General features: G+C 47.7%; 2 protein-coding genes across 2 annotated transcripts; both read left to right on the plus strand.

Annotated features, from left to right (window-relative positions):
• The first annotated feature begins 9,020 nt into the window (after positions 1-9,020).
• Positions 9,021-44,018, plus strand: LOC108547070 (junctophilin-1). The gene is made up of 7 exons (XM_017899426.1): positions 9,021-9,473; positions 15,764-15,975; positions 41,611-41,906; positions 42,022-42,186; positions 42,304-43,395; positions 43,509-43,747; positions 43,877-44,018. The coding sequence occupies exons 1-7, from the start codon at positions 9,163-9,165 to the stop codon at positions 44,016-44,018; spliced, it is 2,457 nt and encodes an 818-aa protein (XP_017754915.1). The 5' UTR covers positions 9,021-9,162.
• A 10,317-nt stretch (positions 44,019-54,335) lies between these two features.
• Positions 54,336-61,290, plus strand: LOC108547071 (uncharacterized). Its single transcript, XM_017899427.1, has 3 exons — positions 54,336-54,796; positions 57,146-57,355; positions 58,764-61,290. Exons 1-3 carry the CDS (start codon positions 54,692-54,694, stop codon positions 58,848-58,850), a joined length of 402 nt encoding a protein of 133 aa, XP_017754916.1. The 5' UTR covers positions 54,336-54,691; the 3' UTR covers positions 58,851-61,290.
• The last annotated feature ends 329 nt before the right edge of the window (positions 61,291-61,619 follow it).

Consider the following 61,619-nt stretch of genomic DNA (forward strand, 5'->3'; position numbering starts at 1 on the left):
GCTGGGCGGTTGCCGGCCAAGACAGACACTTCGCATCCCAGCCACACGGGGTAGAACTTAATCATCCCTGTGGTCTAACCGTAGATGGTACTAGTCCGTCAGCCAGCATGTGCCCGAGCCCAAGTCGCGTACGACTCGGGCAGCGGACCGCCCAGTCGAAGTCAGAAGACGCACTGATTCGAGGGGGTCACCATGGAACCCGACGCATGACGAGATTGACAGTGACTGGAAATGAGTGTCGGAGACGAGTCGTGAGGATGACTTACGAGACGTGGAGCTATCGAGTACACGGGAAGTACGTCGCGTAGGCTAGTCGGTACTTAAGAAGAATCGCGATTATCGCGAGAACAATTATGTTCTATTTGGTAAACGAGAGGGTAAGAGAATTAATATATGTCGCTCCAAGTTAGGTGGCCTAACTTTGAACAGATAGCGCGCACATGAAACTTAGTCTAAGCAGCTATCTTATAAGTACTTATAAGTACTTAAATCTAAACGCACAAAACCTGGAAAGAAAATATATATAAACCTGAAATGAAACGGATTAGTACAAACGAATGAAATTAAGTAGATATAAGTATGAAATAGAACGAAAAAACCCACGATGAGACATAAAGAACCCAACGATGAGATATAAAAATCAAAACGATGAGAAATGAACAACCCAACGATGAGATATAAACATCCCAACGATGAGATAGAAATAACCCATCGACGAAGCATTCGAATATTATACGAAATATTCGAATGCTTAAATGAATATAAAAATCGAAAACGAAAAAAGCATCTGAAACGGAAAATTATTAAAACCTGAAAGAAAAGAAAATAATTAGCAGCTGAAAACAAAAAAAAAAATTATTAATACCTGAAAACAAAAAGAAATTAGTAAATGGTTTAATGGGGTGGGGTGTGGGTGTGGGGGCCACCCCCAACCTCACTCGGGCCCTCACCCCGCTCCCGCACACGAAAATTTAGATGTTACGCGCGCGAGGCCAAACGGACAAATGAGTTCTGCTGCGTCGCGTCGCCCCTTATATAGCCGTCGATCGGCCGAGTTCCCCCACTCCAATCGGAAACTTTCGAATTTCGCGGATTTTATTAATTATTAATTTTTCGCTCTCGTGGCCAATAATTTATCAATTTTTTCACTTCTATTATAAATATAGATTGCGAACAATTTGTTAATAACAATATTAATTTGTTATTAACAATCGGTGCAATAATTTATAAACATTTCTGCAAATTATTCGTACATTTTCACACATGTGCGTTATCAAAGTCATGTTATAGCCAATAATTTATTAATTTTTTCACTTTTGTTATAAATTTACTTTGCGAACAACTTATTATTAATAATATTAATTTGTTATTAACAATAAGTTCAACAATTTTTAAAATTTATTTAATTTATAGGTATATTTTAACGCAAGTATGTTACAAGTCTATATAATACCCAATAATTTTTTAATTCTTTAATTTTTGTTTTATATTTACGTTGTTTAAAATTTATTATTCCTAATAATTTTGATAATTTGCACATATTTTCTAAACTAAAACTGCATTCTCACCTCGATATTTTCATTTTCCCTATATTTTTGTGCTTAAATGAATTATTACCCGGAAAGTAAGAACGTTAGAGCATTCATTCTCATCTGAGAAGTTATGTAGGTAATTACTCTTTAACTAGTTTGTATTAAAAAGTCACTCATATTTGTATATCGAATAACGAAACTGTTTCAAACAGCAATTGACTTATAGAATTTTCTTATAGCGTTGAAAATGTTATAAAAATAAACGTTTTTGCACGATAATTTCTAGTTTAATGTTTAAAATGTCAGAAATGAGCCACTTTTTATATATTTACGCGAATCGATTCTCGTATTTTTATATATTTTTCGAATCACATTTAATATTCGAGGTATCGATTACAAAATGTGCTATTTAGGTTTCTATCTTTAAATCACCTATCAGGGTTCCTAGCCGTGGTCTTGTAGCCGGACATCCTGTGCTATATGGAGTACATTCCCGTCCAATTATTTTCCGCGATAAATCTATACTTAAATACCCTTCTTCCTTTCTTCCAAGTTAAAAATACATACACGGAGATCAAAATTAGATCAATCAGCGGTTATCGATCAAAAAGTCCTCGATTAAAAGGAAACGATACATGTACAAATTAACGACGAAATATATAAGATACAAAATATATAAAGTAAAGCATTTTAAAACACCGGAGCTAATATCCTCCGACTACAAATACCATGAACACTACTATTCCTCTTCGAATACTTAACAAACGCCAAAATTTAATTACAATTTCAATTACATAATTTCAATTCATAAATCTAACCAACGAAATAAAATTCGTAAAGACTCCCAAATTTTCTTACCAGGGGATCACGTTCGCGCATGATTTTTCGATTGCAAAAATTTAATCGAATATATTTTCGAAGTTCAATGCAATATTAAATTCAAATCGTACACTATACCGCAAATTTTTGGACCACGCGTTGAGTCGGTATTTCAGATCGTCCGATAAAGTCCAAGAAAACATTATCTTCATTCATAACCTCGTGTTTCGCATCGATATCACCGGTCGCGTGTAAAATTCGATAAGCAGCACAATTTTCCGGGTGTGCAGCATCAGTGGATATCTCGAGCTTGCACGCGACGTCGATATTTAACTGTCAGTCGATACAGAGGAGCTTACCAGGCGCCTCGTGCTGACATCTTGCCAACAGATGGCAAGATTTGCGTTTAACAACGATTAATAAACAATATCTCCCTCGCAGAACACTATACTCTTTGCACAAAACTCGTAACAATAATTTCGCGCAGAAACATTTTCCTCGTACACAAAAATTCCTTAACTAGCATCCAAGACTTCGAATCTACGATTTGCCACCATCGTTTCACGGCGTAATAAATTGAAAGGAAATTTAAAAGTCGAATCGAACCGATAAATCGCGGACGGTTCACGTGACCAGGGTTCCAGTAACGTTGGTTCACGTAACGTTCAAATTCCGCGATTACTCGGAACAAGCATTCGTATTCCTGTTCGACTTGTCGTTACACGAAGGGTACGGTGAAGTCACGGATGACCCGTTTCCCTTGTCGACAGTGGAATCTATCGAATTTTACGAAGCGTATTACAGAAGTGGCTGCCTTCGATTTTCCAGTAAACGCTGCCACACCTCGATTTTCCATCCAGTGCGCGCATATTCTACCCTACATTCGAAATATGTAACACATAGCTCGGTCGCTGTGCGTGTAAACGCACCCTACCATCCCTTACGCCGTATTCCTGTTTACGCGTGCTCTGGTGCGTTGGTCCAAAGGAACGAGTCTATCCACGCTGCTGAAACCTCCAAACGCTCACTGCCACTTCCATACCACGCTCCATGGACTCCCATAACCAGCGAGAACACCTCTACAACATGGCTGCACCTGTAATATAAAACAGCCGGAAATAATTCGCTGTGACTGGCGAACTCGCGCGAAACTTCGCGTGAAGTTCGATTGCGAAAGTTCAGATACAACCGTTCTGGGAAAAATGCCTGTCCGAATTCGGGGGATGATATTCGAGCTGAAAATGGAAGCTCGATTTTTCAGCTTTCCGCTGTTCGCGAAATAGGTCGGAATAAATAGGATTCGGGTTAGAAATTTAGATTAGCGAGCCGCGGGGGGTGGATATTCGACACGCGGAATTTCAATGGGAACTGATCTCGATTTAAAATTTGAAAAATGGTGCCAAGGGTGGTGGCACGAAGAATATTGGTATCCCTTGGTATAGTGTGACACAGAGCGGATACGGGGAAAGTAGAAGGAGCCGAATAGCGAAGAAAAGAAGGAAAACTCGCGGCGAAGTGTGATCACTGGAGGAAAGGCCGGTGAGAACAGACGGCGCGAGCGACGAATCGCGGCCATCGGTATCGAGCAGCGCATGTGTCCTAGAGAGCGGCCGACTCGAGGCGCCACGACGCCGGCGTCGCACGGCGTCGAGGGCAGCGCCGACGGCGACGCACGACGAGGTGGATAGTCGCAATCATGCCACCACCCTGACGCACGTCCCCGTATCCACGGTGCGTGTACGTCGACGACGCAAGGGGAGAAGCGAGCCGAGAGACTCCGCGACGAAACGAACGGTGAAGCTCGTGCGAAAAGCCTGGGAACTCGTGCAACGAGGCACGACTACGACGACCACGACCACGACAACGACGACGACGACGACGACGACGACGAGGACGACGACGAGCAGCCGGAGGCACGAAGGCGGAGGAAACCGGGGCGAGTAGAGGAAAGAGACCGGGTGCGAAAGGTCGCAGCAACAGCGGAGGCAACGATCGACGCGTCCACGGTGGCCCATCGATGCCGGAGCGTCGAGACGCCACGCAAAGGCACGGTACGATAACGGGGTCCGGTGCAACGCGGAACACGGTGCAACGTCGCGGGTAGTATCGACGAACGTGCGTCTGGTCGAGTGCGTGTGCCTGTGCCGCAGGGGGTTGCATGCGGTGCGGCGCAGCTGCCGAAGGTGCGCTTGATAAGTGCGGGCCGCAGTGCACGTGTGCGGAAAAACGCGCAACGTGTTTTTCCACGGGCCAGTGCGTAGTGCGCGACACACGATCCGAGCGTTGCACGGAAAGCTGCACGTGTCGCGCGGATCGATCGACCGGAAGTGCGAACCCGAAGCAGCGAAGGGATCGCTGTCGGTGCGTGCTCTGGGTGGAGCGTGTGGCACGCGTGTCCTCGAGATCACGGTTCGCAGGATTCTAACTCGCTTCCTCCTTCTCTCGCGCGCGTTCTCCGCTCGGCTGCTCTAGCCGTGTCCGCTCTATTTCCGTGTGTTTTCTTTGGTGATGCCTGCAGCTGCGCTTCCACTGCGAGACTACCGTCGGTGCGTGATTTTTCCCGAAGTATTCTTGGGTCTTCGGTGTGCCGACTTGCTCGCCGAAGCGTGGATTCCTTCGGAGTGATCGACGAGAAATATTAAATACACGATCGAACGTATATCGGGGCAGAGTTGTGCCTGGAATTTCGGCCTCCTCGTGGACGTCCGAGCGATTCCTCAGGTTGCCCTTCTCTGCCCGCGTTCCCGCGTGACGACCGCGCGACAGCCGTGTGACGCGGTGGATAGAGGTCGGCGTAATAATCGCGAGCCGGTGACACGGGCGACGATGAGCGAGTACGCGCGACTATGCGATTCGCAGCCGCGGTGCGGTCGGACGCGTCCGCAGGTGCAGGAGGCATGCGTGGAACGGGGGCGTCGCGCGTTCCGGCCACGGTAATATTTTCCGCCGTGTCTGGACCACGGGTAACCGGCTGACGGACGGGAAAAATCGTCGGGGGAAAAATTGCTCGAAAAATTGGTCCGAGCGTTCCGTCCCGGAGTTGGCACTCGAACGAGCGTTTCGAGAGAAAAACGATCCTCTACGTGGAGTTATTTTAATAATGAGGGTGTACCGGCGCTTTGTAGCCTCTTTTCTTTTTCTCCTGACCGCGCCGGCGAGCGTGAGAGCATCATCGGGGAACGCGTAATTATTTCTCGTTGTTGCGTGCAACAATAGGCACACCGGGGGGATCGATTAATTGATTTCTGTTATATAAAAAAGCGGGAGGACGCGAGCGAGGATTGGACGGCTCGCGCTCCACATAGCCGGTTTCGATCACAGCCTCTCCTCTTCCCTTCCGCGCGCCGGAGAAAAGAAAAATACAACGACGCGCCGCGTTACAGTTCGAGTCTCGAGTAGGATCGTTGACACGGGCGAATGTATTCTAATAAATTCAAGGAAGCCTACTTCTCGCAGGGCTACAGAAGCGACTGACCGACATCGTCGGGCCGCGCGTGCAGCATTAAAAATGCAGCCCTATACACCGGCTATACACTCCACGTCTGTCTGTACTCTCTTCCCGATCGATCGAAATCTTCCTTCCAACTCGTCACGTTGCGAAACGAAACAAGCTCCGTTCTGTAACTCTTGCCATCTTGAATCCGCGTGGAAAGGATCCTCTGCTAGAAATACGGAGCAAATCACCGATCCGACGTCCATAGAATGCCCGCTTCGCGCAAGAAAGTGCCAAAGAATAGAGGCACGAGCCTGTCATATATAATCTCGCGTTCGTTCGATATAGAATCATCGGGATATTTCAAACACGCGATTCTGCTACGTAAGAACCAGCAATCGCACGAATCCGAAGAAACGCTCGGGCCGCGGTAATTTATCGCTATTTACGGCCTCTGTTGCACCGTGTCCCGCTTTCTAGCAGAAACGTCTGTTCGAGTGTCCACCTACGTCTCACGCTAATTACCGTCTAGACTCTGTTCTCTCGCCGAGGATGCACGGACCCGCGGGTTCTATATCTAGATATCGCGGATTTTTCTCTACCCCGTGTTCCCATACACGTGTTCCCGCGAGACGGCCACGGTGAATCGGGAACGCGAGCGTCTGGACGGCGAATCGAGTCACCCAAACATCCAGGACGTAAATACTCCCGCGACCTAAACTCCGCGCCGGAGGATCGACCACAGATCGCGACTATTGGCGAGTCGGACAAAGGTTCCGTTTCGCCAGAGAGCCGAATCCGTATTCCGGCAAATCGCCGCCGATTTTCCGCTCGCGGCGCGAGAAACTCCTACTATTTATAAATGGTTTGAACCCGGTCGCATTGGCGAACCTCTGGTCCGCTCGAGCTGCCGCCTCGTGGGCCGCCGGCGTGGGGAACAATTCGCCACCCCATGGTAAAAATAGAAGCTCCTAGCCAGCTAGCCGAGAAGCTCGAGGCTAGAGCTCGAGCGCGAGCACCGCTCTAGCGTGGCTAGAGCGGAGGAACGTTCGGCGGGTGAATCGTGTCTAGCCAGCGGTCGCGAACGGTAACGTCGACGGTCGCGAAGACACCGGTGTTGTTCTGCCCCCACCCGATCATCATGACGACGCCTACGACCGCGACCACGAACGCCACCATTACGATCGCCAACCAGACGGAAACCACGCCGATGTTACCGATCCTTTGAGACTCGTGCGCCGCGTCGCGAAATAGAGCAAGGCAGACGTGTACGTAGGAAGAATACGCGAGTGTGTGCGCGTGTTACCTACCTAACCGCCGGTTAACTAGGTTCGTTAGAGTGTCGGTCGTCGGGGATAACGCGATAGCTCGGCAGAATCGGTCTATATTCCCGGCCGAACGGTACCGCAGCTCGCGAAACTCTGCTCGTCGCGAAGTCTAGTGAATATTTTAAGACCGACAAGAGGCCGCATGTAGGAAGAGGCGGCGCGGGCTGATTCACTGGCCGCGGCCGTGTTCGCACGTAGGAGGACCAGGGAAACGGCAGCGAGAATGCCGCTGCTCTTCTTCTTCTTCTTCTTCGTCGTCGCTACGTGCACGCGGACCGAGGACCAGGGACGTGGGCCAACGTAGAGGAAACGAGCCACCGCCGCCGCGCTCCTCTGTCGGCCGAGCTTTCGCGCGTTCGCTCCGTTTCGCCGACTGGCCGACCGACACACGAACAAGCTCAGGACCGAGCGTGCCGGGGCGGAGAGGGAGAGAGAGAGAGAGAGAGAGACGGTGGCAGAGGGAAAGAAAAGAGAGGAACCGAGATAGAGCGCGCGGCAGAGGGAGAGCGAGAGAGAGAGGGCCACATTCCGAGCGGATCACGGATGCTTATAGAAGCGTTGCGTAACGGCGTCAGACGGACGGCGAAACCGCGGCTGCTGTTGGGCCGTCGAGTTTCGACAAGTTCGACGAAAAACCTGCTGCATCCTCTCCCGGTATCGAGTCGGACGTCGCACGCCCCGCAGAAGGATACCGATTTTCCGTGCAAGCTCAGTGTACGAGCGAACCGTGTGCCGATCGCGACCACAGGTGCTCCATCTAGGACGGGTTGCTTGCGCGCAACGGGCGGAGGGGAGAGGACGTTCTCTGCGTCGTCGATCCGTGGTCTCGTGGCGCGAAAGCAGCTGCTGACTCGATAGGGAAACGAAGTCGCGACGAGCTGACCCCATACGGTCGCGCGAGTGCGTGCGAGTGCTTTTGCGTGCGCCAAGGGGATCCAGGGTTAAACGGGGAGATCGCTGGGTCGATCGACGGATCGAACGCGAGCGTCCACGACCTCGTCGCTCGTAGTGGTGAGAGAGAGAGAGAGAGAGAGAGAGAGAGAGAGAAAAAGAGAGAGCGGGAGAGAGGGGGACGAGAAGGAGGAAGTGAAGGATAAGAATCGACGCGAGTATCGATCGTGGAAAAAGGACACGGTGTGCATAGAGGAGAAATCCTACGGGTGTATCGATTCCGCGTGTCCCGAGTGTTTCAAGGCCACGGGAAGCGGCTCGGAGCTGTTCCGCGGGAGAGTCACGAGATCGTGGTCGTCGTGGTCGTCATCGTAGCTGTGATCGTTCGGTAGCCGAGGACTCGGGATTTTGCCGCGATAATGTTTCTCTCGGGTCCGTTGCTGTCCGACCAACGGCGACTAAAATTAACCCGTGTCGAATCCTAGAGCGTTCTCGTCTAGCCTCGCTTCGGGCTGAATTTCGTATTTATAGATCGTACACAAAGAAGAGAAAAACCGTATCCTTGACATCCAAAATCCCACCGGTCGATCGTTAATCGATAACGCGTCACCCTGCCGCGATCCACTGGGTGGGTATTCGCTGGGCGATCCAAGCAACGGACTCGATTCTACGTTCTTATTCGTAAGCTGGTAGCAAAGGAACCTAATCGCGGACGCGAAAAGTCGACGCAGTCCAAGTCTCGGTGACTCTCCCCGACGCTCGAGTGATCAACGCAGGGTTGTTCGGTGATCTTGCAGAGATCCGTTGGTGCTACGCGTGAGACGAGAAGAAGCGTGGAGGCGATCGGAAGGAAGGATGACGGAGCTACGTTCAGCAGATTTTGCTAACCGGTGAACGCGACGACGATAACGAAGACGAAGACAACGAAGACAACGACGAGGACCACGATCACGACAACCGCGACGATCGCGACGACGACGACTACGACGAAGACGACGACGACGGCCACGGCGACGACGACCACGACGACGACGACGACGACGACGACGAGGACGTGGAGGAAGGAAGAGGAAAAAGAGGAAGATTACGACGTGGGTGGTGGGGAAACAACTTGGTGGTGGCGGAGGAGGAGGTGGAAGACTAGAAGTGGTGTTAAGAGATGCAGCAACAGCCACAGTCTGGCCAACAGTCCGGGGCACCGAACGGGGTGGCAGGTGGTGCCCAATTGCCGCAAACAGGTGGCATAGGCTCTGCCCAACCTGGAGCGACAGGTACCGCCACGGCGGCGTCCAATCGTGCCCAGGTTAACGGTGGCAGATTCGATTTCGACGATGGCGGTTCCTTCTGCGGAGGTTGGGAAGATGGCAAAGCTCACGGACATGGCGTCTGCACGGGACCCAAGGGCCAAGGTTTATACTCCGGTAGCTGGCACTATGGGTTCGAGGTCTCCGGTATCTACACCTGGCCTAGGTGAGATCACACGTTCGGTTTCTTATTAATTTTTGGCATGCTTTCAACGAGCTCGCTGCCTCTCGCCCTCTCTACCCAACCGCACACGCTTTCCCCGCGTATCTTTTGCAAAAGGCTCCTATTTATTTCCTTTCCTTTCGTCTCGTTCGTTTCACGTTTTCACTGCCATCCAATTTTTATATATTTCGTTACTCTTAGGATATAACGACGAATTATCAAACGATATGGCAGAGAACAAAGGAATGGTGCAAATTACTAACCCTTTGCACTCGAGAGGCGACTCTCAGACGCCATTTAATCAGATTCTATAGATGGATGTTAATTAATATGTCAAATTCAAAATTACCCAACGATGCGTGGAATGTCGAAGTAAAATAATTCTACGTCTTAATTTGTACACGATTTCTTATTCACCGTTTTAAAAATACCCTCGACTCTATGGCAGAAGCTACTATTTTTCTGTGACGAAAAAATCGCCGAGTGCATAGGGTTAATATTTTCTATTCAAAATTCTCTATTTATTTACGTTGTACAAATATTTAAAAATTGGTTGGAATAAAACAAATATAAATTTGAAATCTAGTATCACCGGACATTCGTGACCATCACAGTCCCACTGAGAAGACCAACATCGGTCACCGATGACCACCATGACAGTCAACGTGCTAAGCACGATTCGACCTTCGTATCGACTCCTTTCTCGTTGCTTTTCCTGCTTTTCCTCGCGAGACGGTGCAGGAAAATTTTCCGAAACGACCAACAAGACCGAGTCGAGAAATTTAATTTGAAGTCGATGGGGGAAAATTTGAATTTCCGACAATGGCGTCGCGACTGGCGAAATCCCAGTTACGTTTACGCGATTTAAACAAAAACCACGGCCGTTCTCCGTGTTCGTTGCGGATTAACGTTGAACTCGGCTGAGCCAACCTCTGTGTACATTGTACTACCCGGATTGGATAAGCCGCCTTTCATTAGCCAGCGCGGGGCCGTTCCGAATCAGCGGAGTGTTCTTGAATTTAATTAACGAAAACGTGATCGACTTGGATTAATATTCCACTCGCCTAAGTCGGCTACTCTCCGCGTCCCGTTTCATTCTCTCCTCGGAATATACAAAAATAGACGTTCGGCTCCGCTGCGTGCCATTCATCTTTTCACTTCGCGGAGTCTCGCGGAACGAAGACTGGAAACAGACGTCGATGTAAACGAAACTGGTTCAGGCTCGTTAGTTCTTGCTCGAGCGTGCACGCACGAGAATCTCGAGGAACATCACCGATGTCTCGACCGCGCTCGAAAGCTTTCCAACTGGGCCTCCCCTATCTCGAAATCTCTCCGAGGGGATTAAAACGATTACCCGGAATGTAACGATCTAAACTAGCGATCACGATCAACGTTCGGACCTGCTCGACGAATTCGAATTTCCCGCGTCGTCCCAGCCCGGTTTCCTTCGCAGCAAACTCCATTACGAGGTCTGCTAACCCCGAGGCGAGTTCTTGCGCGGAATAAACGACGCCTCTCGCGGCTCAGGTTCAATTCCAAAGGCAGAAAGAACGCGGGAACCTCGTCTTCTCGGTCCTCGAGTTCTCGCGAAAAGACGACACAGATCCGGATAAACGACGGAGATCTCGAGCCAAGCAGAAAGCTCCTCCATTGAAAGAGGGAAAGCGTCGGTTGCTTAGGGGGGGCACCGAAACGCTGGCTGATTTTATTCTATCGCCGGGAGCAGCCTCTAACGGCGTCAATTCGAGATGAACGGGAGACCTTGACACGTATCTCGGTATATACCTGGGGCCGGGCGGGAATCTCCCGATCCTGAAACTGGGCCACCGAGTGCAAGGACAACGAGTCCGGGTCACTGGGATCCGAGCGGTTAGGACCTAGTTCACGGACGCGGCAGACAATCGTTTCCCCAAATTTCCCAGGACTTTCCAGCCAGCGTGCTTGGACTGGCCTGAAGAACTAATCCAACGTCCGCCCTGGAATCTCGTTTCCGCTCCCCTCTTTCTCCCTCTCTCTCGCCGCGATATTCGTCGTGTTTGCTCGCAGTCTCCAGGGACGATACTCGGATGATTTTTGTTGAAACTTGGAAATTCCGTGGCTTCGAGCAACTTTGGCTTTCGCTGCAACTTGCACGGACAATCGTCTCGTAAATCCCAGGGAAGGCGAGTTTCGATCGACGTGCCGAGCGTAACGCAACGTTGCGCGACTATATTTGAGCCGTCGATCGTTCCGGAAGAAATTCTGTCACGCGGCTTTAAATAGTCCAGTGCAACGAGAGCTCGTAAATATAAGTGTTATTAACACGGGGGCTGACACACGCGCGTTTCAACGTATAGGGGAATTGACCCACATTTTTATGTATTTTTAGTAGCACGGGGTTCATCAATGGGAACGGGGATTAGGCCGGGGCGAAAAATCGGTATGACTAAATTTAGAGCGGTTAGCGGGTTTCGCGGAATAATCCCGTCGAAAATCATAAATAATTCCCGCGGCCGTGTTAGCATCCGCTGACCAAGCTTCGACTATTCGGATAATAGGTCACGTAGGACGCGTCGATGGCGCGGATGGTCCCAAGAATACACCGATACGATCGAATGTCAATTATTGGGACACCCGAACTATCCCAAACATCTGCACGTCCGTCCAGATACGTATTTCGACGTCTACTCGCCACTCGGTGTATCCCAATTCCGCGTTACGCATCCTCCATGCAAATTTCGCCGCGCCTCCGGAGGAACCAGGCCCCTGTGCTATGCAGGAATTTTAAATTGGGTCAATTCCATTTGCTTTGTTTAACACTCGGCTTCTCCCGAAAGCGGATGGCCCCGGACGACGTAAAATCCCTGTTTACCCTCGACTTCTCCGGGACTTTTCGCAGGAAAACTCTAGTCAGGTTTAGGTTAGGTCGAAAAATTCGTAGACGCGACGCGGTACAACGTCGGGGGCAGGGGTCTCGTGTGTCCGGTGCGTATCGATTAAACGGGGACATTAAGCAGGCATGTAACGATTACGGGAACACGTCGCACGTATTCCGTGGTGGCACGTGAGGGAAAAATGTCGCTGGGAAGATCGGGCGCGTCGATCTTATCGTTGACCGAAGTCACGCACGGCAAGACGGCTCTGTAATTCCCTCGTAACCACACGTTCCGGTATTCTGCCCCGCTTCGTATTAATCCCTTATTTCGCTGTTGCGAATTAACGACCGATGATAGATACGAGTTAATAACGAACACGATCTCCAGACACGCGTCCCATTGATCGTCGCTCATCGGACGTATTCCTTCTTTTAGAACTTGCTCGCGAGTGTCGAGTTACAGCCACGCTGACCCTATTTTCTCCGCTTTCCTGTACCCCAAATCGGAAACGTCCCAACGGTTCCCAAATGTCCCACGGAATTTTACAATTTTTCCCCAATTTTCACCTCGTTGAGATATATAAATAGAGTAACGTGGATTGCGAGGATGGAGCATCTTGACGATAAACGCGTGCAGGGGGAATTGCAATTCGCAGCAGTCGGGATCGTGGGATAATTAGAACGGAACGTGTCCATCCGTGACTCTGGAATCGTTAATTAAACCCGGCTCGGCTTTATCAATGGCCATCGACGCCGGGCTCATTGGACGACGATCACGACGAGCAATTAGCGGATATTAAAGATCCTCGAGCGCGAGTGATCTCCTTTCGATACCGTCCGCTCGATCGTCGTGCGTTTCAGCTCGCGAGGCTGAGGGGTGGAAATACCGTGGAAAGAAAATAGAGAGAGAGAGAGAGAGAGGGAGTGAAAAAGACGAGGCATGCCGAGAAGGAGGGACGAAGATGGGGAACTTGTGTTCCTCGCGACCACGTATCTGGGCCGAGAGATTCCGTCGTTTCGTTTCCGTCTAAACTGGAGCAAGGTCTTCGTCGAGTCACGTTTTCCTAGGGATGCCCGATAAATTACGGTGCTGCCTGGCCGATGACGGACCCACGACCGCGAGTAACGTACCAACGATTTTGCCCAATTATTTCCGTCGCTGCTCTAAACAAGCCGGGCTATGTTGTTCCGTTTATTTTTCCACGCGGGTCGCCGGATGATAGTGTTACGGGTTTAGTTATCCTAGGTTTACGCCTCTGCGTGATTTCTACGCTCTATTTCCACGCGTTTAATAAACCGTGCACGACATCAAAGAGCACGTGCTTTTCGGTTATACGCCGGAGCTTTCGCGTATCGGGTTATTCGAAAATCCGCGGAGAGAGAAGCTCGTTTCGACGGACGGGGCGCCATTATCTGTCAAATTTCGCGATATCGGACCCCGACGGCCGTTGCACGTTGAAAAGAACGCCGAATCCGATTAACACCGGAGTAACGCTTCCATCGTTTTCCTATTTCCCTTTTTATTCCACCGCGTCTGCCACATTTTCGCGCTCCTTTGTTATCCCCGAAACAAACGCGGAAACTTGGCTCGCGACGCGAGCGCCGATAACCGCGTTTCCTGCCACGCTTCCGCTCCGTGCCGACGCGATTTTCCATCACTGTGCCCCGTTAATTAAAACGAGACCAGCCACATTTCTCGCGATTGCCGTAATTCCGAGCTAATCTCTGTCAAACAACGTCGCCAAGGATCGGGAAGAAAGAAAGCAAGGATGGATTAGCGGGTTCAGGGGTTTCGTGGTTCCCCAAGGGTGGTTCTGAGCTTTATGTATTCCACTCGCTGCCTCGATAAATATGATAATACTTACTCGAGATCGTAAGATGCTAATGATGACACATGGTCGATTAGAAGATCAGTAGACACGAGCCTCTTGCTCCACGTTGATTTACAATGACTCCGAAGCTTCGTACACTCTTGTTTGTGATAAATGGAAAGGGGTTCCTGCAACGTGGAAAAACAGAAATTATTTATTTATGTAAGATTCAGAAGGATTGACTATCTTGGCAATCGGGAGCGCCAATTTATCTTATTTGTAATAAAATTGTTTTATAATTTATTTGTTTATTTATTTATTTATTGAAACTTACGAGTGAAGCCGGTTTTAGTAAAGTGATATAAAATATGCACACACAACATAGGAAGAATAGGCTATACAGCAGACAATACACCAAGTTACAGAGAAAAATTAAAATTAAGTAGAACAGGATTACGTAATAATAAATAATTCCACGAAATGGTGACAATATGTTGTTATGTGGTACCTAACAGTTTGAATAATTAAAAATGATAATATTATTAGAAAAAATAATATGAAATATATATTTTATTATATCTGAATGTCCGTTCGACTTTTGTGTTCGTAGGGGGGCACGCGTCGCGGAACCCTTTTTCTAGATCCTCCACACGTACCCCTGTGCGATCTTTCTCGAGATTTCTTTGAAGAAAATTGCAGAATTTACACGGAATATTCTCCTTCTTATCGTCTTCTGATAAATATTTTATTTTACCAAATATCATAGGAATTTTGGTATCGAGGAGAACTATGCTTCAAAGACGCTCAAGGAGGAAAGAAAATTGGTATAAATTTCCGAGGCAGTTCCCTCCGCCAGAATTAATTACGTTGGTGGTAAACGGTGAATCTTTCGAGCAGAAGGATGTTAGCGTGACATAAATGTTTATCGAGGGCTAGGTTATTTCCGCGAGAGGAACAAAGCGCGTTTGTCGCTCCCGTTTGCGACAAAACCAACAAAGAATTTTCTCTTTCTCCGCGTGACGCAATATCGAGAAAAGAAAGCACCTCGGAAGGCGGAAAGGAAAATTGCTGCCTCGGATCGAAGGATCCGTTTCTTTTTCTCTTGGAAACTCGACGGAGGATTCAGTGGTGCGAGGCGTATTCGTATCGGGCAACGAGTGGCCGCGCGGAAAAACGCACGGGTATTTGAACGCGAGCGGAACTGCTGAGACGACCAAAGAGCGTTTCGATAACGAGTTCCCTTTTACCATCGTCCGAGTGTTACAAGCGAGTACTAAAAATCTCTCGTTTCCCATAATTTCCTGTTCCTTCAATTTCATCAAATTCCGAGGAATTCGAATTTTATTTTCATTTCATTATTCATATTTTTCATTAATTTCATTTTCAATATCATTTTCCCAAATAATCAACTGCTCTCAACGATTGCTAATAATATTCCAACGCTAGCTTAACTGGTCCCAGCTTTTCCAATGCTAGCGCAACTTTCACGCAAAATTATAATATTTTGCACGCAAAGAGCCGAGCGGAAACTCGAAATCGCGGAGGGTGCAACAAGTACCCCGAAGTCGCGTAACTACCCCCGATGGCGAGACACCAGCGCAGTAGCATTATCACATATCCGGTTTCAGTGGGTCGGTTTACGAAGGCCAGTGGCAGAACGGGAAGCGCCATGGGCTGGGCATGGAGACCCGTGGCCGCTGGATTTACCGCGGCGAATGGACTCAAGGATTCAAGGGTCGATACGGTGTCAGACAATCGACCACGTCCACGGCGAGGTACGAGGGCACGTGGGCGAGCGGATTTCAGGATGGATACGGTTCAGAGACCTACGCCGACACCGGTGAGTTTCACTTTAATCGTGCTTTCATACGCGGACGTTCTTCCGCAGATCTAGCCACCCCTCTGCGTGGCGCGTGGGTGACGCTGTTGGCAAATTTTCTGCTATATTAAAACCGTGAATGGGGTGCGTTGTTTGCGTAGAACGTGTTCCACTGTAACTTCCCGAGTCTCCTATCCCGCGGATTTTTCGGTCAAAGGGATAGCGAGGAATCGAGTACCCCGAGGGTTTAATTACTTTTATTATTATTATCATTATTTTATTCATAAACGGACCGTAGTTCATTAACGTAACATTTAACTCTTTGCATTCGACGATTTTTTGGCTAAGAAGAGTAGGAAATCAAAGATTCTCTGCTAAAAAACTGGCGATACTTTTTCGAGTAGCAGATAAAGAATTGTGTAATAATAGAATTGTAGAATTATTTGATTTCGATATCTCGCACATTGTTACATTACATTAAATTTGATATATTAATTAATATCGATCTCCCAAATTTTATAAAATGGTGACTGATGGTCACCTCGCGAGTGCAAAGGGTTAACATATGAAAGAAGAGCAAACAAATTATACATAACGTAACACCGAAAGGACGTGCTCATAAACGCTCTGTTCAGGAGGAATAGCTTCAATCAATGATCATGCGTAATGAAATCCTTTTAAAAGTTTGTAAAAACCCATAAAAATTTCTATTTATTTATTTATTTATTTAATAATGATTTACAGGTAGTAGAACCCATTAGTGTACGAACTAAAAATATAAATACATCAGTTTGTTAGAGACAGATAGAATATAGGTTACGCGTGCTACAAATGCCGATATAGCTGATACAAAGAATTTGCTTGGAGACTTAAGATCTGGTGTTTAAACGAAGAGATACTACCGCCAAAAAATTTAAGGTTTGATGAGAAATTGTTTGCAAAAATGTCTATTCCATCGATAGGGTCTGCTGATTCGAGTCGTACAGTATTATGCTGGTCAGGTGTAAAGATTTGAAAGTCTCTTAACCCTCTACCCTCGAAGACTTTTTGGCTAAGGAAGGGTACGAGTTGAAAAATTTTCTGCTATAAGGCTGATGATATTTTTTGAGCAGTAAATGAGAAAAAGACTTCGATACCTCGCACACTGTTATATTACTTTAAATTTGATATATTAATCAATATCGAGCTTCGAAATTTTACCAAATGGCGACTGAAGAGCGCCTCTCGAGTGCAAAAGGTTAAATTTTTTGAAGAAGCCTGAAAATTAACTAAAAATAATAATTCTGGACTGCGTATAATAGAGTTTATAATTTTCAACGAGTAGCTGAGAAAAATTAATCGACGAGCTTGAAATTACGTGTCGATAGAATTTTTCTAATATATTTCAGCCTCGATTTTAATTAAAGAGAATCAGTTGGTCAAAATTCCTTTACTCTTGATGAAGAGTAAGGATATACGATTAAATAAGGACTCATAATCGTCTTGATCGTTCATTTAGAATATTAAGTTGAAATTTTTCAGCAATGTTTCGAAACGCGCGACAACACGTCACAAACCCATAGAACCGTGAATCGGTTTCCGGGGTACGTTGACGATTATTCCTGGCTGGTCCTACCCGATACGGACAGAATCTCCTGTGGTTCGAAGGGAGAGCATGAATCCAGGCGAAATAACGCGAATCGTTGGAGAACGTATCGGGGAAAGTTGATGCGTAATTCGAACGAAATAAAGCTGTCAGAAGCAGATCAAAGGATACGTCGTAGCCCGGGCGTCGAAGCAACTCGTGGAAATCTGTGTCAACTCCAAGCGACAGGACACGTGTCCGGGACACGGCTTTCGCTTGAATCTCGATGCGGATTAATCGGCTCGAAGCTGTCGATTCCTCGACGATCTTTGATCCCACTTGAACCGACGCGACCGCCACTCGAATTTTTGCGTTTTATCCCGCGGTTATTAATAAGCCTTTTAATTACTAATCTGTCCGCGAGAGACGCGCTCCCTTTTTCGCGCGAAATCGGGAACGCTGCCAATTTGGCGATCCTGCCAACACGATTGTCGTACGGTCTTTTTCATTGGACTAACAATTGATAAACAATGGAAGCTGCGATTCGGTCGATATCTGATAGAAAAATTCAATTAGATTATAAAATGCATTGACAGACTTTTGGGTGTCAAAGAAAAATTCGGATCCACGGAATAAATCATGAAGATTATGAAGAGCTCGACCAAACAATCGATAAACAATGGAAGCTGTAATTTGTTCGATATCTGATAGAAAAATTCAATTCGATTACATACAAAATGTATTGACAGACTTTTGGGTGTCAAAGAAAAATTCGGATCCACGGAATAAATTACGAAGACTATGACGAGTTCGAGCTAACAATTGATAAACAATGGAAACTGCGATTCAGTCGATATCTGATAGAAAAATTCAATTAGATTACAAAATGCATTGACAGACTTTCGGGTGTCAAAGAAAAATTCGGATCCACGGAATAAATTACGAAGACTATGACGAGTTCGCCCTAACAATTGATAAACAATGGAAGCTGTAATTTGTTTGATATCTGATAGAAAATTTCAATTCGATTACGTACAAAATGTATTGACAGACTTTTGGGTGTGAAAGAAAAATTCGGATCCATAGAATAAATTGCGAAGATTATGACGAGTTCGACTAACGAAATGCCGAAATGCGTAAGAAATACAGTAATTTCACGGATGGGAATAAATAAGCAAACGCTGGCATTAATTAAAATCGCGTGTCGCCGAGTTGCGTGCGACGATCGTGCGTGTCGCGTTACGGACTATCTCGGGCACCATAATTCCAAGCTTTGAAGGTATTCCCCACGAACGTCGCATCGAGTCGACGTTTTAAGGTCACGTGCCGTGGAAATCGTACGCAAACCTCGACTAATCGTAGAAACAGCGTGTGCACGATTGATTCGAGCTACCCGTCCGACCCCTCGGGCCCCGAACGCCATTTCACCCTGTCCCTGTCCATCATCGCGGTGTCGATTAATCTCGGCGATTAATCGGCGCGTGGTCGCGAGAAGGAGCAATTCTCGTCGCTGTCCTCGCGAGGGAAAATGGAACATGGGTCGGACGAGCAAAATTTTTGCGAAGCAATCTCGTGTACCTTGCTCTCCAACCATAGTCGGCAGAGCCACGGTGGAGGGGGCAAGAAACGGAGCGACGTAAGGACGACGGGGTTGAAATAAATATCCGTGTCCCTGTTCCGCCGGATTTATTTAATATTCATCGTGCCATTTCTCTGATCCATGGAAATGCAAAGTGACGGCCGGTGGTCCCCGACCGCGCGACTCGTAAAGCAACTTTTAGATCGGCCACGCGATAAAGTCGTGTGACTCACGGCCAAACTATTTTCCCGGCCGTTGTGTAGCATTTCGAGAGACCAACGACGACCTCGATCCGCGTACGCACACGTACGGGGAAGGCTGTGGCGACTCTAGAAAAAATAAATCGACGATCTATAGCCGGAGGTGGACGAGCGTGGACGACTTGGTCACCAGCGAGGAGGGAAAAAAGTGTCAGAGGGATAGCGTGTCATCGATTTTGCGTAACCTACGCTAGTCAAACGTGAAATTTGGCCGTTCACCTTTCCAGCGTAGCACACAGCTTTTACCGTGTGACCCGATGCTGCGTTTTTACCCCCTGTATCGACGAAACGTCAAACCTCCGTTGGCCTGCTCGATAAGAAAAAGAGTCCCACGCGCTGTCAGCGTGTCAACGAGGGTGGACGATGTTCGAAGCGACCGAAACCGTGTTCGAAATTAGAGGAATAAATCGCGGGAAATTATAGTCGCTCCGCGTGGATGGAAAATAAATTTGGAGAAGAATTTTTACCCAATCGGACGATGCCGTAATTCATGCTTCGCCTCGTTCATGCAAAATGACTGCTCCGAGTTATCGACAGGAGCCACGTATAACGTACCGGTATTCCATCCGAAATAGAAGCACGTTAGGTGCCATTTCGGTCTCGCGTTCGTCGACGAATGGGAGGTAGGAAGGATCCGGACGAATCGATAGCATCGACCATCCTCTCCCCGTGCCAATGATTCTCGTTCTAGAAATTCCCAACGATGAACCGTCGAAACCGGCGTTCCCTTCGATGGTCATTCGTCGTTCTTTCTCGCTCCCCCATAGGCACGGTCTCGGTGTCCTCGTCTCTCTCGCGCGACAGACCCGGCCACCCTCTTGCACCCGCTGTCTGGCCTTCGACCCTCGCCGCGAGAGGAGGATCGCCAGCGGGAAATGAACGAGCAAATTGCGATTGATCGAATTTTCTGTCCCGATACACCGTCGATCGGAACACGTGTTTTTTCGCCCTGTCCTTCGACCAGCCACGGGAACCGTCCGCCATAGGAAGGAAAACGTGCGCGTTCTCGACGAAGAACGCAGAGAAGATACGAGAATTCGCGGTAGTCTCAATGGATCGGATTCGGAGAAACGCAGCTAAAGCGGATAACCGAACGTTTGATGGTGGATCGTGGGCTAATTAGAGAGCATTACATCGTTGGCCTAATACTTCCGGAGCGATCGATAATGGCACAAAATGGCAGAGCAGCACCGTCAAGGTGGAAGATTTCTCGGAAAATAATGCGAGCTACGAAATTACGCGATGATAAACATCTGTAGCGACCATCATTCGCACTCTGGCTACTAGACGGATTCCGACTTCGAGGACTCGCGAGAAAGTCCTCGGAAAACCTCCTATCCAATTCCTATTGTGAGAGGAACCTTTATTTGAATGGTACCCTGCATCGGGATCTGTGTTTGCTCCGAGGAACCATCTAACTTATCAATTTTCGAAGTGACGTGATACAATGGGTCGTCATAGGGCCTATAAAGGCCTAGCTGAACGGTTCGACGAGACGCTTTTTGACAATCTACTGTCTGCACCACGCATAGAAGACTTCGAGCCTCCGTATATTTTGTACCGCAGCGAAATATAAAACATAGTTTTGTTCGTTTCGACTTGTACAAATCCGATCTTTACTACAATGTAGAACTTCCCGACCTTCCAATAGTACCCCAGTCTAAGGCAGTGCTTGCTAGGGTAGGCTTAGGCCCGGGAAGGTATCGAGGATACCTGCGACCACCATGACTTCACCAACCGTGGAGGAACAAGATTAATAATTACGAAAAAACGATAAGCGCGGTAGAATTTAAACATCTAGAATTAAGATTGCTAGCACTCGACTTATGACTCGACGACATCAACGATCCCATACACATCGAATGAATCTTTCATCAGTTATACATCAGTGTTTTCGTGAGAAACCGAGAAAATACGAGAGCCTGTTCATCGCAGTACTTCTTGACAAGCTGTCCTACGAAGGACATGTCAGGCCTCGAGTTTCCAGGAATAGATTCGACAAATTGGTAATGGCCGATCCATCATACTCGCGAGGAAGCTACGCGTCTTCCAAACGATGAGATCCTTCTGCGCATCGCTACAGTAAGCGAGGAGAAAGCTGGCGAAAAAGAGTTGCTCCAGTTTTTAATCACGCTGGACTACCCCGCCGATATTAATTTCCCTGGAAAGGCGAGCGGACGAAGACAATAGTGGGGAGGAAAGAACAATAAGGCCGAGTTGGGAAGAAAATCAGGGACCCCGAGAGAGAAGTAACGAGCGAAGAAGCGCGTTTCGGAGAGGAGAATCGAAATGGCGGCGGCGGGGAGCGCGGATAGGGGTGGCGGAGCGGGAAAATGGTGGAGAGGTGGAAGCGGAGGAGCGCGGCGGTGGTGCAGATAAGTTTTATTGCGTTTCATTTCGCCGGTTGCACTTGAGCGCTTTATTTAGAGCCGAACGGGCCAGCTGCCCGCGTTTTCTGATCTCACGGCGCCCCGTGTCAAGGAAGAAACGCGGCCGATGATGCATGCCCGCCCCGTAAAATCGTTACTCGAGGAATGCCCGGGTGGAGCCGCTCGTAATTCTTACGGCGAATCACGCGGACAGGGGAACCTCGTGGCTCCGTTTCGCCTCGTCTGCCGCGACGTGCGTGTTTCCACTCCGTGTCACGACTTCGAGCAAACTTGACAGAGAGGGGCGTGTTAAAGGGTGACATGTTTTTCCGAAAATTACATTACGCAAGCGGGCCTGACCTAAAAACGTTTCTCCCTACTCTCTCTCTTTCTCTTTCACTCTTTGTTTCTGTTCCATCAACGGACGATGCTGGGCTGCTGGGATTTTTCCCATCCTTCCTTTTCTTCCCCTTTGTTTTCGTTCCGTTGGTACCACGGGCCACGTGGTATTTCGAGCGATTAAAGGGATTTTCGTGGAACCACTCGCGAAGCAGAGTCCACAGCAACAAGTCCGCCATTTTTGCATCCGTATTTTCGACCGTGACGAACGAAATAAATTTCCACTGCGAAAATTATCAGAGAACGAAGGTTTTGAACGCACCGGGAGACTTTACCACTTTGGTACGAGTGTCGACTATAGTCGATAGCCAGAGATGAACGCTATTAGGATTATGGGTAAAAAGAAATAACTATCTTTATTCTACAATTATCTTTATTCTATCCTAAGGAAGGTATATCAAATGTATTCTGATTGTACGCATGGAGAGTCAAAACTAGAGTGAAGAAAAAGGATATGAAATTGCATATATCACCCTTTTGACGCATAGTTTAAAGATACATCTATTTCTTCTAAGAGATTGATTTTTATATATACGTTAAGACATACCTGTGAGAAAATTGATAAACTGATAAGAATATTTATTGAACACAATAACAGCACTACATAAAATATAATTAAATCACGTAACATAAATTCGCTTCTAACTGTGATATAATCTCTCGAGGACTCTCTCACACACGTCTATTTGTAATGACTGTCATTCACCTACTGATTGTTTTTCGTGACTCTCTGTCATACTAGTCACACATGCATTCTTCCATACAATCATTCCTCACACTCATACAACACATTCTATGACAACCACTACCACGATATCTTATTTTCAACAAACGCGAACAGCCTACTTTGACAACTAAAGTCAAGAACTTTTGCTTCAGTTCTGCATTAAATTTTTTAATTTCTCATTTATCGAAATAAAATTCTGAACTGTTGGAAATAAGATACGTCTTGCGGTATATACAAAAATCAATCTCTCAGGAGAAATAGATATATCTTTAAACTATGCAACGAAGATGTGAAGTGTTTATTTCACGCTTTAGATAAGAATTAGGGGACCAGAACGAGCTGCAATTGCATACCCTTTTTCTTCGCTCTAGTTTTGACTCTCTACGCGAACAATCAGAATACTTAACCCTTTGCACTCGAAGATTTTTTGGCCAGAGAAGAGTAGAAAACCAAAGATTCTCTACTGGAAAACTGACGATACTTTTTCGAGCAGTAAATAAAGAATTGTATAATAATAGAATTGTAGAATTATTTGATCTCGATAGCTCGCACACTGTTACATTACGTTAAATTTGATATATTAATTAATATAGATCTTCCAAATTGTATGCAATGCTGACTGAAGGACTCCTCTCGAGTGCAAAGGGTTAAGATATACCTTCCTTAGGATAGAATAAAGATAATTATAAAATACAGGTAGCCCTCCTACAACACGACATTCGATAACACGGTTTCGCTCTAACACGATAAGAAAATTCCAAGAACCTTTGTACAACACTGTACTTCTACATAAACAGTGACGACGAAGAAATTTATGAAATTAAAGTTGCGTTAAATTAAAATAATATTTTTGCTTTTCTTTTGTTCCGTGTTGTACATACGTTTGTATTTTTAATAAAAATTAAGTTGTGTATATAGAATTAAAAAAAAATTTGAAACGTAACCTTTCTGTACTGGCTCTAGGTCTCATACAACACGGTTTCACACAACACGGCATTTTCTATGAACCTATCTACCGTGTTATACGAGGGTAACCTGTACTGATAGTCATTTCCTTTTACCCACGATCCCAATATGAACATTTAGAAATATCGTAATAGAAACTGCTCTGCTGATTTCTATCACGAGTAAAGCTGCCTGTAATGTAAACAAGCTTGCAGTGCTTCAAATATTTCCTCATGGCAGATCCGTAGAAGAGCAAAACGGATTCGTCGTCGATACAGAGCACAATGTATCGTTCCCACTTTGAGTTCCAGCTGTGGGCAAGGTTTCGTTTCCGATAAACGCTGTACCGAAGTGGTTAAACTCGGTAAAAATCTTTTCCCCTGAAAGTACCCGCAACGCAGTGGAAACTGGTTCTCTTAATAGAAAATCAGCGCAGAAAAATCAATAACTCTTTCCACCGGTCTCTTTAAGACCCCTGTGCAGGGTGCACCAGTAACCCAGTGATCATAACCAGCAACGACTGTCCCCGAGATGATAGTCCAGCGTGCTGAGCAAGAGGATCCAAGCGGACGCGTTCGCTTCGCGCCTTCTGCCCCGTTTACGACGCCATTAGCGTGGACGTCGGTCGTAAACCGGGGAGACTAAAGCAACCCTAACCTAGCACGGTGCACGAAACGCTCGGACCATTCGAATCGCGTCGTTTAATCGTCGCGTGCAGGTGCATTCTCGTGGCCACTCGCGGATAGACAGGACGCGTCGCGAGACCGATTCCGCACGAATGATCGTGCTATTTTCGCGGGTGCGGCACGCACGTTCGAGATGACGCGATCGTGCCAGCTTCTCCGTATGCGAGATTGTAGGCGAGATTCTCGAAACCGACAATCAGCCTGCCGCTTTTGGCCATTGGACTCTGCCTGCGCGTAGGACGTGCCCCCTTACCGTGTTCTATTATTGTAAAAAGCCAACCAAGACTCGCAATAACTCGTAATCGACGATTCGAGCATAATTTTTCATTTTCATTTTCAATTTTTCATATTTTAATTTTACTAACTATTCACTGGATAGGTTCAATGTGGCGATCATTTGCATCACAAAGTCGTCTATTGTTAGTTAGTGTTGCATCTATTGTCAGTGTTATAAGTGTTGTGTTGCAAATGATCGCCATATTGAACATTTCCAGTAAAAGGTCAGTGAAATTAAAATATATATATACAGGGTGTCCCAAGAAAACGTATACACATTTTAATACCTTATTCTTTCTAATTTATTTATTCCTTTCTGGGTACAACCTATTTAAAATAATGGCTGATTTTAGATTAGACTTTGAGAAACGTAAATATATTTTAAAGTGCTACCACCATAATCTGTAATCCATCTAAATATATAATGTCTTTATAGTCACGTAAAGTGTGTATACATTTTTGTGGGACACCCTGTATATATCGCAGTTATTTTACAATTAGAACCCATAATCCCAATAGATGACTTTGAAATATATCATTGAGTTTGAAACCCTTTGGCTACTGTGGGCGCTTAAAGGCGCTCAAAAATTTGGTTTATTGCGAAATTTTAAGTATGTACAGTAATCATTTAATGCAGAATATAATAGAAATAAATAATATTGTTTTAACCCTTTGCACTCGAGAGGCGCTCTTTAGTCGCCATTTGATAAGATTTCGAAGCTCGATGTTAATTAATATATCAAATTTTAAATAATGCAACAGTGTACGAGGTATTGAAATTAAATAATTATACGATTTCTTATTCACTGCTCAAAAAATATCATCAGCTTTATAACAAAAAGTTGTTCAACTCGTACCCTTCTTTGGCCAAAAAATCGTCGAGCACGAAGGCTTGATATATTAGAATATAGTGTTCCAATTATTATTTAAATACACAATAATTACACCTGACGAAAAATTTCACCGTCTGAAACTAAAATTTCAAAGCTTGCCGAAGTCAAAGGGTTAAACAGCGGTGTAACAAGCGTTTACGCGCCACCGAAGATTAAATTCGTATGAATTTTTCTGTTCTGGATAAAAGATGAATTAAAATCCTAATCAAGGACTCTTTTCAAAAAAATTCCAAATAGAACGAGATAAAGAGAGAGAAAAAGAGGACTCGAGGCGATCCTCATCCGACAGAACCCGGTGCAATTAACCGGTCATCCATCCGACTGTACCCTGCACGAGGTCGCCATTTTCCCGCGCTTTAAGTCCCCGTTCGAGCGCGTAACGAAATTAACGACGGAATAATTCTCCCTCTCTCTCTCTTCGTGACGGTTCGAGCGTTTAGCCAGCGCGAGCCGTTCGAATGATCGATTACTCGCCGGAGGATCGCGGACGGAAATCTGCGCCGCAGCTGTGCGATGTTCCGCGCGGACACGCGCGAGGATACGTCACAGTCGTTCGAAACACACGCGTGCACGCGTAACTCGAAGACCTCGGCCAAGTTTGGCCTCGCGAGGTGGTGCCGAGTTACGAGACGAAGGTGCCCACGTCGGCCTCTGTTCCGCGTGCCGATACGAGCCTCGAGAACAATGCGAATGCTTGTTTCCACTTCTCGCCGGTGTTTCCACTTTATTCGAGAAGCGTATCCGGAAATCGAGACTCCTTGCTTACTATGAACCGGCTTGTGTAAACCGGCCGAGCGAATCATAAATATCGCGATGGGTAACAAAATTCTCGCGTATCCAGTTACCCCGACGAAAACGTCAGCTTTATCCCTCTTCGCGGAGAGATATCATTTCGAGCTGTTTTTTAAACCTCGGTACATACACAGGGGATGGTTCGTTCATTAGTGGACTCAATTTGAATCTGAAACGTTAGAGTTCACGCACGGCGTGGGTATTATACTCGCATAAAGGTAATCGCTGAAGTAGTCGTGGACGTGTATGACACGTTCGTCGGGTCTTTAGACCACGGTGCAGCCTCCGAATCCACCAGCCGGCTATTCATCCAGCGCGAAAGAAAATGGCGGCGGAGTGAAAAGCGGGGCTTCGTCATTGCGAGTAGAGTGGTCCGAGGAATGATTCGGGGAAGGAAAATGAAAGGCGAAGACGAAATGGGATTTAAAGCGCGTTTCGCGACTTCAAGGTCGTGGATCACAAAGCCCCGGAACGAAGTAAGTAGAACGAGGAGAATAATTGCACGAGGTGGTACACCGGGTGTGCAGAGGCGAGCGTGCATCGAGTGTGAAAAGTGGAGGCGCACGTGTGTGCAAGCCGCGTGGAGAAGGACGAGACCGTGCAAATATCATGATTATACTTACCATGGCTTGCAGCTTCAAAGCGACCCATGCTGACCACGTTGATTCACCCCCGTGTTTGAACCCTTTGATTGCTGGTCAAGGCTATCGATGGCTTTCTCGAGCCTTGAATAAAACGGCACGGTATATGGGTTACGACGGCGAGGGAGAAACGCGAAGGATAAAGGAACGGGGGGTGAGAGACAAACGAGAATATAAACACGGTCGAGGGGGGTTGATAAAGGACGACTGCTCGCGAGCGTGTTCGTTTTCCCCTCGCTTCTTCACCGTTCTCCGCGCCTATTTTTAAAAGCGAAGAGAGAAAGTTGCTCGCGGAATGAAAATTCAGTGGGCGGGGCTAAATTTGCATAACAATTTGCACGCGGAATTAATTCGAGAGCGTCCCCGTTGTTACACGGGGGGACCAACGGTCCGCGAAACTGCGCAAATGGAAGACGCGCGGTTCGCGTTAAAAGGTGATTACTCGTGGAGATAAAACGAGAGTGATTTGTCCTCTCTCTCTCTCTCTCTCTCTCTCTCTCTTCTTAGCGTGGTGCCTTGGAAATTAATGAAAGAGCAACGTTCACAGCGACGATTTAACCGGCGCGATTTCATAAGGCGGAGGAAAAAAGAAGCGAAAGCGGAGGAAGAAGAAGAGAGGAGAGGAAGGAGAGACAAGAGGAAGAGGGTGAAATTACCACGCTACCCTTTCTGCTTTTTATATACGATTCTTATCGCCTCTCGTCGAAGCAGCGAGGGCTCTCACAGAGATTATCCCGCAATCAGCGTGGTTACAGGCGGGCAAGATCTCGAGTCCTCGCCGAGGAAAACAGCGTGACAAGTCCGACGTTTCTTATTCTTGGAAACGAACGATACACCGGGACAGGGAAGTCTGTTTTTCCTACAGATTAAAGGAAACGAATTTCCACGTCAGTCATCGAGCAGAGGGACCAAGACGCGTGTTCAGGTGGCTAGAAACGGGAATGCGAAACGATACGCGTCGTGATTCGATAAACATCCGTGTTTCTATCTTTGAGCGTCGATATAACCGAGTTAAAAGCCTGCGTTAAAATATCGGGCTCCTGTCTCTCGAGCTGGCTCCACCGGCGGAGTTTTACGACGGCGTTTCAAAGTTTCTGCCCTTTGATTACGCTCGTAATATCGAATCGGGTAGGATCAGGACGAGAGTCTGATATTCGATAGTAATTTTTTCAGAATTTTATTCAATACTGGACTTACGACGTCCATTATTAATCCCTTAATTGCAAATGGCGCGAGAATCGCGTTAACACCTCTAATTTTTATCTAATTAATAATTTTGTTGGGTACGATAGTTATGAAGGCGATATTCTCAAAATCCCACAATGGGATTTTGTAAAAATTACGTCTACATCATTTTTCTACCTAATTTTTACGTGAATATGGATTTTAAAGAAGAACGCAGTCCTGATTTTGAAATTCGAATTAATTAATCATTTTGTTTGGCACGACAGATCCGAAGATGATATTCTCAAAATCCAGAAATGAAATTTTATAAAAATTGCACCTATATAATTTTTAAGTGAACATGGATTACAAAGAACGCAACCCTGATTTTGAAATTCGAACTAATTAATAATTTTATTTGGTACGAAGGCGATATACTATTTGCAATGGAATTTTGTAAAAATTACACCTATATCATTTTTCCACCTAATTTTTACGCGAACATGGATTCCAAAGGAAGCAACCCTGATTTTTAATTTCCAACTAGTTAATAATTTTTATTGTGTACGATAAATACCAAGATGATATTCTCAAAATCCTGCAATGGGATTTTCTAAAAATTATACCTATATCATTTTTCCACCTAATTTTTACGCGAACATGGATTCTAAAGAAGGATGCAATCATAATTTTTAATTTCTAACTAATTAATAATTTTTATTAGTACGACATATAAGAAGACAATATTCTACCTGAAATGAGATTTTATAAAAATTATATCTATACAATTTTTCCACCTAATTTACACGTGAGCATAGATTTCAAAGAAGAACACAACATTGGTTTTTAATTTCTAATTAATTAATAATTTTTATTTGGTACGACAGATACGAAGATGATATTCTTAAAATTTTGCAATAGAATTTTGTAAAAATTACACCTATATCATTTTTCCACCTAATTTTTCCGTGAACATGGATTCCAAAGAAGGACGCAACCCCGATTTATAATTTCTAACTAATTAATAATTTTATTTGGTACGACCGACACGAAGATGATATTCTCAAAATTCCGCAATAAGATTTTATAAAAATTTCACCTATATAATTTTTCCACGTAATTTTCACATTGCAAAGAATCGGAGGTACAATGTTCCGAACCATGCGAGTTAAACGAGTGAATCGTTACAACCTGAACTGGTGAACCGTACCTGAATGTTTAAAGAAGAATCAGGACCAAGATGTTCTCGTAGAATTGCGAATGCCAGTAACGGGAAAGAAAGAGAGGGATTAATCGAAGCTCGATCACGAGGAACACGACTCGTTAAGCAAACTCGCGGTCTGGCCGAATATCTCGCGAGTGTTCCCGAGGTTCATAAATATTGAACGACCACCCTCTCGCGAGGACGTCGTTCGTTTAAATAACGGATGCCTGCTCGACGTCGCGAAAGAGAGAAAAGTGGAAGATAGGAAGGAGTCTCTCGGTTCCCCAGGTGTCCCCGTGACGGATGCCTGCGTGTGACGAATTAGACGCGACACCTGGTGCGGATCGATCTCCCCGGTCGAGAAATTATTTCGGTTCGTTCGACCTGGCACATTTTTCCCCGTCGTATTCTATCCCCGTGTCACGGGTACTTTCCACTATTTTAAGAGACCGAATTCGATTCCAATAAATTTCCACGCGATCGATAGCCTCGGTACTCGTTCCACCACGCTTGTGTCTGATCATCCGCGTCCTGTTCTACTGGCGCTAAGAGAAATCTTCGCGAATACGCTGCGAAATGCGTTTATTCGAACTCCTGTCGGAAAAAACGATTCGTACAACGACAATTCAACCATCCCCATTAATTCCACGGCGTGGAATTTTCATAGTAGGAATTTCACGAAATTCCACGACCGAGTAGGCCCAACTAAAAATTCATTCAACGATCCACGCGTATTTCGCGCGCGGCGAGAATGCAACGATTAGATAAACGGAAAGAGAGCAAGGTACTTTGAGGCAGTAATTTATTCGATAGCTCGGTCTGGACGCGCAACAGAGCCCGTCGGATAATATTTATCGAGTGTTTTCTATTTTCACGTCGAACCTCAGCGACATAAATACTCCGGCGGTTCGAGGAAACGGTGGAATGGGAAAATCAGCCTGCCACGCTCCTTTCTCTGTTTAGTCGCGAATTAGCATAGCTGTGCGAATTGGGCGGGCCCCGTGGCCGACGTGAAAAACGCGTGTCGCGGAGAACGGACGCCACCGTGGGACCGATAAACGTCACAGGGGCGGCTGGGAACACGAGGAACCGCGTCGCGAAGATTTATCGCCGCCGGAAAGTACCGGTGGCCCCGTCGGTGCTTAATTATCGCTCTTAATTAAAGGTCGACGCGAGGAATTCGCGGAAGATGAAACGCCGCCATGGGAGTCCGCCACTGAAATTTATTCTCCATTCCCGATTCCCGTTCTTTTCATTCTTCCATCTCGTTTCTCTTCTTTCTCCTTCTTCACCCTTATTCCGTTTCCTTATTAACGCGATCGAGTTGGGGACCGATGCTTATGTCACGAGAAAATTCACGATACTCGTAATAACATAAGTTTATTATAAATATACATTTGAGAATTGGACAGAGTAGTAGTCACGGCAACGATAATTTTCCTGAGCGGGTTTTCTTAGGTCTTTATAAATTTTTCTGAGGGTAGGGGTGATGACGATGACCATAGTCCTAGGTTGACTAGGATTTTTGACTAGGATTTGAAATTGAGGGGTAAGGGAAAATGACTATTTCGAACGCAGTAGCTATCTGAGCCAATGGCGGATGGCTATCGGCAATGGTCAGTAAATAAGGGCCCCTTCGCACTTACGAGATCTCGAGAAGCAACTGAGCTGATGCAACGGGATTTAATATAAATACGCGCTTTCACGTTGCAACATTTCGATTCATTAACGACACGCCGTCCGTATTTATACGCGCGCTGGCAGCGGCCGTTAAGGCCCGGAAAATGGTGGAATAGATGTTAGAAGGTCGGGGAAACCTTGTCGGGATCAACGCGTCGTTTATTTCCCGTGCTGGACGTTAATACGTTTTATTATCCGGGTGCGTTTTAAACGGGACGAAAAATTCTCCGTCTCTCTCGCCGGTTGCCACGGCTAGTTCGGCGTTTCTCGTTCCGCATTAGTTACGGGCTACGTTATTCTGATCACACGCGCGTCATTTGGCAGCGCGGATGATACCGGCGCTCGTACAACAATGTTATAAATCTACGTCACGCGGTTACATAAATATTCGCGTTCCTCGGATTATCGGAACGTGCATAACGATCTAATAATAATATCCACGCGTTCTAATCACGGTTTCCCGTGATTCTGGTTAAAGGGATGATCGGATCTGCGGAATCGACGGCGGGGAACGGCGAGCACCGCGGGGTCTGCCGGGCCGGGGGTTCATTTTTATCCCCGGACGCGGACTTTCGCGCGAATGAAAGCGCGATGGCGGCACTAAAATTAGAGGCGATCTATCGCGCGGCTGTCGATCGGCCACGTTGGACACGAGCGAGGCGTAAAGCGAGACGCGAGGTAAAAATCTTATCGCTTCCGAGAAGACTCGAGCTGGTGGCCAACGACGAGATATTTTCGTTGGTCTAGCGTTTATCGAACGTTCACAGTGACGGAAGGCACGGTCACACGCGCGTGGCTCGCTTTATAGACTCGCTGTATACGCGCAGAGAAGACTATATAATAGCCTAACTTCGAGGCGCTACTCTAACGCTTGCCAGCGAACCGAGCTTCCGCGCTAACCTCTTATTACAAAATTCCCTATTTCGTCGCGAAACGAGCTCGAAATAACGATTCTCGCGATAACCAGAATACATCGGTCCACGTTTGCCGGAAGAATTCCAAACACAAGCTTCCTCCGCGTTTTATACCCCTTTTATGCCATCCGCGAGGCCCATCCAGCCGGCCGAGAGCGCAGAGGGCGCCACGGGCGTACGTGGAAACGCGCCGTTAGGGGATCCATCAAAATTCCGGCAGTTGGAGAGAGGATCGAGCAACAAACGAAGTCGGCGGAGGTGGATCGCGCGTTTGGCATATTCCTTCCACCTTGATCCCCCCACCAGCGGTCGCCACTTCTACCCCCAGAGCTGGCCGTTTTAAGCTTCTTGGGTCGAGTTAAGGCACTCTCCAAACGCCATTCCATTTCTCCCGTGGCACGTGGCCGACGCATTTATTTATAAATACCAATGCTGCCGCACACAGCTGTCCGCGTACGCGCACCAGCAGAAGCCTCGCGTGCTTGGAAGCCGATGCGTAAGCCTGATCTCGCGAAGAAAACCGGGTTGACCCGCTATCGGTCCACCAGCTCCCGATGCTAATAGAGTTCTTGAACCTTCCACGCCCCGGCGATAAATCTCCCGCGACTTTCACGACCATCTGACCCCCCGCCGTGACTTCCGACTCTCCCACGGCAGAACGAATATTCGTAGAATGTCGCGCGAGTGCCTTCTTCGAGTCTCGAATCTTAAATTTCGAACATTCCAATTGGGGAGGCTAGGTTACACTCGCGTTACGCTGGAACGCGTTAATGGCGGAACGGCGAATGGCCGATCGGTGTAAACACTTGTTGCGAATCGATTGTTAGCTCGAGCTCGTTAACACTAGAACTACCAACCCAGTCGAAACGACTGGTCCCAGAATTTTCCTTTCTGCAATCACCGAACACGTACACCTGCTTTAAGATTAAAATTGGTGTCGACTCGTATTAAGAAAGAACTGTAATCGATATATTCACTCATATTCATCGTATGAAATTGCTATAATCTGTGCTCGTTATAGTTGGGTACCCATTAAAGATCGGTAGTTCTAGTGTTAACCCTTTGCACTCGACGATTCTTTCGTTACAGGAAAATAGTAATTCGAAGACTTTCTGCCATAAAGTCGAGGATATTTTTAAATCGGTAAATAAGAAATTGCAGGGAAATTAAGACTCGACATTCCACTCATCGTTGAGTAATTTTATATTTGATATGTTAATTAACATGGCGACTGAGAGGCGCCGCTCGAGTGCAAAGGGTTAATAGTGCTTCTATATAGACGATTTTGGCCAGAAAAACCAGGAATACTTCAGCAGTAATTCGCAACAGCTGACGAAATATACACGAAGCCTCTCCTACCCCCTCGAGTCACCCCCCGATATTTTCCCGTCGAGATAAGGTTACCTTAAGCTACGAGTAGCGATCTACGACTTGCGACTGCGTCGCTCAGAAGAAGCTTATTCCTAGAAAATGACCCCCGGGGTCCATCGAAGGGGAAACGCCGGTTACAACCCCCGTGGGACATGGCCGCCTCGCGATGCGATTAACCACCGTCGCAGAAGGAGCTCGTTTACGCGACGAGCTGCAGCCATTCATCGAGCACGGTTTCTCCCCCCGAAGAAGGGAACGATCCACGCGTGGATAACGAAAGCTCTCCACGCTTTCTCCTCCTCTCGGCAGTTTTATTCTTCTCTAGAGCGCGGCGCGCAACTCCCCCGACGCTCGTCGGCCGTGCAAAGCCACCCCCGTTCGGGGGACTGTCTTTCGTTGATAAAACCGGCGTCACCTACTTTGCGAACTGCCGTCATTTCCGTTTTTCGACCGCCTTGCGTCACGGCTCGTTGCGTGGCCGTGCGAAAGTAATCGTCCACCCGAGGGAAGAAGAGAAAGAGACAGAGAGGGAGAGAGAACGAGTACGTTCGTTACAGTTTTAGACGCGCCTTTTTCCTTTTTTTTTTTTTTCTTTTTTACTCGATTTTCTCTCCTTTTTCCACCGCAGACGCGGTCTCCCTCGCGTGGCTCGCTGCTACGCGTCGAGAACACGCGCTCTGCCCGCGCGCTTATTAATTAATAGTTCTCGGATAGACCTACCTTCCGCTGCTCGATACACGCTTTCCAACGATAACGTCGCTCGATGGAAATAACCGAGGTTCCCACCAACCAATTTCCAATTTATTCCGATTAATCGAGGCATCGCCCGATGGCGACTCACGAATGAATCGCAAATTTGTTACCGATATTTGGACCTGTTTTTCGAATTCAAACTAGGAGGGAATTGACCATCACGACGTTATGAAACGATAAATCCCGATGTCGGTGTTCGACTTTGAGAGTTCGAGTTTAGTTCGAGAGACGACCGCGAGAGGGGACAAAGAAGCGAGGTCAGGTACGAAACCCGACCTGGCGGCTGTCGCGCGTTCAGGTATCATTCGGGAGAAACAAACAGACGAGAACGACAGGCCCGTGGGGTGGTTAGTGACGATCTGGTGGAGGCTGCGGACCGAAATACACTCGCACGGCCAATTCTCACTAGCACAGGCGCGAATTTCGTTGCACGTGCAAGCAACCACCATCTTGGACGGTGGCCGCGCTATTTCAGGCGGGCCAGGCAGTGCCATGTAGCGAAACAGGATCGTACGACGATTTCTGCTTACCCGTGGACAAACGAATCTCTCCGAAAAATACCTTTTCGCCTTTCTCCGATTCGACATTTTTCTCGCCCGATCTCGTCCGCTCGTTTTTCAGAGATATCGATATAGTTCGTGCGTAGACGAGATCGATTTTGAACAGATTTCGAGGATGGAAATAAAGGAGCCGGGTCGAGGGTGGGAAAAAGAAAGGCGATGAATTTTTCAGCGGCGAAATTCGCCGATGATTATTTTAGAGCCGAGATCCCCGGCCGTTCCTATCAGGCCTGCGTCGAATGAAACTTTATGTTGCTCGATGGCCGCGATACTTCATGCACGACGGATATAAGCCAGAAAGGGTCTTCACCCTCGTAACCTATACGGAACAGGTTGGACTCCCTGCTCGCATGAGGAAGCAGAGTAAATAGAGAACACGCTCGTAGCCACGAGTCGTTTGATAAATAGATGAACGACCCCGCGGTAAACGTTTTTAGGGACAATCAACCGGGGTACATCGACGCGTGATCAACGTTGCACACGCCTACGTGTAAGCCAAGGCCGTTCTTTCCTACGACGATTAAATCCCGGGCAAGTTTGAATTCGAGGGCACCGTGATACACGGGGGTTAACCTTTTCGTAGGAGATTTTAATAAGCAGGTGCTTTGGTTCTTGGTAACTGTTCTATTTCCTCGGTACGCAGGTAGACTGGTGCCCCAAAAATTTGGGCATTGTTGAATGACTAACGATTCGTTGGCCCTTAGTCACTAGCAGGGCCTGGCTGATAAACGCCAGAGTCCAAAAACAATTGACTCATCCCTGCTTTCACTAAGGGCCAATGGTCATCTTCACCCCATCAAAAAGTAGCATTATATAAGCACCCACAAAATTGGCGAAAAGTCAGTTTCAGTTTCAGTTGCAGTTTTAGTTCTTTCCTCTCCATCGACTTGTATTTTTCCAACGTAGCCTTGTTGCTGGAACTCGTATTGCATATCGAAATCCGGGTTGCAACAGCATCCCTCCCTGTTTTATAGGAAGTGTGCCCTCTTCGTTGCCTCCTCTTCGGCTGACTGTGAACTCCGGTCCAGACGCCCCAGCTTGGCGTCTAAGCATCCCCATTTATGGCTGTTGTCCTTAGATCTGAGCAATGACTTCCTAGAACCCCAACGAAGGGCTTACTCCCGCCGGGAAACAATGCGCAGCAGTGAAAGTTGCCCACACTTTGCACTCGAGAGGCCCCTTCAATCCCCATTTGATAAAATTTCGAAGCTCGATATCGTAGAATAACGAAAACTGGTTTCGAGACACCAACAACTGACAGAACAACGAGAACAGAATAACGCGAGCATAAAATTCATAAAACCAATTTAACTTAGGATAAGAACACCAAGATAACGCAACGAAAACACACACAAATGCACTTTAATTTAACTATTCCTCCAACGCCGACTCACGTTCGAGAGGGGCCATAATTAATTCTTTGCACTCGGTGAATTTTTCGTTACAGAAAAATAGTAATTCGAAGACTTTCTGTCATAAAGTCGACGATATTTTTAAATCGACAAGTAAGAAATCGTATGCGAGTTAAGATATGGGGGGGGTCCTCACCCACGGATGATTATGTTGGGCTGGTACAGGTACCCTCAGTGTGGCGGTGTGGCTGGAAGGGACGACAGGAAAAGGGAGGAACGCGTTTGGTCCTGGACCTGCTAGTAGACTCATCAGCAAGGGTACCCTAGGAATAAAAATCGCCGAGTGCAAAGGGTTAAATTCGCGCGATGGTAACGAACGTGAGAAGACATGTCCCGAGAATGGGACAGCGCGAGATCCTCTCCTAAAATCATCGCGTCGACTGTGCAGACACGTCTGACGTGTGTGAAAATTTTCTAGCCGATAATTACTCGAGCGCCATCGACTTTTTCTCGCCGCCTGAAATTTCATTCAGGGCTGAAGTTTGTAGAGCGTTAATAAATAAGCAAATAAATAACTTTGACAACCCGCTCTGGTCGGTCTTTGTTAATTAATTTAATTATCTAAGTTTAATTTGCATGCTCACTCGATACTTCTACGCTCCGTATCGTATTAACTAATGTCACGTCCTAAAACCATTTACACACAGCTCGGGGGATGCCAGCCGTTAACCGCGAGCAAATAAATAATCAAATCGTACGCGTCGTTGCAGTAACCCGTGAACGTTAGCCGAGCTCTATCCTCGGCGAAACTTATTAAATTTTCCCACCGAGGAGGCAGCGAATTTCCCGCGGTCCCCGTGGGATAACCAGAACGAAACGAAGCAAGTTTGGTCGGAGATCTGGCTGCGATTAAGAATCATCCTCGTGAGAGAGGAACAAAGCTAGCCTGACCGAGGAGAACGAGGCGGATAACGGCCGGAACGAGGAAGCTGGAGTCGACGCTGCGAAACGTGGTAACGGGAAAAGCGCGAAATTCGATGCTGCGAGCTTTTCGCGAAGTGGAGCAAGCGTGTCGCTAAGGGTGGCGCGGGGGGTACAGAGTCGACGGAAATTCAATAACCGGTAAAAGTTTCCGCGGCCGAGAGAACCAGTCGACTATCCACAATTTCTCCCTCTCTCTCACTCTCTCTCTGTCTGTCTCCCTGTTTCGCCGGAAGAAACAGACGACTGGTAGACGGAACGTCGCGAAATTAGAAGCTCGACGATAATTAATCCTAGCCATAGGTGGTCATGAACCGATCCTCGACGAGTTTCCGTTCATCGACGACCGTCTCCAAAATGGCGGTCTCTCGAGAGAGCAGAGTCAATGGGATTTTTCGAGAGAACCAGTCGACTATCCACAGTTTCTGCTACTCTCCTCCCTCTCTCTCTTTCTTTCCTGCTTCGCCGGAAGAAATAAATGATTGGTAGACGGAACGTCGCGAAATTAGAAGCTCGACGATAATTAATCCTAGCCATAGGTGGTCATGAACCGATCCTCGACGAGTTTCCGTTCATCGACGACCGTCTCCAAAATGGCGGTCTCTCTCGAGAGCAGAGTCAATGGGATTTTTCGAGAGAACCAGTCGACTATCCACAGTTTCTCTCTCTTTCTCCCTCTCTCTTTCTCTCCTGTTTCACCGAAAGAAGCAGACAAATGGTAGAGGGAACGTCGCGAAATTAGAAGTTCGACGATAGTTAATCCTAGTCCTAGGTGACCACGTATCGCCGATCCTCGACGCGTTTTCGTTCATCGACGACCGTCTCGAAAATGGCGGACTCTCGAGAGCCCCGAATCGACGGGACTTTTCGTCCCGACGCGCAGCGAAGAGAGACGAGAGTTGACCCGAATAGCTGTAGCTGTCCGTTGCTACGAGCGACTTTAATCCCGATCCCGTTGAGATTTCACGGAACCGTCTGCGTGAGGGGTAGGTATCCCGGGGCTGAAGGCAAGCTAATTTCCATAATTGCGTTAGGATTCGAGATGACGAATAGCCACGGTGTTCCAGGGGACGGCAAAGCTTCTTTCGTTGCGGCGGCAAGCCAACTGGGACAGAGGGTAACTAGTCGGGGATGAAGTTTCGTTTACCGGCTAGGTATAAAGCGAAATGCGATTACGGTCGGTTAACGTTCTCCGAAAGTGAACGAAGGTGCACTCTGGCTTCCGTGGCCGGGCTGATGGTCCGGACAGGCAGCAGCGGAATCGTAGTTCCCGAAATTAATCTACCGCGAAACGTCGACGACACGCGCGGGATTAGCGCGAGAGGGTAGCTCGGTGATCGAGCGCACCCATCCCCTGGATAGCTGCCCCGAATTACGTAATTCCCTTTTCGGCCGAATATTTCTGCAATCGGAGAGATAGGCGGGACAAACAGCCCGTGGGTAATCTTATCTGCGTCATACAACGCGATATACTCGCGCACGCCGTTTCTTTCGTACGCGATAAGGAAACGCTGGGAATAATCTCGGGTCTCGAGGCACAGGCGCGAATAATTCGCGAGACTTTGATTATCCGAAATTATTTCGGCTGGCGATTATTTCTCGAGACGATGGCGTTCGAAAATTCCCCGGCTTCGGGACGGAGAGGGTCGTTGCGAGTGTTGGACGGGATCGAAGGGGGGCAAAGGGGACGATGGAGAGGCCGGAGGAACTCGGGAGAAGAATTCTCGCGTGGAGTGGATTTTCGCCCGCTCGCTTGGAGAACAGAAGAAGCGGAAAGTGGGCGAATCGCGGTGGGGAAATTAATTAAAGGAGAAAGGAAGGAGGCACGGTTAGACGCGATTTACGGCGGCGCAATTTCGTGGACCAGGCTCGCATCGGCAGCCGAAGCGTGTCGAGAAGCACGGCGTGACCCACTTGCTTAAACGCTGGCGAAATAATATTCCGCTTGGAAGGGAGAGTCGGCCGTTTCCATATGTACAGTCGGCTGCAATAATGCCGTCCGCAGACTCCATTTTCCTGGCCCACTCTCCTCGACCGCGCTTTCCTGAAACGAGGCTGGCTGCCGCTCCGCGATCGATCAGCGGACGACGGCTGCTCTCCTCGTAACGACCTTAGTAAATAGATAGATCGCGCGATAAATTGCGCCGTTAATTTTTCAATAGCCACCCGCGCCGACGCGCCAGCGCGTGTGCGATTACGCGCGACCCACGAATTCGTCGACGTCGGGGCCAGACTCGTTTAACCATCCGCGTTAATTAATATCTCCTTTCGTTTTCAAACTCTCCGCGCTGATCCGCGTAATTAGAAGAGAAAGCTTTGTCCGAGTAAATTAATTCATCAAGGACTCGCGTGTAAGCAGATTAACGCTTTGACTGCCACGTTCGTCGTATATGACCCGTCATGGTTTCTCCCGTGACGCCACGGTGGTCATTGGTGAAAATACAATTGCAAAAATTGACAGTCAGTAGACTGTCAACCGTTACCAGGGAGCCACGGTGGTCACCAATAAGGTGACTGTCAATGAGATAAACGCTCCATTGGGTAAGAGTGTTGTCTTATATCACCAATTTATTCTTATTTTGTCATTATATGCTTTAAATAACAAAAATACTCCGATGGCGTCCTGAGCGAAACACGTGATTTCGGCGTGACAGTCATGGGGTTAACCCTTCGCTAGACGAGGACCCAAACTTCTGTCAACTATCTCGTGCTGATTCGAGCTTAATCGCTACAGGATGACCATATAATAATTGCCTCGAAATATTTATGAGAAAGCTTTCCTTCGTCGCGACAAGAGCTGCAGTCTTGCTATGCAGAATTCAGCGATCTCCGCGAAAACTGTCAATAAGATAAACGCTACATTGGGTAGGAATATTGCCTTATATTACCAAATTATTATTATTTTGCCGTGTCGACCTGAGCGAAACATGTAATTAACATGTAATTTTGACACGACAGTCAAATGGTTAAAGCGTTACTCGTCCAATTTGCTTCGAGTCGGAGTAAATGGAGAACCTCTTACGAATTCTCTAGCGTGGTCGTTGCTTCGAATTTTTTAAAGGAGCATCTCCGTTCGAGGAAGTTATTTTTAAGAGGATTCCGGGTAAGAGATGTCAGGGAACACGAGCGATCGAAGAGCAACGTCGGTAGCTGTAGGTACGAATCGAATCCGCGGCGGGTTGCTTTGTAATCGCGACTGGCACACAGGCTGAGAAGCACCATTAACGTGCATCGTGCAACGACAAACGACGATGCACCGTTGCAATCGTGGCACTTTGTTAATGCCAGACGTATACGGGACGGGAAGCTTTGATGATTATTGTTGGTCGAATAATACGAGCACGCGCGAACGGTGATGGCGGAATGGAAAAGCTTTCGACGGACTCGCTGTCACTTTGCTCGCCATTGCGCGCTTTGTTTCCTCCACCCAACGAAATACCTTTTCCCATGACGAATACGTCAGGAAAACTGGCCAAATTCCGTGATAAACGGAATTATTCGAAAATAATTCCGATATCGGTCCCTGCTTGATCCGCATACCCATTCGCTGTCAAACGTCGCGAATTCGTTAATTTTGCTACCCCGCGAGCTCACCGACGCGCGCAATTAATTTAGCTCCCTATAATTTCGTTCTCCCGTTCCGATGGCGTGCGAATTTTTTCGCGAAAACTTGCACAAAGAGATCGTTCGACGAAATGGCGCGCGGTCGTTAATGACAGGTTTTTACGATCATCGTCCATCCGGCGTTACATCGACGGTCTGCAGACGGTCTGCGGTATCTCATCGGCGCGGAATTTACATGTTAGAGCAAAGAGTCGAGCGCACCCACATGCCGGCCGGGATAATTCCATCCCTGGGCCGCGCACGTAACACGTTTGTTCTCGCGAGTCGCGCGCCGCTACGTGACTCATGCGGTACATTTTGAAACACGGTCACGTTTTGGCAAAAACAATGCAGCTTATTACCAAGTGCAAGCGTTCCCGGGAATTCGTCACATCCGTTCGTATGCTGGATCGTTCCCGGAACGTGATTTCCAGGGCTCTGTTTCTAACACCGAACCGCTGAACCGACGGCTGCCTGTAGTTGATTTGTCCCGGTGTATCCCGAGGAAAGAGCGATGGAATGCCGTTTAAACGAACCGGCGAACCAGCGTGTATGTACATACTCGTGTGTACGTATGGTAATCGTGTGGTCGGGTTAGAAAAGATTCGCTCGAGAGAGCCCGGAATCTGGTTGTCACTCTAAAAATCGTCTAGACTGCTCGGGTCTAAATTAAAGAAAAGGTAAATGTAAATATCGACGAGGAATCCAAGTTCGAGGTCGAATGAAGGTCGAATTATCGTCGATCTAGTATAGTTAGAACGTTATGGTTAATAACGTTCGAAACAGACCGCGAGATTCTTTCGCGAGTTTGAAAAGTGCAAACACGTTGAGCGGAATGTTAATTTGGCATGACTCACAGCGAGATAAGAGGGATAAGATGGCGGTAGAATAAACGAGACGATCGAGACGACGAAGCGATTAACGAAGGGGTGACTTTTCGCAGGGACGTACCAAGGACAATGGTTCCACGGAATGAGGCAGGGGTACGGCGTGAGGGCGAGCGCGCCGTTCGGTTTGGCAAGTCATTACAAACCGTCGAATCAAGTCAGGGCTTCCTTGACATCCTTGAGGAGCGCGGACGACGGCGGGGCTGTAGCACCGACGCCGGAGCCGACCGACAGACGGGATCGTCGAATCGGTGACAGTAGGGGTGGCTTCGTGCTGAAAGCCAGGAGCGACAATCCGCCGACAAGAAGAAAGAGCCTGACGGAGAAATCCCTGAAGAAAGGCATCCTCTCGGTAAAACGCCGCTCTAATCCTGTCGTTGAATATTTGATGACTTTTTCTTAGCAGAGGATCCAGCGGAATAAGATCTCCTCGGGGTAAACAGCTAAGGGATGATGGCAATTTTCAGGGACTGAAGATCCGAAAGCAGAGAAGCACGGGTGATCTGGAGAAACACGACACCGGTGGCAGTATTAGGAGCAACGTAAGCACGGCATCGTGGATGTCGACGGAAAGCTCGCAGACTCAGGTTTCGGCATCCGTTCATACCGACGAAGCGTCCTTTGTCATCGAGGTAAAATTCCACGCGTTGCTTTTTTCCTCGTCGCTGACTTTATCTCCTTTATCCGGCGGCGAGAATAATTTCTCGGTTTTCCCTCTGCCAGGAATATAACCTTGGTCCCTTTTCCAGGACGAGCAAATGGATGCCTCGGTAACCGAGACGTACTTGGGAGAGTGGAAGAACGACAAAAGAACCGGCTTCGGTATATCGGAGCGTAGCGACGGTCTGCGGTACGAGGGTGAATGGTTCAACAACCGAAAGTACGGCTACGGTGCGACGACGTTCCGCGATGGCACCAAGGAAGAGGGCAAGTACAAGAACAACGTGTTGATCACCAGCCAGAAGAAGAAGCATATGTTCCTCATGAGATCGGCCAAGTTCCGTGAGAGGATAGAGGCTGCGGTGAACGCGGCTCAAAGGGCAAGCAAGATCGCTCTGCAGAAGGCGGATATCGCGATCTCGAGAACGGCCACTGCGCGAGGCAGAGCAGAGTTAGCGGACACAGCTGCCGAGCAGGCTAGAGAGGATTCGGAACTGGCTCAGCAAACGGCCAAACAGTTCGCGCCTGACTTCCGGCAACCTGGCCTGGAGAGGTTACGAAACAGAGAGATACCGAAGTACGTGCCACCACCGCAGGACACGGTGCCAGGGAAGAGCATTCTTCACAAGACGGCCAACGTGGATCAGCCAGGGAGCACGCCTACGAAGAGTCCGACCTCTGACACAACGTCTGGGACGACCACGTCTGCGACATCCACGGCGAGCAACGTGATGCAGTCTATCAGGAGGGCCAGCATGAAGCCGCAGAGCCAATTGTCGCAAAACCAACTGCTGAGCAATCAATTGCAGCAGAATCAGCTACAGCAGAATCAGTTACCGCAGAATCAGCTGTCGCAGAGCGAATTAGCGAATCAGGTGACCCCGGCTCAACTGGTGAACCAGCTACCTCTGAATCAGTTAAACCAGACCACGTTGGGCGGCCAAAATCTTTATCAGACGCAGTACCCTCAGATGGCTCAGAGTCCTATGCAGCAGGTCCAGTATCCTAACAGTATACCGAATCAGTATCAGCCACCGAGCCAGTTCCAAGGCGGTCCATACGCCCCGCAGAATCAATATCAACCCATGAATCCACCTCAGGGCGATCAGTATTTGTATCAACAGCAGCAGCCGATCGGGCCGCAGGGGTATCAGGGCATGCAGGGTTACCCTGGCCAACAGGTGACGAGTTTAAGCGTATCCTTTGCTCCTCTTCGCCATTTTGACTATACCTCGCGAGCACGAAGATTCGCAATGTTGTTTGCTCGCATCTAAAACGTCCAATTACCTTTCAGGCGCTACCGAATCAATACGGGCCAAGTCATATGAATCAATACAATTCCCAGCAGCTTTACGGGCAGCCCCAGCAGCAGCAATTACCACCCCAACCGCAAACCCAAATTCCACAACAGTACCAGCCTGACGGTGTTGGAGATGCACAACGACCACCGAGTTCCTCGAGTATACGAAGAAATAGCAGAGTTCTAACCGCCCAGGATCGACCCAACACTATCGGGCAAACGCTGAACGACAGGTCTCGAGCTGATCGCTTAATCGAGCCAATCGATACGATCAATTTTCCCAAACACTTTACGCCTATTCGTCTACGTAGGACTACAAACGATATCTTCTTAATTCGATCGTTCTGACTTCTCGCTTGCAGGCTAGACCACTATAAGAGGCCGCCCAGCCGGGACAGTTCCGTGGATCGTTACGCCAGAGCGCATTCCCGGTTGACTGGATCGAGACAGCCGTCCGTCGATAAAAGCATCACGAATCCGCCCCAGGACATGCTCGACAGGTGACCAAAACGTTTCGATCTTCTCTCTTAACACGTTGACAACTAGGCACTCGATCTCCATCCTTTCACTTAGGACTGGGCATGTAATACCAATGCATGTTAACCACTTGCGCTAGAAAGACGTGCCACGCACGTCGTAATGGTTTTATCGCAGAATCGCCTGCGACGTGGCATACACGTCGTCAGGCAATTGTCACAGAAACACTGCACCGTTCTGGCACACGCGTCTGTGAAGTTCTTGCTAGCGCAAATGGTTGACCCTTATCAGTCTCTAGCTTTTTATACGTGATTCTCGCTAGGTTGTAGCTGGTTTCGGTAAATATGCGAAAAATTTCCGTCTTGTCACCTTCCACGTGACGCGTGACCGCAGCGACAAAGTACTATTGTCACGTGAGAGGTGACTTACGACCGACAAGGGTTAACAAATAGGATCATACACCGATAATTCTAAGTAAAGAAAAACAGGATAAAGTACATAGGCGCAGAACAACGAAAATCTACGTGACCTCTTCGACGACGTCATTGTGCGAGTCTCGCAATAAGGAAATGGGGCGAAACATTCGTGTCGCAGTTGAGAGGCGTGGTTCGTGGACAGGACTCGACGTAAACATCGCGGGTTAGACTCACGGTTAATTTCCTACTCTCAGTTAGCGTTATTCTTCGTCGGGTTCAAGCGAAAAATTTAAACGCGTTCGAGCACGTTGGCAGACTCTGTTGTTGCTCATGGCACGCGCCACAGTTTGACCGTGCCTCGGCTTCGGAATCGTCTGGGAAGGTAGAAAATTTTCGAGGAAAGTCGTAGTCGGGAAAGTTTTAACGTTTCGATCTATGGATCTAGATCAACGAGAGCACCGAGCGTGATGCGATCAGGCACACCGCTGAACGGATCCGTGGTCGGAAGCGGCGCCGCAACGCCAACCTACGCTGCCTCGACTTCCGGCCAATTCGAGGGCGCCCTCCTGAGGCACCGTAGCCTTGGACAGGACATTCTGCCGAGTCCAGGACAGCCTAAGCGTACAGAGAGCCTCTACGTCACCCCCGGACGCGGCCCGACCGCATTCGGCGGTGGTGGAGGCGGTGGCGGCGGAGGCGGAGGCGGAGGCGGAGGCGGTAGCGGTGGAGGAGGAGGAGGAGGAGGAGGAGGAGGCGGAGGAGTCGGCATGACGAAGGTGAGTCTTCCTCTTTTCGTATTTATCGTCCACCATATAGATATTACATTCGCATACTCCTGTCTCTCTACTCGTCACGCGACACCGACGTCCTTGCACTTGCGTCGCCGGGCCTGAAAGGGAGCTGCGGGCCCGTTGGATCTTAACTTAGCTCCTTCGCCGATAGCTTTGTGTCTTCGCGCTTGCGCAATGTCCCGTGAGATCGTGATTGCTCGAACGGAAGTTCGCTACAGTTCGTAAAGACGTATCGCTGATATTACAAGATTTTATCGGCTTTGTGTCACCGTTCCTTTTTTGCTAATCTATCGCATATGGATCAGTGTACCTTTTTTCGACGATGACGTCCATGTTTGCACGGATCAAGGTGGTTCCGAGTATTCTTTGTGTTGAAAGTGTTCCCCAAGATTCTTTGACATTTTCGTGTCTTCTTAGATGTGATATCTGTGTCCCTGTTCATTACGTATAACTCGATGTGACCCCGAACGTACTTCGCTCGTTGACCACATCCTTTCGGGCACGGTGAATTTTGAATGAGCAAGATCCACACGGATTCGCCACTTCCTTTCTGCCCGGTCTTCCCCTTTAGTGCATCATGTCAGGCCTTTGTCACGAGTCTATTATTCACACCGATGTTCCCCGTGCAAGATGTTTCTTCGGGAAACGTCGCAACTTTCTCCGGGGGGTCGCGGCGCGGGGAAAGGGGGAAAGGTGGAAAAGGCCGGGAAACGTTACGAACGAGATGGTTCGGTTTCAGTGGCGCGCAGACCGTGACGATTTTTCGGCGAAACCGCAACGAGACGCTTTTCCAAGAGTGTCGTTCAGAAATACCACCGGATGTTAAACAAGATAACAATCGTTCGCTGTTACTCGTTCATTCACGCTTCCTGCGTGAACATTACGAATTTATAGCCAACTATCTCACGACGAAAGAGAGATAGAAAGAGAGAGAGAGAGAGAGAGAGAGAGAGAGAGAGAGAAAGGAGGAAGAATGAGAGAGATTTCTCATGAAAGGAAATACCTTTGGGGCGACGTAATCATTTAGACGAGCAAAACGAACGAAAGCAGAATTTCACTGGATTTTCCGATCGAGCCCACCCCCTCCCCCCCTCGCCGTTATAGTCTATTTTTCCATCTCTTTTACGACGCCATTACACTTTCGATTCTTTCCTTTCCATTCTATATACGCCATTATATCTTCACTCTGCCTGCTCATTAGACGCATCGTACGATTTTTCTCTGCCCGATCTATAGCGTACGTAATTACCATACCTTTTCTTTTTCTCGCATCTCGAATCCCCGCTGTATAGTCTATACATCTAGCCACTAGTTAGCGAACGTAATTAAGAAAGCACCACGATTTTACTTTTCATTTTTTCTCACTTCTCTCCACGATCAGTATACGTGCTCTTTCGTCTCGCCGATCAACTTTCTCCACCACGTGTACGAGCTACGATTTCTAGCCGAGCGTCATCGTTCTGCAACGAGCAACGTCAGCCATCTTACGTTCACCGACTAGCATCCACTTCTTCGATCTCTCGACGCTTCTCGATTCGCCTTTTATTCACCACCGAGAAACCGTCTGTTACCTACCCACCACCCCCGAGTCACACGATTAATCACGTCTATTAATCACACCCCCGACCCCGATCTACCCCCATATCCCGACCCAGGCCACGGGTTTCTCTATCTGTACCCTTTCTTCTCTGTCGATTTGTTTGTCTGTGTAACTGTGTGGCATTTTGTGCTGTGTTCTGTGCATGCCATCCCAGGACGCAGGCCGGACGGTCCCCGCCTTCGCCGCAACGTCAAAGGGCCGCGCAACCCTATGAGTATAAGTATTATAATAAATATGTACACACACACACACACACACATACACACACACAGTGCGATAGAGACGAAACGACGCGAGCTGAGCTATCGCCACCGCGTCGCGTTTCATAGCGAATGAGTCGAGGCCAGTTTAAGAGTGGCGGCGTTCGTGACTAGACTCTGGATTCCTCGCAGCGAGAGAACAAAAGGGGATGCTCGAGGGCTGCAAAGGCAGACGGTCGCCTTCTCCGATTCTATCGCGGCTCGACAACCTGGCAGCGTCCACCGATTGCCTAACGAAGCCAATTTAGGGGGGTTGAGATGCAGATACACCAACGCAGTCGTTCAGACTGACGTTAGCCTAGACATTGTCACCGAGTTACAGGAATTACGCGACACAGGGTGTCACCGCTTGCATGCTTCTTCGCTGAGACACCCTAGCCGAGGATCTAGGGTCTATTCGACCGACGCTAACTTACACGTAGTCTCTCGAGCTTCGACGAACGATGCAACTGCATTTACATTCCAGCCTCCATCGACCAATTACTACCCGATTCGTTCCAAGCACATTCCAACACGCGTGTCTCGCGCGATGATCCTCGTAGTCGATGCTCCCCAAAGTTGTACGAATTCACGCTTCCGTCGACGTGGTCCAATGAGCAGCGACCGTGCCTGCGACGATTTCGCTTCTAGCCCCAGCGTTTTCGGATCGATCGAACATGCAACCCGCTGGATGTTTGAACGGACTCGACTCGTTTGGTGCGCGTGGTATTATAGGGTCACGGTTTAGCGAACGGGTATCTCACAGTTTACACGAGCATCCTGAGCGACGTGTTAACGGGAACCGAGACCGGAACCGTTGTTTGGTATGCGTGGAAAAAGAAAATATTTTCAGATCCGACCATTTAGTCTCAACGAAAGCGATCGCGTGTGTGCCAGACAGGGGCATTAGGGTAAGGTTATAGCGAGAACGATGCCGCACGTTCGCGTCTCAGCGAAAAGGGTATACGCGTAAGGCAGAAGCAATAGCTTGCGCAACTGTGAAAAATGGACGGAAATGTGGGAAAAGCTGAGACGTAGGAAATGGCAAATTTTCGGATGATCGAAATTTTCCGTTCGTCCCGGAGAGAATGATTCAAAGCGTACGGATACGTGAACCTACGAAGCGGCCCTGAGTCACGGATGATCACGTCCGTGGGTTGAATGTATCGGCTGGTAAAAATCCTTGGCGCAAATTGAAAGGTGTTTGCCGTAGGAAGGTTCTGTTTACCTGGCTTCCTTCGAGCATAAATCATCGCGACGATATGATCGCTCTTCGTAGCCTTACCCTAACAGCGCCGGGTCTCGAAATTCTCGAGGTGTGAATTAGCAAAGAAGAACTCGTACCTGGTCGTAGATTGTTACTAGCTACTATGTAGATAATTCGCGTTGATGATCGATAGCCAGTTAACCCTTTCAGTCCATGGTTCAAAGCCTCTGGTCCGCGATAAACGGTTTCCTCTTTTCGCCGGTGTCGACGGGAGGGCGCTAGCGTCGCGAGGAGAAGCTCGCTCTTTGGGATCGAACGTGGTTATCGCGGCTGAAAGGGTTGAATCGAATTTGGGCATTGAACGAAGCGAGCAACGTTCTTTCCGCCTTCTCGTCAGAGACAGAGTTATTTTTCTATGAGAAGCACAATAGACGTAGTGGAATGGATGAACGAATATTTATGAGAGTTTTGTCGGGCGACGCAGACGATCTGTGCTCGATTTGTCGGTATTGCGGTTCGTTCGACCAGAGAGGCTTCCATGGAACGGCAACGACGCGACAAAATTTTCCGTCGATCGGGGTAAACCGTTCGCGCCGACGTGGAAATTCTCGGCGAAACGCAATATCGAGCAAAGTTGCGCAAGTGCAGATACGAATGCGAAAATATTTATGCTGTTAACGTTTCCAAAAAAGAGAAAAAAAAAAGAGAGAAAAGAGTACAGAAAAAAGGAAAGATTCGCTTTAATTCTACGCGCTTTCGCGTCGATTACTCGAGCGAAAGCCGAACTACTCGGTCGGTAATGCAGAACACTCGTATCGCTTAAGCTTCTTCCTCTTTTATATACTTTTGTCTTTTTTCTTTTTCTTTTTTTTTTCGAATTCTTTTCCGCCACTGTTCCTATTTTTCTTCTTTCGTTGATCCTTTCGTTGAATATGAAACAGCTCTAACTACACGAACGATCGATCGACCGTTCGATCGCGATCGATCGAACGCCGAACGGTCCCGAAACGAGCACACGCATCGACACACGCACAGAAATGATTTCGACTCGTTCGACACGATGTTACGTCCATTAAATAAGCGAAGTAACGCGTATGATGTTACGTCCATTAATTAAGCGATTCAAGGAATCCGACAGGTAAGGTTCGCGCGGTGTGGAGGCGGGGACCGGTTCTTTTGCAAATTCTTTCTACTGTCTGTCCGTATCTTCTATCCCCCACCTGACAAGCTTCGAGGATCCCACTCGTCTCCCGTCTGTCTCGTCAGCAACACCCTGCTCCTGCCTCGAATTCTACGATCTGTCTCTCATACGTCATTGTCGGGTGTTAATTGTACCTCGTCTCTCGAATGCGTTTTCCGACCCCCTCACCGATGACGAAGCCACGCTCTCCCCTGTCCCCCACGTTCGCTCTCTGCGACATGGGCGATATTACCAGGATGAATCTTTATTTAACCCTCCACCTCCACGCCGCTTGTTTTCTCCTGTTTTTTGATCAGAAACATTATTTTTCTAACGCATGCTTCTATGACGTAGCGTCACTCTGTAAGGTTTATGATACATTGTACCAGCTCTACAAAATGGGATATATATATATATACACATATATATACATACACATATACACACATGTTATATATATATACATATATATTTCGTAGATATAAGTATGAGAAAATATGTAGCGCGAGATAATTATTTAGGTGATAATTATGTACGAACGAACGACGATGATAACCCTTTCGAGATCGCGGGGGGAGCAGAGGGGGGTATATTTTCTTGGACGCCGCGTAATTTCCGTTTCGCGAGACAACGAAATGGAGGACGCTGAGAAATTCTTCTCGGATTCTTCGGGGATGAAGATGTTACTCACGGTCCCTAGCCGATCAGTTGACCGGGCCAGTTGACATCTGTGACAGGCCCATCTCCGTTGCGCGTGTACGCGTGGAAGCTTCTCGAAGGGGTTGATCCTCGTTACTCAAAGAAGCACAAATGTCGGTACCAAACGTGCATTATGAAATACGTAAGTTTAATTCTCGACGTACCTCTGAACACGCGTACTATTCCTCTCGTCGAAGTAGAACGACGCAAGGTAGTATAATCTTGTGCATTAGGTACGACCCTAAACACTGACCTCCGGCGCGGACTACACGCACACGTACACGCATGCACGCGTAATAAATATATCAGGATTCTCTATTTTAATCACGGTTTTTTCACAGTACAATTACGAACGCCTTCGGTGCGCCACGTTGAATGCTGTCAAAGACACAGAGTGACATTCGATCGACGTTTGTTAATTAACCGAATCTTAACGCGTCGCGTTGCTCAAACCTCTACACCCACACACACACGCATACGCGCACGCTCGTGGTAATTAAGAATTTGTACGAAAATTTTTAACCCTTTCTACGCGAACGAGATCGGCGAGTGCTTTTTTACACACGGAACACGGGAATACTCGTCGGGGCTTATTTCGAACGGGACTTTTTCACGGGAATTTCTCGATTCAACGTGGTTGCAATTGTACCTCAACAATGGTCGTGCCTAAAACAAAACGAAACAAACGGAACGGGAAACGGAGAGAAACGGGGGAAAATGGAAGAGAAATGAAAATGGGGGAATAAAAGGAGGGAAAGACGATTACCAGCCGGGATATAATAATCGAATGAAACCTGGAACCTAGCGCGAAACGAGAATAATTTAGCGGACGAAGCTCAGTCGGAATTGAATCTCCCCAAGTTCCTTGACCTTTCAAACACTATTTTTTATGCGAAATATCGAATACGCCACTCGTGGGTGTATCGCGAAGCTAACGTCGGGGTTGTTCAAGTGCCAAGCTTTTCGAAAGTGTCTTTCCACGAGAACCTGAGATACGATTTAATCCTACCGGGTATAGCACAAACGTTGAAATTTGATCATTTTCACGTTCACGGCAAATTCTTCTACGCCGCGTTAAGCAACGCGCGTATCTTCCAAAGAGTATCCGTTGTTCGGTAAACCATCGACTTCCGACAGATCTTCCTTCGCCTTCCTCCCGGCAGAAAATACAGTCTTTCCGATATATTCGCACAAAGAAACCGCGGGCTGATCAAATTTCGTTTGCGATATACCCCGTGAAACGATAGAAACCAATTTCTAAACACGTCGAACGAGGTATATAACGAGATTTCGCGTATTTTAATATAAAGACGATTCGTAGTAATTGCATTTAGAGACGAACAACGTAACTGTTAGAGGAAAACAGATCGATAAGCACACACGCAACGATGTACTTCCAGGTTGCATTCCGAGGAACGAAGTTTAACGATACAGAGATATCGCGAGGGACGAGACCCTGTTAAATTACACAACGATATTACAAAACGTTGGTTCGATGTATTGGATGTATTTATGTATATGATGTAAAAGCTGTTATTGGCCGACAGATTAAAGCATGTCGATTAGGAGGACCAAGTGGTATCTGAAGTTTTGAGAACCTCGAACACTCCTTCACCTATAGACGCTCCAAGTATACGCGAAGATATCCGAGCACCGATAATTGTTCCATTTTTTCGTCATCGGGGCAGGATGCACCGATACCGAGTCGCGACTCGCGATTCGCGTACGACCTCGAGATTCTGTCGAAGCGTCGAGGTATCTCGCATCACGGCAAACACCGCTACCATACGCCCAGATGTTCAGGAATTCGGCAAAAGAAAGACCTCTTTGCGTAACGAAGTATCCTCGTCTAATTGGACGCCGGGCCCGTGCCAAGACGCTCGCGCATTCGATACACGACGGCCGCAGTCGTCGAGACAATGCGTATTGGCCTGAGAACAACGAGCGATATTTTCGTAGCTGAATTCGAGGCAGCACAGGAAACACCTGCCGAGTCTCTGAAAATTATCATCAGGGTCTCTCCGTGGCGAGCCAGGCTTGACACTTTGACTGCCACGTTGGTCATATATGACCACGGACACGGTTTACCCTGTGACACCGTGGTGGTCGTTGTAGTAAAACTACAATTGCAAAAATTGGACGAAAATTGACAGCTAGTTGACTGTCAATCGTTACCAAAGCACCAAAAAGGTGACTGTCAATGAGATAAACGCTCCATTGGGTAAGAATGTTGTCTTATGTCACCGATTTATTATTATTTTGCCATTATAAGCTTTGAACAATAATGGCGTCCTGAGGGAAACACGTGATTTCGACGTGACAGTCAAAGAGTTAACCCTTCGCTAGACGAGAACCCAAACTCCTGTCAATTCTGGATGAACGTATAATGGTTGCCTCGAAATATTTATAAGGACGCTTTGCTTCATCACGACTCTTGCTATGCAGAATCCAGCGGCCTCCGCGAAATTCCACGCACTTTCGCGATCGTTTGTTCCGCGTTTGACCGAATGGTATCGAACGGTATCGGCTGGTGGTGTCAACGGCCTCCGCGGATTAATTATTTGTTAATTACATACGCGAACCAGTTTATCGGGTCACGAATACGAGGCACCGGATGTGTCCGTCGTCCAACGTCGCAGCCTCGCGCCGCGGCGAAAAAAGAAACGAGCCCACCGTGTCGGAAACCGAGAGCAGATCGTTTTAAAAAAAGAAAGAAAAATCGTTGCGAAGACTCGACGTGGCTGTTACCTTGAGATAAGCCGCGGGTCAGGAGACCGCGTAATAAAGTACACTTGCGTGTGCGAGATATCGCCTCGATTAACAAGGCTAATTATCGTTGCACCGCGCAGGTCAGGATTAAAATTCGATAATTAATTGGCCGAGAAAACAAGTGTCGATACGAACGCCATTTCGAGTCGCGAGATGTCTCGCGAAAGTTTCCTCCGAGGGAAATTGAGAAATAATTGCGCGGCGGATAGCATGCGTCAAGGGGCGAGTTGGGGGGAAGAATACGTTCACTGGGCAAGTCTGTTAACTCCAATTTTTTGAAAAATATTAAATATCAAAAGCTATGAGTACACCGAGTGCTTTGACACTTAAATTTAAGATTTCTCAAAAAGTGGACATAATCGATTTGTGCAAAGAACGGCTCAATTAACGCTGACTTCCGAAAAATTGTTATCGCTGCTGCGAGACGTGGAATAGAAGCACAACCTTGAGAGCGACTCGTGCAACGCAACGATACGCAACAAGGAAACAAGAAAACACAAATAAAGTGGGCCGAGCCCCATTTTGGCGTGCGAAGATCGAGCACGGAATTCTCGAAAACCTCGACGAATTTATTCGCATGCCAGCTACGTGAATCAGACAGCGCGAATTGCGAGTTCCACTTTATTTGCGTAACGATATTTCCGGTCGCGTTTCGACCATGAACGGCCCCAAAGAATTTCCTTCGACCGCCCCTGCGTTGTACCTCGCACACCTCTGCAGTTTTGCCCGTCAGCCGTTCTCTATTCGCGTTTCCGAGTAGTCTGAATCATACGATCTATCCCGATACCGCCGTTACGTCTACCGATAAATTTCCCAAGTGACCAAAATCGCCGGAAGATCCGAGAAAATGACCCCAGACTCGATTATCGAGTGTCCAGGTGTAAAGGATGCAGGTTCTCATAGATATTCCAAGAAATTTCTATTAACTCGAACCCGTTTCGAGCCGGAAAACTACCAGACAATTAGCCAACAGCCTATCATTAAGTACTCGAGTAGCTAAATACTTGCTCCGATCACGAAGCTCTCTCGAAACGAGAGACTACGAGGATCCTAACGGAGGTTTCTATTAACTGAAACAGTTCGATGGGATTCGAAATCGATTGGACGAAAATAAGTGACGCTTGCCGTGAGAATCCAAGTTCAATGCTGAAACGAAAGCAAACAGCTCTTTACGTGGTCAGGAGCGAGGAGCCGGCCCTCTGGCTTGCTTACCCGTTCGCCAGCGCATCAACATCCGGCCCAGAACGGGGCTCGACTAAAAATACCGATCAATAACTATCGCCCGATAGGATGCACGCGAGAAAGAGAGGATATTCCGTGACTCCGAAATAAAGTCTAACAGCGAGGACCGTTCGACGACAGGCTGCCATAAATCAACGAGCGGCGGATCGACAAGGCTCTGGCATCCGTCGTCGGTTCACAACCGTGAGCGTCGCGACACGCTGTTAGTCGATGCTATTTCGACGTGAAAATAGTGGGGCGTCTCTCTATTTCGGTCGAACGAGCCAGGGCCGTTCAGTCTACGGCCTGGCTTCCTCACCAGGAGGCCGCGGGTCCGAATTTCCCATTTCCATCGTTGCGAGGCAAGGGAAAACCGCGCTCGAGACTAGCTGCAGCGAGAGAAACCCGCGTGGGTCAGGCTGCCCGCCGGTTCTCAGCGATCCTTGGGCCCCGTTTCAGTGAGCCACGCGATCCAAATGCTCGGATAGAAGGCAAGACAAAGCTATCGACTCTGGAACCAGTTCGAGCTCTCGACCGTGAACTTGCGAGACTTTGGAAAGGAAGGATTGCGAGCGAAGATGTTGTGGTCGGAGCCTGACGAGGAGGAAGAGGCGCTACTATGTAGCCCTGCTCTCATGGCCAGGAGGGCCTCGGAGTCGTGGATCGTCGCACCTCCCGTGGAGGTATGAACCGGTCAGAGAAAACCCAAATTCCAAAATCGCCTGTCTCAGCCACGAACCCTCGGGAGCGAAGTGAAACTTCACCTCTTTCCATCGCGTCCCCTAACCTCTGTCAAGATCAAGCGTGGAACGCGAGGTTGCTACCTGTTTTGAAAATATCAAGAAAATCTTGATCCACGCGAGTCCACGATCGTAATCGTCGAGGACGGTGATTTAATTTTCGATCTAAAATTCGAATCTTCGTGGAAATACGAAGTGACACGGTCTAGAGACCATCAGCTGTTCGAGATTCAGCTGGAATGGCGTAAATAGATAAGAAACGACTGTCCACGGAGATTGCTACGGTGCAAATCGTTCGATAAGCCGGGTTTGATAGCGTGGCAAGCGGGGGCTGGGGTGGTAGATGGGAAAGGGGAGCGTATCGGGAATGAAAGCCGGGCTCTTCTACTCAGATATTGTGCGACATTATCGGTGCAATTTACAGCACGCTCGAGAAATAGTCTCGAAACCTCGGAACAGAGTCCCGATGAACCGTGGCGGCAGATACGGCCGGGAAATAAGACGAATCGTGGCGATTGAGGCTAATTAACGGTATCGAAGAAAAATTATCGGCGAAGGGTGGCAGGGGCGCCAGTCTAATTTTACGCTTGCTGAAACGCGGAAAAGTTGCACGCGCGAGATACCGGGGCAACGATTATCGTAACACTGCGACCGATAAATCAACGTTCGGCCATTGATTCCGATTGGCAATTATATGCGGAGTATCCGCATTTCGAGCATCTACTTCCTCCTCGAAGTTTCTTTCTCTTAACACGTTGACGACCTGGTATTTCACTAATTAATTAATTTAATTATTTATTTATCTTAACGGGTAATAATCCTTTGGAAACAAGAAAAATAATATAGTACAGTACAGAGTTATCTAGAGTCGTTATTGGTCGATGAAAGATACAATATACTATGCTCAAAATGAGTGGGTGAACAGACAAAATTTAAGGACTGGGAGAAACGGAATCCTGTTGAAACAGTTGTAGTGGCCATAAAGGTACTTGTGCTGCTGCTGTTTCAAAAAATTACGGTATCTTAAAGACTCGTGGGATGAATCTAAATTAAACGTACATCAAATTTGGGAACAGTTAATGATGCCATTAAGTACCTTATACGCAAACATAAAGTCGTACATAAGTCATCTCCATGCTTTCACGTAGGACTGGGCATGTAGTGACATTACTGCTCTAAAAATGCTTTAGAATGGTTATATTCCAACAATTTTTAATACAATATGAAGTATTCCCCTATAATGTATCTAATATTTCTCTCTTGTGTGATATCGAGTGAAAAGTTGAATAACTATTACATAATAATATAAAACGCAGATAACGATTTAGCCATTTAATGCTATATGCTAGAAAGAACATTTTTCAACGCATACTAACGAACAGGATCACATACCGATAATTTTAAATGAAGAAAAACGCGATAAAGTACATAGATGTAGGATAATTGGAAATCTGCGTGACCGGTTGTCAACGTGCAGGCGACTCGGTCGTCAACGTGTTAATTATCCAGTTGCATCAGTCGCGTACGAGATGCGCAGAGGTTGCAGAGCTTAAAGGTTAACGTGGAACGCATCGTTGGAGAAGAAACGACACACAGTTCTACGATACGTGGTCGGATAATTTTTACCACTTTGTTATCGGCTCTGCACGAGCCGGGGAAAAATCGATGTCGAAGGTCAACGCATCGCGTTAACCGGGATTTGAATTCCTGGCCTTTGCATCGTTATTACGTACGATTACGAGCGAGGTTGCACGTTTTGGAACTGGTCCAAGGATTCCCTGTCTTTCTCCCTTCGCTGTCCCGTTTTCTCTGCTTCTTCAAAATGTGCAGCTAATGAACACGTAAACGTCCCCGGAGCTTGACGCCGCGCCAAGCGAATTCGAGCCATTTCTTAAAACCATATTCTAACCAACGAACCTTAACCTTAACCATTCTTGCAAATTCTTATCAATTAACCGCGGTCTTCTTATCTACCTTGCCTCGCGACGATAAATGGCGATCCCGAGTAGTCGTTAATCGCGATGATCCGCGATATTTCCGGCTGGATGAAGATCGATGATACTCGCGAATCGATGCTGACGGGAAATCGAAAATGGGTGGCGGAATTTCGCGAAGATATTGCCGAATTCCTGGCACGTGGCTGACTTTCGAGGCCGTTCACCGAAAGGGCCTTTTATCGGCCCGTGACGCGTTCACGATATACGTGCATCCATAGAAATAAGGCTTTATATGATCGATCGCGTCCAAGAGCCACCTCTCTCTCTTTGTTTCCCGTTTCTTTTCTTCGTGCAGGCGATGCCCGCGGCGGCAGTGTCCCTTCAACGAAAGAAATCACTGCCGGATGTGGCTCAACCTATTCAGTTGACGGCAACGGCACCGCTATCCAGGGAGGAAGTCAGTGTCCTGAGCAGCATGAGGAGAGAGGAGATCCGCAGGCAGATCGACGAGAGCGAAAGACTCAGGGCCAATCCTCTGCTGTACCTGGTCAGTCCACAGGTTAAAGTGAGTATACCGATCGGTTTTCAACCTCGGACTTTCAATTTCGCATCGAAATTTCGCGTTTTCGATAAACAACGCGTAATAGAGATAAAAGACAGTTTACAGGGGAAAAATAAAAGAACCAGGCCTTTGTCCGTTGCGGCGCAGAAAATTGCCATTCAATGCAAATATCGAGCGTGGTTCCGCATTACAATGTATAATTTCACGGCAGTCTAATTAGACACGTAAATGTATTTAAACGGAGTATCGTTCGATAATACTCTCCTAAGTGGTTCGCGTTATAAATTTAATATGAGTGTCAAAGCTTTAATTAAACCGCGGCTGTTCCGTCTTCCTCCTTCGCTCCAAATATACCCAGGTCTTCAAGGTTTCTCGGGGTCTCGTGAATGAGTCGGTCCATCGACCAAAGCGTCTCTATCGGGATTATCGACGACCGAGAAAATTTGTATCGGACGTGGCCAAATACGCGGGTACGGGGGACGAAGGACGACGATCGGGCGTAGATCGGCGATGGCGAGCTGCGTCGTGTGCGTGGTACGTTTGTAGAATTAAACGTGACACGTTGGGAGCCATGACCTTGGCTAAAAGCGGAAAGTGGGGAGAAAGCCTCATGTTCGAATCGACGACGCAAAAACCGCTTGTTTCTTATCGGCTGATTGCAAGAGTAGGACACTCGAGTACCGATACGAAATAATTCTGAATAATTAATCGAAGCGGTCGGTTCGCGTATCCGGTCTCCCATAGGGCAGCCTTTCAATCGCAAATGCGAACGATTTGTACGCGTCGCCTATGACCGTTGCACGCTTCGCGAAAACGCACGAGGAACTATCGATCCTCCTTTAATCTCGCCACGCATACGCTTTCCCGCTCACGGATTCTTGTTTACCCTCGTCTTATGCAACGAAACGAAAAGCGACGACGAAAGTGCTTCTGGTCGTTTAAGCCGAACGCGATCCATAAATCGGGCCCATTGACACCTCCTTGCTCGTAACCGGCGCGCGTGCGCTCGTTAATTACAAACATCGCGCGGTATTTATAATGCGTTTTAACGCGATACGAAGCCGAACTGCGTTTACTTGCACATCTGCATACCTCAGCTGTAAATCCCGCGATTCGCCTTTTTGCGTCGTACCGCGTTTGTATCGTGACATTATCGCGCATCGCGACTGCGGCTGTTATCGATCATCGGGGAAGCTTTGCTCGAAAAATCTGTTCGGAGTCCACTCGCTCGATCGGTTCGAGGCATTCCGAGCGGCTGCCCGAGTGTCCGCGTGAAACTTAATTAATTCCCCCGTGAAATTTGTACTACGATTTCTATGGCCGATAAGGCCCCGTAAAAGGACAAACGAGTAGTAAATAATACAGAGACTCGCGGTCGAAACAGGTTTCTGATTCGTACGAAAATTTCCAGGACTGGTTCTCTCGGCAGCAGCTGGTGATGCTGGTGGTGTTCATCAACATATCCTTAGGCCTGATGTTCTTCAAGCTGCTGACGTAGCAGCTAGCCGACGATTGGGTTCACGGGCTCGTGGTGGACGTGACCTGAGACCCGGGCGCGCCGCGACGCCCCGTGTCGTCACCGAATACCAGGATTAAAACGATAAACAGGGGGCCGCGATCGCGTGTCCCCGTGACAAAATCACGAAAAATAAAACCGCTGAAAACGGCTTTCGAGCGATCCAACTCGGTCCCACGGTGGTAAGGTTGGACAAAGGGAACGTTGGACCTCGAGGATTCGCGTGGGACAGGAACGAGGCGAGGCGAAGAAGGCGACTTGGACGCAGAGAAGAATTTTTGTTGTCGAATATCCGGGACCGACAGGAACGGACGAATTCGTCGTCGAGGTCGTTTGGGATCATTCGAGGATGATTCGTCGACGCGATTCGATTTGGCAGGACCTCCTCTGGCGAGGGTGCAAGACACGTCCGGTTTGTCAGGATGGGAGGGACGATGGAAGAGAGAAGAATATGGCTGGTTTTTTCTCGGACAGGGTACCGGCGTGGTACCCTGGCGCATGTATCGTATATATTTTTACACCGAATATTTTAATAATAATAATATTAATATTTGTAAGGGCGCGATCGCGTGCCGGGGATGACGGGACCGATCGCGCTCTAGAACACGGTGCGCACACACGAATCTCTCTACACTTTTCCTGTTCTTTCTCGACGGTCGACTCGAGCGCGGACACCGGGAACGACTTTTATACGCGAAGCTATAGAGCAAGCTAGATTTAGCGTGAAACATTTTTGCACGTGGAAACTTGTCCGAGCGGGGAACGCGGGGACGATCGAACATATTTTTCAAAACCCGTTTTAAACCCCCGATCGATCGCGGGGTGTGTCGTATATGACGTTTCAGACGTAGACTCGCCGTGGACAAGTCGGACCGAGGCACGTTTGACGATGGGTTAGAATTTCTACGCAATTGTTACGATTTCTACGAATTTCATAGACGAACCGGAGTCACGTCGTTGTACGGTTAACGTTACGACGTATCCATGTGTTATCGACGTGTCCATGTAATCGTATGGGTGTTATGTGGATTATCGGTATAAATGTAATTGTAATCGTGCAGAATCCTGTGGGATGATCGCTTCGTTCGCGAAGCCTTTGCGTGTAGCCTTTGCCTTCCACGTCGAACTGTACATAAGACACTTCTCCCCCCACCCTCACCGATTTTTATACACGCGTTAGGATCGAGGATCGTGCGTTGTTGCGTCGATCGTTGCGACGCGATCGGAGTGTATTTTTTTTTTTCTTATTTTCCTTCTCCCGATCCGAGAATCGTGCGAGGAAAAGAATGAAAACATCGACTTCGGATCGTGGCGGTGAAGGTCACGATAAAGCGTTGCGCTTATCTCTGTCGTTGCAGCGTAATTGTATCGTTTCGAAGGAAAAATAGGGAAGAATGGAATCGGTGATGAGAAAAGTCTCGAACGGCTATATGGAAAAACCTGTTTGACATTTGCGAGAAAGGGAAATTCTTGGAAAAATCGAATTTCCCTTGTTAGGGCGCGCACGATTCGAAAGCCAGCCTAGAGAAGAGCCTTTGTATTTGCACGGCGGATATTTCGTCGGTGTGGTCGTGCACAATTTTTGCAAATTAACGCAGTGTAGGTTTAAATCCATCGACGAGAAGGCGACGTCGTGTCGTTGTGACGTTCGCTGGATTAACGAAGTTTTTACAAGGAAAATTACTCGCATCAATTTTTCGGCCGTTTCCCTATGGAATCCTCTTCGATAAGCGGAAGAGAAGGCGAAACCGTAGAAGAAATTGTCTTTGCGCGACGTAGATCGCGCGCACGTCGATCATTTTTTCACGCGGTGGTACGGAGGTATACTTGGATCATCGCGATCGAGGATCGACCTCCCTGCGCTCGAGCGATCGCATTTTTCTAGCCTCAGGCATAGCTTGTACACCTAGACGAATTTGTAAATAAAAGAGAAGAGCGTTATATAGATCGCGACCGTCACGATTGATCGAAGGGCCGAAGATAATTGGCAGCCGCCATGATGACGCGTCGCGTTGCTACGAAGGTAGACGGCCGGCTAATAAACCGTTTCGAAGCTATTTTTCCAAAGAAGAAAAGACTCGCTATTTTCATCCTACGCTGATTAATATACACATATATATTTTCCTCTTTGTACCTACACGCTAGCACTTTCACGTGCCATCTCGAGTACTTACTTGGCAACTGTTAGGATGAAAATAGGCAAAACGCTCACGCGCGTGACGAATTTCTTGCGAATCGAAATGCGTACGATGCTCGAACCGCCTTGTCTTTGTCCCGGCGTCGTGCATCGAGCCATGATTTCGAGGATTAATTTTCATTTCTGCGCCCGAGTCGAGGTAAACGGGGGGTAATCGGATTGGCAACGGGGCCGGGGGGCGGAGAGGACGAAGACAAACGGTGACCGGGCATCTTAGGAACGAAATAATGAAATTTTTATGAACTATGAACGGTTCGAAAGTGTTTTTTGTTACGAAGATCGTTCGTATTTAAGTATAATTCAATGCTATTGTATCGCGACGGCCGGCTTGCTCGTTGTCGCGGAAACATGTACTGTATATATATATATTGCAACCACATACATATATATATATATACATATATGTGTATATATACATATATATATATATATATATGAAGGGATTAATTAGTACTGCGAGGGAGCAGCTCTGAAAATTTGATAAACCAGTCTGAGAGCGAGAGAGCGAGAGAGAGAGAGAGAGAGAGAGAGAGAGAGAGAGAGAGAGAGAGAGA

Source organism: Eufriesea mexicana, unplaced genomic scaffold (genome assembly GCF_001483705.2).
Source record: "Eufriesea mexicana isolate 0111107269 unplaced genomic scaffold, ASM148370v2 scaffold863, whole genome shotgun sequence".
Taxonomy (NCBI): Eukaryota; Metazoa; Arthropoda; class Insecta; order Hymenoptera; family Apidae; genus Eufriesea; species Eufriesea mexicana.

Excerpts from the sequence above, each read along its gene's own strand:
- LOC108547071 (XM_017899427.1), top strand. The coding sequence starts at position 54,692 with ATGTTGTGGTCGGAGCCTGACGAGGAGGAAGAGGCGCTACTATGTAGC. Across the intron at positions 54,797-57,145 it reads TCGTCGCACCTCCCGTGGAG|GCGATGCCCGCGGCGGCAGT; the intron begins GTATGAACCGGT and ends TTCTTCGTGCAG. Across the intron at positions 57,356-58,763 it reads TGGTCAGTCCACAGGTTAAA|GACTGGTTCTCTCGGCAGCA; the intron begins GTGAGTATACCG and ends GAAAATTTCCAG.
- LOC108547070 (XM_017899426.1), top strand. The coding sequence starts at position 9,163 with ATGCAGCAACAGCCACAGTCTGGCCAACAGTCCGGGGCACCGAACGGG. Across the intron at positions 42,187-42,303 it reads AAGCGTCCTTTGTCATCGAG|GACGAGCAAATGGATGCCTC; the intron begins GTAAAATTCCAC and ends TCCCTTTTCCAG. Across the intron at positions 43,748-43,876 it reads GGGCAAACGCTGAACGACAG|GCTAGACCACTATAAGAGGC; the intron begins GTCTCGAGCTGA and ends TCTCGCTTGCAG.